At 54.4% G+C, this 64,942-nt stretch overlaps 1 protein-coding gene across 1 annotated transcript; it reads left to right on the forward strand.

Annotated features, from left to right (window-relative positions):
* The first annotated feature begins 17,325 nt into the window (after window positions 1-17,325).
* On the forward strand, window positions 17,326-35,342 carry MAP2K3 (mitogen-activated protein kinase kinase 3). Its single transcript, XM_020914188.2, has 12 exons — window positions 17,326-17,538; window positions 26,260-26,323; window positions 26,587-26,635; window positions 27,376-27,489; window positions 27,586-27,705; window positions 28,128-28,244; window positions 29,133-29,184; window positions 30,277-30,404; window positions 30,833-30,910; window positions 32,614-32,753; window positions 33,791-33,836; window positions 34,336-35,342. Exons 1-12 carry the CDS (start codon window positions 17,490-17,492, stop codon window positions 34,417-34,419), a joined length of 1,041 nt encoding a protein of 346 aa, XP_020769847.1. The 5' UTR covers window positions 17,326-17,489; the 3' UTR covers window positions 34,420-35,342.
* Window positions 35,343-64,942: the final 29,600 nt, after the last annotated feature.

Genomic DNA, 64,942 nt, shown 5'->3' on the forward strand with positions numbered 1-64,942 from the left:
GTAAATAGAATTATAAAATGAAGCCCAGCACACCCATCATGGCTGAGGTGTTTGTTTCTGTGTTTTTTCTTTGTTTTATTAAAAAAAATTTTAAGGTAGTGTTTTGTTATGGTTGTTGTTGTTTAGTCAAGTTGTGTCTGACTCTTTGGGACCCCATGGACTATAGCCCTCCAGGCTCCTCTTCTGTGGGGTTTCCCAGGCAAGAGTACTGAAGTGGGTTGCCATTCGCTTCTCCAGGGGCTCTTCCCATGTTTTCTGCTTTGGCAGATGGATTCTTTACCACTGAGACACTAGGGAAGCCCAAGGTAGTGTTTACATATAGTAAAAATGATCCCTTTCAGCACGTAGTGTTTTTTCTTTTAATCGTTTTATTTATTTTTGGCTGCGCTTGGTTTTCATTGCTTTTCGTGGGCTTTCTCTAGTTACAGCGAGCAGGGGCTACTCTTCATTGAGGTATGCAGGCTTCTCAATGCAGTGACTTCTCTTGTTGCTAAGCCCAGGCTTCAGGCACTTGGGCTTCAGTAGTTGTAGCACATGGGCTCCGTAGTTGTGGCTTGAGCGACCTAGAGTGCGCAGTAGTTGTGGCACATGGGCTTAGTTGCTCCAAGACATTAGCATATAGATTTGACAAAAGTGTACTCCCTGCAGCTGCCATCACAACCCATTTATAAAGCAGTTTTAAGACCCCCTCAAGCCCCCAGCCCGCCCCTTCCAACTCTCCCCAACCCGACCTGCTTTCTATCCCCAGCTAGAACTACATGGTGATCCTTCCAAAGGGGGCTGCAGGAGGTCTGTTCCACTGTTTCGAGGCTCCTGCCCACCACGTGGGTGTGGACTCTGCAGGGGAAGCAGGAGGCTGAGGACCAGCCTGAGCTCCCAGTTCTCACAGAAACCCAGTGAGAATGGTTCCACAGATGAGTTGCAGCAGCTGGGCGTGGGTCTCACCATTGGTTCGTGGCAGAGTCCACTTCAAACCCAACTATTCTCTGCTCCATCCCAAATGTAAGTGGTTCTCCATGGGCCCCTGATGAGCTCTGTGGACACTGGCAGGTGCTCTGACCCCACTGTAGGGCCAGGGGCCACCAGCACCAGGGAGGCAGCCAAGCTTGACCTCAGAATCCTAGAGGCCAACCCCAATGGCTTCAGGTGCCTGGGGACCCCGCTGCATGTAGTGCAGGTGGCGGGAGGGTTTGGCACCCACACCGCCTTGCATCCTGGGCTCCAGTGATAAGAGGGGACTGAGGCTGCATGGCGAGTCAGAGAAGAAACATATTTAGAATTTGCACTGATGGATCCAGAGCCTCGCTCTTAAGGGGTCAGAATAATGTCATCAAGTGTCTGATGTCCTGCGGCAGCTCTGCTGTGGACCTCAGGGGCCCTCCACCCCCTCCCTCTGGCAGCCCCAGGCCTGTGTGGAAGGTGCAGATACTGGGGGGAGATGCCTGTGCTGACCCTCAGGCCCACATCCTCCCCAGGGAGTTCCACCATGCTTCTCTGACCTGCGCCCCCACCCTGGCATGGCTCCTCTCCCATTTTTCCTGCCTGAATGGACGCACGAAGGGGCTGATTTACAGTCTTCAGAATAAGGAGGAAAACACCCAGGAGACCAAGCCCCGTGCTATTCACAGGGTCCTGCCGGGTGGCCCTGATTCTACACCCAGAACTTGGCAAACAAGGCACTGAAGCTGTTGGCGAGAGTTCTTTACACACAGGAAGTGTTCTCTTCCAGCACAGATGGGCTCATGTTCACTGCTTTGTACTTGTTCTACCAATTTGACAAACTACTATGAGCAAGTTCCTTAGGAAACCACAAAATCATTCTTTTTTTAATGCTTTGAGGTTTTTTTTTCCCCCTGTCTTTAATTTTATTTATTTATTTTGGCTGCGCAGGGTCTTCGTTGCTTCGAGGGGGCTACTCTCTAGTTGCTGTGCCTGGGTTTCTCATTGCAGTGCCTTCTCTTGTTATGGAGCACGGCGGGCTCTGGAGCGGGTGGCCTTCAGTAGTTGCAGCTCCCGATCTCTAGAGCACAGACTTGATAGTTGTGGCGCCCATGCTTAGTTGCCCAGAGACATGTGGGATCCACTTGGACAGGGGATCAAACCCGTGTTCCCTGCATTGTGGATTCTTAACCACTGGACCACCAGGGAAGTCCCACAGAATCATTCTTTAAGGATATTCTTATGGTTAAGTTTTTTTTTTAATTTTTATTTTTTCCATTTATTTTTATTAGTTGGAGGCTAATTACTTTACAACACTGCAGTGGTTTTTGTCATACATTGAAATGAATTAGCCATGGATTTATATGTATTCCCTATCCCGGTCCCCCCTCCCACCGGTTAAGTTTTGATTATGTAATATTTTCACATGTTTGCGAAAGTAAAACAAGCCCCAGGGCCCACTCCACCTCCTTCTCCCACTTTCCCAGTCCTTTCCCATCTCCCAGAGGGAAACATTCTCACTTTGTGAATTTTCCTGGTTTTCCATACATGTGAAAGTGAAAGTGAAGTGAAAAGTCATGTCCAACTCTTTGCGACCCCATGGACTATAGCCCACCAGGCTCCTCCATCCATGGAATTTTCTAGGCAAGAGTCATGGAGTGGTTTGCCATTTCCTTCTCCAACATAAACCTGACTAAATACAAATGTATATTCTTTCTTCCCCTTGCTATTTAACCCCAAAGTGAAGCCTGTCACTGAGCCACGGGGACCCAGTGACAGTCAGTGCCCGGGGCACGGTAGGTGGACACCATGACGTCATTAGCAGATGCCGAGGCCCTGGTAGTGGCCCCACCCCCACCCCCACCCTGCAACCCCCGGCTCCTGAGTCATTTCTAAATACAGCCTCTGTCGCCGCTGAGACTTCCTTAAGGAGACAATGACCCTCCGACGCCCCTTGGCAGTGGGTGCCAAGGCTCTCACTGCACTAAGTGCTCCCGGTCAGGGTCTGAGTTCCTCTCCCTCCTGCCTGAGAAGTCGGGGTCCCTCAGGCGAGGGCACTAGGCTGCCTGAGGTTCTCCTGGGCGGGAGGTGGCAGGGCCAAGACTCAAGCCGGGTGAGGCTGGGTCCAAGGCTGAACTTGCAGGTGAAGGATGAGCCGAGACCACTCGAGGCCCTGAGATCATCTGGGGAAGATGGGGGTGGACAGTGCCAGGTTCAGGGAGGTGGGCCAGGTGCCAGGTAGGAGGGGGCAGTGGGGACTGAGGCGGAGTGGGGTGTCCTGTCCTACCCTCTCCATCTGACAGGTCATGTAGGAAACCTGTCCCGGACCTTCTGATTTTCCAATAGGAGCTGGAAACAAAAATCAAGTGAGGTCTCCTGTTGCTTAAATGATGGCAACTGATTAAATACACAGTTGCATGTAGCTGCTGCTACTCTTACTGGGGGAGAGAGACATAGGATCTGGCAGATAAAGTCCATCAGCATGTTCATTGCAGGATTCCAGACATTTTCCTGGAGATGTAAATTTTTCAAAAATAAAAAATTGCGGGGGGACTTCCCTGGTGGTCCGGCAGTTAAGACTATGTGCTTCCAAGGCATGGGTGTGGGTTTGACCTTCATCAGGGAGCGCAGACCCCACATGCTGTGCGGCCAAAAAAAATGCAAAAAAACCCCACAAACCACCATGGGGCAGAAGAGATAAAATCAAATAGAATATGGGAATATTGGTCAGATCCTGGCTTGAAAAAAATCAGCTGTAAAAGGCACATGGGGCTAATGGGGTACTTGAATTCTGCCTGAGTGTTAGCTGTCTGTGGAATGATGGCTTTTGTCCTAGATGCGATAATTGTCCTGTGCTTGCGAGGAGAAGGTCTCTCTTCTCTGGGGACACATGCTGATGGGTAGGAGAAGAAGGTTATGCCAGTGACCCTCAGGAAACAGTGGGATCCTTCGGGGTCACCTTTTAGGTCCAGGGCCTTGGACTCAACCACCTTGGGGTGCATCGTCTTGTTCCTGTTCCTTGGTTTCTGAGCAGCCGCCCATTGACAGACTGACCACCTTTGTCTGTCCATTTGCAAGTTCACGGGCATTTGGAACCTTTCCAGGATTTAGTTATAATAAATAAAGCTGCTCTTAGTACTTGCATACAGGTTTCTTATGTGTGGCAATGTAGGTTTTCACATTTCTTCAGAGTAGAACGGCTGGGTTGCAGGCAGGTATAGGTTTGATTTTATAAGAGACTGCCAACCTGTTTGTAGCAGATGTAAGCTTTTAAATATAGGATGAGTAAGCAACTAGGTCCTATTGTAGAGCACAGGGAACTATATTCAATATTCTATGATGTGGGACTGCTCTGAGGGTCCATTGGTTAAGAATTTGCCTTGCTATGCAGGGGACTTGGGTTTGATCCCTGGTCAGGGAACCAAGATCCCACATGCCAGAGAGCAACCAAGCTCGTGAGCGGCGACTAGAGAATCTGTGTGCCGCAAAGAAAGATCTTAGCTGCAACTGAGACTCAAGGCAGCCAAGTAAATAAATAAATATTTTAAAAAATTATTTTAAAAATCTGTGCTACACCATAGTCCATGGGGTCTCACAGAATTGGATACAACTGAGCATGTATGCACAATATGAGAAGAATATGAGAAAAATAATATATATACGTGTACAACTGAATCACTTTGCTATATAGCAGTAATTAACACAACACTGTAAATCAACTGCACTTCAATTCTTAAAAATCTGTGTGTAAGAAAAACTTTAGCCATCCTAACAGGTGCACAGTGGACACTCTCCATGGTCTCCGTTTGCAAGCCCTGGTGACTGGTGATGAGAGCGTCATTTCATGGGCTTGTTTGCTGTCTGGATAGCTTCCTCATGAGGTGTCTGCTCAGGTCTTTTACACACTTTTTATTGGGTTGTTTGTTTTCATATGATTGAGTCGGAAGAATTCTTTGTATATTCTGGGTACAAGCCCTTTATCAGAGATGTGTTTTGAAAATATTTTCTCTCAGGGCTGTTTTGAGGATTAAATGACATCATAAACACTAAGTCAGTGGGTGGTTGTTTAGTTGCTGAGTTGTGTCCCACTCCTTGGCGACCCAATTGTAGCCCACCAGATTTCTCTGTCAGTGGGATTTCCTAGGAAAGAATACTGGAGTGGGTTGCCATTTCCTCCTCCAAGGGATCTTCCTGACCCAGGATCAACCCGCATCTCCTTCCGGGCAGGGAGATTCTTTACCACGGAGCCACCTGGGAAGCCCAAGTCAGTGGGTACTCATCATTATGAGTCTTTTTACTACTGCTGTGTATCACTCTGTTTTGTCCCTCGATAGAACAAGACGTCATGTGTCTGCACCCGGAGCTCCCCATGGCACCTGCACTGAGGTTGCCCACACCCACCCCCAGGTCCCCATTGCTGGAACTCCCTTGGGCGGGGGCAGCCTCCGCTGGAGCCCAGGACATCTGTGTTGTTTGTTGTTTACATGTTCACTTATCAAAACCACCCAGCTGGCCCCGGCTGCCCGGCTGGGCCCAGAGGAAGCCCCAGAGGTGGCCTCACCCTCCTGCTATGCCCGCAGGACACAGCCACATCCCTGCCAACCCCAGTCCATGCTCCTAGTGCTGGGTGGGCCTGCACAGATATGTCCCCTCGTTTGTGCTTCATTGTGGCACCCAGAATCCAAGCCCGGTCTGCCAGACAGCTGAGGCTAGAGGCAGCGATGTGGCTACCCAGAGCCCACCACCCACCACCCAGAAGACCCTGGCTCTTGTGCCCTGACTGGATGGTCTGCAGCGCTGGCACTCAGCAGAGGCCCCTCAGGCTGAGAACGAGTGGAGGCAGACAGGGGCTCCTGAGCACAGGGCTCTGCGTGGACAATCTCCCTCCAGGGAGTAGCTGTTATGGTCCCATTTTACAGATGAGGAAACTGAGGCTGAGGGAGCCCAGGTGACTCACTGAAGAAATCAGTATCCACTTAACCTGAGCGCTTGCCTGCTGGGCCAGGCTGAACCTGTGGCCTCTGTCCCCTCCGTGGGGCCTGCCCCAACTGGGTGGTGGTAGCATGCACCTCACTGATGATGCCCACTGGAAGTTGGTCATGGCACCCCCACTTCCCTTTTGCCTTCAAGTTCATTGTGACATCTCTGTTTTTGCACCCTTACCTGTGCGGGGTGCTTCCCTGCTCCCTCCCCACTCAACACCCCCCCCCACCCCCACCATTCAGCAGAGCCTCCAGTGGATGTGGCTGACGCAGAGCCTCCAGTGGATGTGGCTGACGCACAACCTTTGCTGGCCCCGAGGAGTGGAGGGTGATGTGGTCAGATCTGGCTACATGGAGGAGTGTGTTCCCTTTTCTGGCCCCCTTGGGACTGTCTTCCTTGAAACACTCATGTGGGTGGAACACGGTGTTTACACAGCAAACAGTGCAGAAGACTGGAAGGCACCCAAATGCCTCAGCAGGGACCACCGAGCGCCTTGTGGGAGAGTCACCCAGTGAACACTGTTGGCAGCTGTGATGAGGATGGCCGCTCTCCCCAGGCTGAGCTGGAAGGACACCCGTGGCCTCTGAGTCACAAAGGGACAGTGTGCTGTGAAGGTGCACACTGGCCACACCCCGCGGGCTCTCGGAGGGTGAGGAAGAGTGGGGGACACTTTTCACTTCACGTCTTACCACTGCTTGAATTTCAAACTGAAATTTCTCCCTCCTCTGGAGGCTGCCTCCAGTTCCATCCCCTGAAATGCCTATTTTGAACAACCTGGGGCTTGGGGGAGGGCGCCCTTTTGTACACTTGCTCCCCATAAGTTCTAGGGCGGCACCTCCCACCAGCCCTTCCCTTGTGGCCTTTGGGCAACCCCGAGGGAGGGGCCTGGTGTCCAGCTCAAAACCCTAGACGTGATGCCTGGCCTGCCCCTGCCCAGCCTCAGGAGGCGGCTGGTTTCACAGGCTAGCCTCACTGAGCTCTGACTGTGTGCCAGGCACCTCTGATCCTCACCCTGACTTTTAAAATGAAGACCATTAAAACCACCACTTTACAGAGGAGGAGACTGAAGCTCAGAGCCGTTCTGAAGTCCTTTAATTAGCCGGAGGCAGAGAAGCAGGAGTCCTGTCTGTGAGGCTCCTGGCAGCTGCTAGAGTGTGTGGCTCCTCCCCGTGGGGCAGCGGAAGGCCCCTCAGCTTGGAGGTGCCTTTCTCCTGTCCTGGGTGACTTGGGCCCTAAAGATGCACGGGCCTGGGACTGAGGGCTCCGACCTCGTGGGATGAGGGCAGCACAGCCCTTTTGGGAGGCCAGGGGAAGGAGCAGTAATTCCGCCTGGAGCAGCAGAGAGGGCTTCCTGGGGGAGGTGATGCTGGCACTCAGCCTGGGAGGATGAGGTAGCCATCAGATCTTCAGTCCAGCATGTTCCCTACCAAGCTCACTATCTTCTCTACCCACACCTACTGCCCTGCCCCGTTTTATCTCTTGATTGGCACCCTCCTCCAGGGCCTGGAGTTGGCCTCCTGTCTCATCCTCTCCCTTCTTCCCACTAGCCACTCAGGCCTCTGAATCTTTCTCAGACCCCGTCCCCACCTTCCTGCCCCTCCTGGACTTGCTCCTGCCTCCTCCCTGGAGGAGGAAGTCCCTTCTGGGGTCTCGCGCTGTGAGTCACCCTGACACCCTGGAAAGTGTGGTAGATAGCTCTGTGAATGGCTGCTGCCCTTGGCAAGCTGCAGAAGGGGTTTTGAAAGGTTTTGAAAAATGGCTGCAATTCTCATTCCACTCACTGTGGGGCAGCCTCAGTGTCTCGGCCCCTTAAAACCAGGCCGGTTGCTTTGGCCAGTAGAGTCAGGCAGACACAACAGCAGCAGAAAGGGCCAGGCAGCTTCCAACCTCTGTCCACTCCCTGCGCAGAAGCCCTGAACAGGGGCAGAGGCTGTGTGGAGGGGCTCCAGCCCACTGCATCCCCGCAGGGCCCAGCCCTGGAGTCTTCCTGGCCCAGGTGCCAGACTTGGAAATGAATGGAAATGAAGACTGTCTGAAGGAATCCAGCGGAGGCCCCAGACATGGTAGGACAGAGACAGTGTCAGAAAATAGTTATTCCACAACAGTGGTTTAGGGTTGTAAGGCAGCAGGAAACAAGCAGAGAGGGATTTTGTGACTCTCCCCATCTCTGAGGTCATTCCTTTCTCAATCTGTTTCTGCTAGGACCTGTGTGGGGACTGCCAAAGTGGCACTGGCTTGGAACTCAGCCTGCTGGGGCCAGTGTGAGGAAAGCAGGAGAGACTCCATCTTGAAGCCTGTCATCCATCTTAAAGACAGGTTGTGAACCAGGCCTGAACCCTGCCCAAAAGTGAGGAAACTGATGCTAATAAAAACCAGGTCTCCTTGGAGACTTCCCTCCCTACAGATGGCAAACGGAGATAGTTGAGATTAGGCTGCCCCTGTTAGATTAACTATGCCCCCCCCCAACTTGATGTATCATCATTGTTCCCCGCCTTTAACCTTAATTGTTTGTTCTCCTAGCACCTACTTGCTGTAAAACTCAATCATATACAACACAGAGGTTGCTAACATGTAACCAGTCACGTAGTAGGGGAGGGGGGTATAAAACTGGGCCTCTCAGAAACATCAGGGTCTTTGTTGGGAACTGATTCCCCTTGGACCTGCTGGCAAAATAAACTGTACTCCACTGTCTTGAGTGTCCTCCGAGGTATGTTTTGCGACTCTGGATTCCACAACAAGCCCAGAGTCAAATCTTAGAGCCACTGTTTACCCTTGCCCTGTAAAACTATGGGACTGGATTAGAATCAGGGGACACTGGCCACGACCATCTTCCCCCCTCCCCCCACCCAAACCACTACATATACTCAACCCCTGACATCACTGGAGTCTTGAGTCACTAACTGTGGTCAAGTCTTTTGAGGATCAGTTTGGGTAATCCAGGAAGGCTGCATGTAAGAGGCAGGGTTTGGTTGCAAAAAATAGCCAGAGTTAAAAATAATCATGCCATTTTGCTTGTTTACATTAAAATATCAAAGTTATATATGAATTGACTTCATTAGCATGTTAAAATACTATATATTTAATTTAGATTAAAAGTAACATGGTGGAGGGTAATTGCTGTGGCTCAGATGGTAAAGAATCTGCCTGCAATGCAGAAAACCTGGATTCAATCCCTGGGTAGGGAAGATCCCCTGGAGGAGGGCATGGCAACCCACTCCAGTATTCTTGCCTGGAGAATTCCATGGACAGAGGAGCCTGGTAGGCTACAGACCATGGGATGGCAATGAGTCGGACACAACTGACCGACTAACACTTTCACACTTTCAAAAGTACATAATTCTTGCAGCAATGTTTAATAAGAAAAGCATCAAGAAAATAATCACGTTCCTTGTGAAATTAGGCCCAGAAATCACTAGGGCTGGTCTGGAGTACTTCCTACCTTCCCACCTTGCAACTCGGACCAGGTTGCAACTTTGGGCAAATGCTCCCCATGGTTCAAACAAGGCACAAACCAGCTGGCAGAAACAGGCCTTTTCACCAGCCGGAGGAGGCCAGGCATGGGTCATGTGGTCCCTGAGGAGGAGCTGGTGTGCTGCCCTCCGCCCCTGATGCTGCAGAGCTGCCAACAGCAAGGTCATCATGCAGCTGGTGCCCTGGTCGTTCACAGAGCAGCCCAAGGGTGCCAGCTCCAGCACCCCTCCCACCACCTCTGGGCTTGCCCCAAGCATAGTAGCCCCCAGACCTAGGTTGGTGGGAATCTTTGCTTAGGAGGGATTGTCTGAGGAGCTGGGCATCTCGAGGGCATTAGAAACAGTCCTAGTGCAGGGCCTGGGCAGCTGGAGGGGAGTGCGCTGGTGGGAAAAAAGTCGACATTTATAGCATTTTCTGCTGCAAAGCACTTGTCACAGTGCCCCATGGAGCACCATGCTGGACAGATCTGGGGCTTGACTGGGAGTCTAATGGCCGCTTGGCCTGGATTCCTCCCCCCGCCGCTCCCGCAGACTGCTCGCTGGCCTTGTGCCCACCTGACCCGCGCCCCACTCAGGCTCCACTGGAAACCAGGCTGTGGGCAGAAGGGCGGCGCCAGGCGTGGCCGCAGGGCAGCACCACAGAGGCTGTGGGAGGGCGTCTGGTCCACAGGGCTCTGGGGAGACTTGCATCTTTGTTCCTGAGGTGAGGCTGGCAGGCTGGACAGTCCAGATATTCTAAAAATATTCCATTTTTGGCTTTCCACGACCTAGGCCTGCTGACCTCCGAGCCTCAGGCTCTCACTCCCCGATCCTCATCTCCTGCTTGAGCTCTGCTCCAGACACGCTGGCCTTTAAGTGCTGCTTTGAGTTGACTTCCAATTCTCCTAGAAGCCATACAGTCACCTAGAAGTCAGACAGCATTGCAAGAACCATCTGGAGAACGGGAATATCTATGGACAAACAGGAACTGTTTGAGCACCTACTGTATGCTGGGCTCTAGGTGCTGGGGGTGCAGCAGAGACCTCAACACATGCTCCCTCAGCTGACATTCTCGTGGGACTGCTTCCAATCCTCGTAGCCCCCTTACTTCTCAGTCACACGCTTGTTTTTTTTTTTTTTTACACACGCTTGTTTTAAGTGTGAGACAGTGTCTGACGCTTCCTACTGCAGACAAAGACTTAGTCACTTACACATGGATCCCTGCATTTCCCCTCCCCCAGTGCCCACTCTCTTTTCGGATACATCAGCATTTGGTGCTTTGGTTTGCATATTGTGATTATGTAAATATTGTTCACAGCTGAGCTGTGCAGTAGTTTATGACTACACTTTCTATTTTGTGTTGTTTTTCCAGGAATTAATCTTTGACTTGTTTTCTTCTTACATCCCTGTGGGCACTCAAGGGGTCCTTTCAACCTGGGACTCATAGCCTTCAGTTCTAGGAAGTTGGAAGGCATAACTGCTCCTTTTACAAACTCTTAGCTTATTTTGTTTTCATCCTTACTTGTATTCCCACCCTCATCGGGACCTGGTGTTTCCCAGGCTGCCATGTCCAAGGGCACGTCTGTATTGGTATATTGGTATTGTATTGGTGTTTGGCCTCAGATTGGCTTCCTCCCCTGCAGACATTAATTTCACCTTCCTCCCCTCTACTAAGTTGGTTACCATTTTTCTATTCATTTGAAAACTTCAAAAATTTTGTAGATTCTTTCTCTGTCATTGACTTTCCTGTTCTCTTTGCTCTTGTGAGTTTGTGTTTTATTGTTAAGTCGCTAAGTCTTGTCTGACTTTTTGCAACTCCATGGACTGTAGCATGCCAGGCTCCTCTGCCCTCCACTATCTCCTGGAGTTTGCTTAAACTCATGTCCATTGAGTTGGTGATGCTATCCAACTATCTCATCCTCTGCTGTCCCCTTCTCCTGCGTTCAATCTTTCCCAGCATCAGGGTCTTTCCTAATGAGTCAGCTCTTCGCATCAGGTGGTCCAAGTATCAGAGCTTCAGCTTCAGCATTGGTCCTTCCAATGAATATTCAGGACTGATTTCCTTTATGATAGACTGGTTTATCTCTTTGCAGTCCAAGGGACTCTCAAGAGTCTTCTCCAACACCACAGTTCAAAAGCATCACTTCTTCGGTGCTCAGCCTTCTTTATAATGGTCCAACTCTCACATCTGCACATGACTACTAGAAAAAGCCATAGCTTTGACTATACAGACCTTAGTCAGCAAAGTGATGTATCTGCCTTTTAATATACTGTCTAGGTTTGTCATAGCTTTCCTTCTAAGGAGCAAGCATCTTTTAATTTCATGGCTATAGTCAACATCCACAGTGATTTTGGAGCCAAAGAAAATAATATGTCATTACTTCCACTTTTTCCCTTTCTATCTGTCATGAAGTAATGGGATTGGATGCCGTGATCCTTGTTTGCTTTTTTTTTTCCCCCAAATGTTGAGTTTCAAGCTAGCTTTTGCACTCTTCCTTCACCCTCATTAAGAGGCTTTTTAGTTTGTACCTTAAAGTTTTCTTAGTTTACTATTATTTTAGTGGGGATTTGGGAGGGAAGAGAGAAAAATATCCTGGCTCAGTTCATGGTTAGCTAGGTAGGAGTCCCCCTCATCTTTTCTCTGAGCATCTGCTGTGTGCCATTAACTAATTTAAGTTGGCCCCTACATCCAGTTTCACATAGCTTTTTTTGGTCACCCAAGTTTGAGCTCAGAAGACACCTCTTCCAGGAAGGCCTCCTTGGTCACCCATCTAGTGAAGCCACCCTGTCATGTTGCCCTGCTTACTTTGTTTTTAGCTCTTATCACTATTTGAAATTATTTTATAGATTTACTTCCACTGATGTATTTGGTTTCTTTTTCAATCTCCTCTAGAAGACTTGCTCCATGAAGGCAGAGGCCCTGTCTGTCTTGTTCTTCACTGCTCCTTCAGCACCTAACATGGTATCATGCACAAATAGGTGCTCAGGAAATATGTGTTGGACAGATGGACGGAGTTGAGTCTAATATCTCCAAGAAGCAACTTCAGCATAACTTAAGGAAGAAGCTGGTAACGGTCAGAGTCTGCTGGGATTGGAAGATACTGCCAGTGAGACGGTGAGACCCTTGTGGGGTGGGGGGTGAGTCCAGGCCTGGGGATGGCTGACAGGGGACACAAATACTTGAGAGAAGGATGTGATCACTTCCAAGGCCTGACTGAGACAGGTGATTGGCTTAAGGTCACTCAGCTACTTCCTGGTGGAGCCAGGACTCCCCTCAGATCAGAAAACAGCCCTTTGCAAGCAGATACTGGGATATGTTTGGTAGTGGCATCAGCCCAGTCTGGACACAGCTCTTTCTCTCTTCCCCCTGGTCCTGTGATCTTGGGCATGTGGCTTGACTCTGCGTTTGCTGTACTTCTCCCCCAAACCATGGGATGAGAACAGCTCTCAGGTTATGGGTTCTGTGTTGAGCCTGCTAGTAAAATGCCTGGTATATAGCAGGTTGTTCCTGGTCGATGCTAAATGCCTGACTTCATCCTTCCTGGTGGTGGGACCTGGGCCAGATGCTTGAAGCCTTGAGCCTCAGTTTCCTCCTCTGTGAGATGACGGTCTGTCCACACTGGTCTTGCCAGGTCACGTGAAGTCTTGGACTTGTAGTGCAATGCCTCTCAGTGAAACTTTGTCCCTGCCTCCTGGGCATGCAGTGCTACACACGAGGACTTGGGGACAGACAGGCTCCAGGCCAGGGCTCCTGGGATGCTCAGAGGCCCCTGGCACCTGGAAGGTTCCTGGGGGGATGCCTTGGGTATCTGAGAAGCCCTGCAGGGTCCTGGGCAGGACAGACCACAGGGCTCAGTCAGAAGCAAAGTGCTTGGCATCTTCCCAGAAAGCTGTGGCAGGAGCTTGGTGCGATGTGATTTGCCCAGAAGCATGTCACAAACTGCTTTAATGGAGGCTTGGGCAGGGAAAACTCTATCTCCCTCTGGCCATTCCAACAGCAGCCATGCTACTACCAGCAGCCTCCTGCCCCTCTCTGAGCCTCCATTTCTCGTCTGTTACACAGAGATGAGGATGGCAGTGTGCACCTTGCTGCAGAAAGTGGGCCTTCTTCCTTTCCACATGACTTTACGGTGCACCTGTGGTGTGACGGAGACACTGCAGTGACCAGAGCAGGCATGCCTCCATGGAGCTTGATTATAGTGAGCCCACAAAACGGTGCGCTTCGAGGGATTAGCACATAGTAAGACTTGCTGTTTTTCTCATAGAGCCACCTAACTGGTGTGAATTCACCATTGATACTCAAGAGTGATGTTAGCTTAGATAGAGCAGGTGAGCTCCTGCACCCCCGCCCATGACCTTTCCTTCTGTGTAGACTGCAGCATCCAGGCCTGACCATGAGTAAGAGGCTCCCATCTCTTTCCAGGCTCAAGGATAACTACTTCCAGCCCTAAAGCACCACCTCCAGCCAGAAAGAACTCAGCCCCCACCTTGGAGAAACTCGATTCCGCTGGAGACACAGGTGGGGTTGCAGCCACTGGCAGAGCTGGGGTCCTTCGGGGGGAGGGCCAGGGAGAGCCTCCCCTCCCTGTTTCAGAACTGGCCTTGAGGGGTAGGAATGAGTCAGGTGGAAAAGGCAGGGAAGGGCATTCCCCGCCGAGGGAACAGCCTTTGCAAAGGAAGGTTCAGGGAGGAGAGCTGGGGCTGGGAGTGGCTGGGCCTGGGAGACCCCTGGGGAGGCTCTCTGCTGAGGTCTGGGCTTGGCCAGCCCTGTTTTGAAAGGCTCTCTGGCTGCTGCGGAGGAACTGGGGGAGGAAGCACGGGGAGGGGAAGCAGAGGAGGTCCTGTCAGTGTCCAGGTCTCCATAGAGTCACCAGCTGACGTCCAGCCGCCATGCCAGGACTGGCCACCAGAGGGCACTGTGGGCGCAAGCTGAGGGTGCCCTGCGGCATCAGGGCCGTGTGCGTGCGTGAGTGTGTAATTGCGAGTGTGCCCAGATGTGCGTGTGGATGGTGTCTGTGAACGTGTCTGAGCCTGAGTGGCCGCTCCGCGGACAGGTAGACGCTTGTGCACCCCGCTGTGCTCACGACCGTCTGCATGTGTATCTGGGACGTATGCACTTGCGAGTGGGAGGGGGCCGAGGGCGTGAGGGAACACGTGCAGGGCGCCTGCCTCTAGGCCTTTGCACACGCTGTTCCCTTCCCTGGGGTGCTCTTCCCTCCCCTCCCTCACCTCCAGAGGCTGCAGTGAGGCTCTTCTTCCTCCATCTCTAAAATCACAGCCCCGCCCCCAAACGCCGGCCTGTCCCTTCCCTCCTTTACCGGGAACACATCCCCTGGCGACTATAATTTAATTTGGGCATTTCGCTTTTGAGGTTTGCTCAAGAGTCATCTCCCAGAGGGCCGCCATCCTGGGCTCAGCCATCCTCTCTCCAGCCCCACCCCCCACCCTGAACCCACCTCCGGGCCCACATCCTGATCTGGCTACACCCCTTTCCCTGAGTCCACATGGAAGGGTGTTGGGGACTTATTTTCTGCTACAGGCACCCTGTCCAAAGACCCTTCTGGCTTTTGAGTGGTCGGGGAAACCCAGCTTCACTGCGCTGCTTAGAGGCAGAGGGAGGCCAACAGACACGGCTGCAACCGAGGAGCTTTGCGTCCAAGCCCGGCTCTCACAGGCGATCCCCTGCTCAGCTCCAACCCCGTTTCTGGCTTCTCTGCCTGATGAGCTCCTCCTGGTCTTTAAAGGCCCAGTCTCAAAGTCAGCTCCTCTGAGGAGCCTTCCTGACCTCACCCAGGTGGAGTCTGGCACCTTGTTCGCATGTCTATTTATAGCAGCCCACATGGAGTTTTGTGATTCCCCGGCTGCCTGTCAGGCTCCCTGACTAAGCGTCACCCCCTGCAATGGCAGGCCTTGTCTGAGTCAGGAGCCACGGGAGCAGGCTGGGCTGGGACAGGAGTTGCTTCTAGTGTCTGCGGCATGCTGTCCACGCTTCCTTTGTTCATTCCTCACATACTTTTTAGGCACCTACTATGTGGAACAGGGTTGTGCAACATAGCATAACATGTCCACAACCCTGGGCTGTGCAACGGGAGTGCTGCAGAGAGAGAGTTGGAAAGATTCCTGCCCAGGATGGTCTGACGGTCCAGAGTGAGAGTCATATTAAAAGCAGAGGAAATAGGAAAGGCGTTGGCGGCATGAGTGCTGTGCAGAGGAATACAACTGATTTGGGTGCATAGCCAGAAGGCCTCTTAAGGTAGTTCATTTAAGAGGATACCTGCAGGGGACTTCCCTGGTGGCCCAGTGGTTAAGACTTCACCTTCCACTGCAGGGGGTCAAGTGTTCGACCCCTGGTTGGGGAGCTAAGATCCCATATGCCCCCCAGCCAAAAAACCAACAGGTAAAACAGAAGCAATATTGTAACAAATTCAATAAAGACTTTAAAAATGGTCCACATAAAAAAATCTTAAAAAAAAAAAAAAAAGAGGAGGCCTATGGGATGAAAGGGACCAGCTCCAGGAATCATGGAGGAAGGCTGGGGGAAAAAGATGTATCAGGCTGAGGGAACAGCAGAGGCGCAGGCCTCACAGTAGGACGGGTATTTGTGTGTACAAGGGGGCAGCACTGAGAACCCGCTAACAGTGCGGAGGGGGTATGGGGGGAACGTGGGAGGAGCACAAGTCCCAGCGGTTGGCAGGGGCCTGAACCCAGAAAACCCACCGGACCAGGCTTCCAGTCTGTGCTGTTGCCCATTTTGCAGGTGGGTAAGCAGCAGGTCCCAAGGTCACATGACCCATTTGGGAACAAGTGCTCTGGGCACCCAGACACCCAGGAGTGGTGAGCCAGGGTCAGTTTCCCATAGGAAGTTCACAAACACTTGCTGAGCATCTAGTGAGTGCCAGGCCCTAAGCCAGGCACTTGTGAGCTCACATTCATGAACCCATTTCAGAGAGGTTGCCCTGTTCCTGTGACACAGGCATGGAGATGGTCAGTACCCACCTCTGAGCGGCACGGTTGGCATTTGAACTCGTAACCTGCTGAGTCCATAGCTCCTGTCTTTCTGCCCACGCCCCGGGTGCAGGAGGAAATAATGATAATAAGGAGGCCTCACCTTATCTCATCGGGCCTCCTCATCACTGTGAGGGTGAGGGTGGGTGGGCCCTGTGGCCACCTCATCTTACAAACGGGAAGGCTTCAAGCCTTTCTAGGAGGTGGTGGAATCTGCTTCCCTCACGTGAGGCGCCTGGCAGGTGACACACTCACGCCCACGTGAAGCGAGGGACTGACCCCATGACCTCTGCTAAACTGTTCATTCTAGTGACCTGGTCCCAGTGCCAGATTGGTGAGTGGCTCTTGAAATCCCCTAGGCTCCACGTGGGAGCAGAAGAGAGGGCTGGTCCCTCCGGAATGAATAGTCAACAAACACCTTCTGAGTGTCTGCGGAAGCCCAGGTCCCTTCCTTCCAGCAGTGCCCGGAGGCGGGGACGCGGAAACAGGCTCCGGGGTGACATGACTTGCCCAGGTCAGCCTGGCCAGGAAGTAGTCGAAGCGGGATGTGATCTCGACCCCACCAGGGGGCGGGCGCACTTTAACGCCCGCAGAACCCACCTTTCCGTTCCCCGGGCCGCAGCTGGGCCGGCCTGGGGTACCCAGGGTTTCTGGGCACTCCAGCCTGCGCGCGCTGGGAGGACCCAGAGTGGGCTGGGCCGGCTTCCTGACCGGCAGCGGGAAGGACCCGCCCGGACCCCGAGGGGCGGGGCCTGACGGGTTTCCCGGTGAGGGGCGGGCTTGACAGGCTGTGGGAGGAGCCGCACCCCGGGCCAATGGAAGGTGAAGCTTGAGTTTGACGGTCAGGCCCCGGCCGGCGTTTGATAGGCAGGGGCCGGGCCCGGATACTGGAGGGCCAATGGGTTCGCGGGGCGGGGCCTACGTCGGCGCCGTCCGGCCGGGGCCCGGCCTCACTGCCCAGTCTGGCCCAGCTGCCCGCCGGGGACACGTCCGTGTTGCCGCCCTGCCCGCCGCCCGGGCCGCCCGCCCGCCCGTAGCCATGAGCGCGCTCCGCCCGGGCCGAGCCCGCCGCCCCCTGGACTAGTTCTGCCGCCGCCCCGATCCGCCCGCACCATGGAGTCTCCTGCCCCGAGCCCGCCCGCCGGCGTGCCCACATCCAAAGGTAGGAAGGAACGCCCGGGCTGCGGACCCGACCTCTGCGCGGTCTCCCGGCCGGGCCCGCACCCGGGCAGCTTCCCGGCCCGGAACCCCTCCCTGATCGGTCTCGGGCCCAGCCCGAACTCTGGCGAAGGTTTCGTTCTGATCACCCCACACCAGGTCAGAAACCTTGCTTGGACCTCCCCATTTGGGCCTTAACTGCAGCAAGGACAGGAGCGAACGCTCCCAGTCTGAGTCCCTCAGTTGGGACCCAGGTGGGATTCACTCCCATCTTGCACCCAGCCCCTTTCCACTCCTGCGTCCCAGGGCTGTATCCTGACTGGGGTTTAACTTCCCTTCTGGGGATCTCTCTGTAAATGCCCCCCTCCCAAGTGGGTATCCTGGCTACGGTCCAGTTCAGATCTCCCCTACCTCCCCCCCAAGGCTCTCCATCCTAGTAGGCCTCACATGGCCCCATTCCTGGCCGTCCTTGAGCCCTGTCTCGGTGAGGGGGAACCTCTCTTGGCCTCCCACCACGCCTTACTGCATGGCCTCTCTCTCCACTGGCTCCGCTCATTTGGACTTGCAGGCTTCTCTCTGCACTGGGGGAGCTCACCTCCTCTTGTGCTGGCGTCTGCAGGGTTGTTGCTACCAGGTCTGTCCCCGCTGTCTGTCTGGCAGGGCCAATTGCCAGGCGGTTGCTGCCTATGCAATGGTCTTGCTTTTGTCTTCTCCAAGCAACCGGCCTTCTTGGAAATTTTTGTGAGGTGGCGGCTGCGGCAGCAGGATTTGTCATGCAGAGGGGGAGGACGAGACTTGGAGGGTGAAAGGGGGATTTTTTTTGGCAGGAAAAGGAAAGGATGTTTTTGGCATGTCAGAGTCTCAGAGGGCTGGACTGTGTGAGACATTTCCAAACCGGACTCATCCGTAATGAATGGGCTGCCCCCGCCTCCCTAACCTGCTGCTTCACGCCAGCAGCAGGAGTGTCCTTATCACACCTACCTTCCGTGGACTTCAGGCGTAGGATGTGAGATAGTGAATACTAAAGAGTTCTAGGCGATTGTGGGTGATGACGATGAGAAGCGCTTAGCAGACAGTCTGACTGTGTTACTGTTACCATTTTTCCTGCTGGAAAGGCCCCAGCCATGTGGGATCCAGGCCTTGCCTCTCCTGCAGAGTGAGGAGGAGAAAGGTAACAGCTGCCCCTTAGGGGCCCTAATCAGGGGTTACCCCTGTCTCTCTCTCTCTAGGTGGGGCCAGGTGGCAGCTGGCGGGCTTGTGGGGTCCCAGGGAGGGTGTGGGTCCTCCTTCCCTGCTGCTGCTCCTGGTGGCTGCACTGGCTGTGGACCCAAGTCCAGCCGGCCAGGTGGAGGGTAATTAAGTCTTAACCTAAGTGGGAGGCTGGGTCCCTGACTGCTGCCTAGCTACTGTGAGTACCCAGCAGGGACTTGCACCGCCCTGACCTCGTGGAGCTTGGGAACCGGGAAATCAGACATTTCTCTTCCCCAGCTCCAGGTGTAGGCCTAGCCTGGCCAGGCTGTGAGACTTCAGGCAGGTCCATCAACCTCTCTGGGCCACAGGGTTTTCATAGGCAGAAAGAAAAGAGCGGAAGCAGTGTTTGTTTTTGAAGTCCCTTTCTGCTGTTCTAGGCAGGGGATGCCTCATTAAAATAAAAATTAAAGTTGCAGGGTTGGGAAGGGAGAGGAGTCAGGCGTATGAAGAAATAAAGCACTTTGGGGAAACACTCATATGTTGTGTGACTTGAGCCCTGGTATTGTCTTCTCTGAGCCTCTCAGCAAAGAGAGGGCCAGGATGAGTTTCCAGTTTGTGGGTCTGGATAACAGATGATGTTGAGTAGGTTGGATGGAGGGTCAGGGGTCTACTCAAGGCCCAGGGACACCCTTTAACCTCTTTGGGGTTTGTGGCAACACGTGGCAGGGAAACCACAATGCCCCCCCCCCGCCACTGGAAAATCCCAAACTTTTCCCATGTGCCATGCATTCACCCATTTATGGTTCACAGCCTCATTCACAGACAAGAAAGCTAAGGCTCAGAGGTGTTCAGCGCTTTGCCTGAGGTCACACAGCTGTGACAGATGGAGGTCGGGTTCTAGTATTCAGTGCCCAGTGCTCCCCTGTGTCCCATTTCTGTGCTGGGTGCTTGGGCTGAGCTGGTGGGACACTTCCTCTGCCCCCATCACACCTCTGTTCGGAAGCATCTCCTTGAGCCCGTGCCTGACCTGGAGGATGGCCTGAGCCAGAGATGGTGCCTTATGTGTGCACAACCCTTTACAGCTGGCACACTTTATGCTCACTGAAGTGAGGCCCATTTGACAGGTGGCAAAACTGAGGTCAGACAGGAGGAGTGGCTCGACCTAGCCCTTCCATAGTGATGTCCTCCTTCACGCCTTCTTGAGGAATTTGGACCAAGCAGGGTGTGGTTGGCACCTGACCCTAGGGAGCTTTACCTCTGAGCTTCCTGCCTTGCAGGGGTGCCCTGCCCTGCCTTCCCTGCCACTGGCCTGGGGAGTTTCCAAGAGTGCATGAGGCCCCAGGCCCCATAGCCCACAAGCCATCTCTGCCTGGGGTCAGGGGTTGAGAGCAGCCAGGGTCAGAGGGCAGGGGCACGTTTGGATAGCACAGTCTGGGTCTGCTGCCTCCAGCCACATTTGTCCTTGGGGTGCCCCCAGCTGCACTGTGAGTGCCGCCCCCATGGGCACTTCCTGGTTGATCCTCCTGTGCCTCCTGCTGGCCCCTGGGCACACTGAGGCTGCAGGCGCACGGTGTCCTGGCCCTTCCTGCCATGTGGCTGGCCTCCCCTGCCCATCCTGTGCCTGGATCTTGGAAAGATTGGAAGGTGGCATCTTGGGGACTTCCCCCACCTCTGGCATGACGCACAGGAAACTGTCTATCAGCCAGCCTGTGGCTCAGGGCCTGAAGGGAGCAAAGTTCTCAGTTGCTTGTGTGGGGAGAGGGCCGGGGCAGCGGGAAGCTTCCGGCGGGTGAGTCAGCGGGCACTGGGTACTGACTCACTCTTGGGGCATGCCAGCCTGCCGGCTGCAGCTTAAAGGGCCAACGCCTGGCAGCTGGTGGGTGGGAGGGGGGCTGAGTCCCCACCTCATGGGCTGGCCTCTGGTCCTGGGTTGGGCGTGGAGGCGGCCCCCTCCCTGGACCTGGTACAGGATGGATCCAGACCCCTGCTCCTGGCCCCTCACCCATCCCCCCAGGAACTTCCTCTTGCTCGTGGAGCTGGAGCAGGTGGTGGTGACTGCTTACCGCCCTCGGCCCAGGGGCTCCTCCTGCTCAGATGTGCAGCTGGGGGCTCCAGGCTGCAGAGGAGCAGAGGTGGTGCGGGATGCCCTGAACTCCCACAGAGGTGAAGACTCTGTGGTCAGAGCCCAGCCCAGCCCCTCTGCTGTAATGTTGGGTGTCCACTGCCCGCTGTAATGCTTTCAGTCCCCTGGCATTGCCTGGCTCTCGGATGCAAGGCCTCAGGTTCTTCACCTGCAGAATGGTTATGGGAACCCTGCATGCTGGCAGCTGCGAGGATGTGTGTAGACAGCCTCATCCCCCTCGCTGAGTACCAAGACAGCAGAGACTGCCCTCTGCCTATGAGGAACCTCAGTGAGACAGGAAGTGGGGCAGAGCCTGGGCTCAGGGGTGGGTGGGCCTGTGTTCGAATTCTGACTCGCTCCACTGCTTCCCAGCTTCCTCAAGTGCCCTCTCTGACCCTTAGTCTCCTCTTCTGTAAAGTGAGAGTAACCAACCCCCCATCTCAGAGTGGTGGCAAAGGTGGGAGATAGTGTTTGTCAAACGTCATCTGTTATTTTTTTGTTGTTATGGTGGTGGCAGTTGTTCATTGGTGGATGAACAAACAGGATGGGGACCTTGATGGTGGACTTTAAGCCCTATGACACGACCCTGGCTGCAGCTGGCACCTGCAGGCTCTGGTCCCCACGATGGAGCCGGGAGCTTCATGGCCTCTTGGGCCTTCCTGGGGAGGGCTCGTGGGGAGCAGAGAGAATGGGATTGTTGCCTCCCCCACAGTGTGGGGCATGGGGCACCAGGAGTCAGGAGAGTGGGAGACTCCTAGGCCAGCCGCTCAGTGGTAGAGCCCCTTCAGGGCCAGGCAGGGCACTTGCTGTGGGTATGCAGGGTTGGGTGAGGATTGTCCTGACCAGGGAGCACCCTGGCTGGAGAGAAGGAGGCGGTGGGGGAGTGATTCTGAGAGTCCGGCTTCAAGGTGTGCCACTGAGCTGATGGGGAGCAGTGGGGAGGCAGGGCCTTGGTGACCATGGGGAACATTGTCAGTGTCTTGGGAGGGGTCACTGTTGGGCTGCAGAGGAAGAACACAGAGAGCCCCATGCCGGCGGGATGGGGGAGATGGGGTGGGCCTGCCCGGAGCTCAGCTCTGCACGCTGGAGCTCATCGCCTCTAGGGACTGTACCTGCCTCCGCTCGATGGTGCCTCTCAGAGGTGCCCACAGCATTGCCCACGTGAGTCAGGCTTCTTGCTCAGATACTTCTGTGGTTGCTCCCCCTGCAGTGTCCCTGGGGACCCCTGCTCCCCGAGAAAGGGTCACCAGACTCACCCTGCTGGGGACAGGTGCCTGTCACCCTCCCCCTGTCCTGAGGACCCCTCTCTGGGGTGTCACTGCAGGCTGAACTGGCAACCCAGGGGGTGTCCTGGCTTCTCTGGGAGGCTATGTCCTGTCACCCTTCTCCCCCTGGTGCCCCTCCAGGCAACCCTGAACTGTCCTGCCGCCATGTGGGGGCTGGGCCTACAGCCTCTGCTGACGCCTCCCAGCAGGTGGGCATCCATTCCTTTCACGTGTTTTAATTGCACGTATATCGCAGACACCAGAAGGCTATATAGAATGTGCCTCTGCATTTTAAGGAATAAAGAAAAGGGAATCCTGTACTCCTGACACCCAGCTAAAAAATATCTCACATTTCTGTGCCCCTGAAGCCCTTCAGTGTTACCTCTTCCTGACAACTGTCCTGACTTTTGTTCTCATTTCTGTACTGTTGTTTTAAATCGAGCCCTAGATACATGTGGTGTATTTAAGTTCACTGACCTGCAGGAGTCCTGGGCCAGCATCAACGCCGTGGTCTGTGGGGCCAGCGCTGGTGTGTGGTGGGGGTGGGGAGAGGCTGGAACTGGCCAGCAGTGAGGAACTGCACCACGGGGGTGATACTGGGGCCTCCGTTGAGGAGTCAGCATGTTAACATTGTGGAAGCACTGAGCGTGTCTCAGCGTCTGCAGCTGTTATTGCTTCAAGTGAATCTCAAGTTCCCAGTGGTGCAGTGTTCCACCTGGGCAGCTGTACCACCAGCCCTGACTCCCATTGACTGCATCATTGTGTAGCTTGCAGGGTTTAAGATTTTCCCAAGCGAACGGTGTAAGGGGACAAGTGAAGGGCCTCAGGTGTCAGCAGGAGTTTGGGTGCCATCAGGGAGTGAAAAGGGACACACTTCGAGCCTGGTGTCTGGGGGCCAGCAGCAGACGCTCAGTCCTGGCCAAAGGCCCTGAGCCAGGCGGCCCTGGGCCCACAGCTGAGCATGTGCCCTGCCGGCACGGCCCGCAGCCCCAGAGCCGGGTCTCCACTCGCTCCATACCCGCCTTGGCTCTTGTGCAACCCTGTCGCCAAAAGCAAGGCTGTCTCTGCGACAGGGTCAGATCCCACCTTCGTGCCGTATAGGCTGGGTGGCCCTGGGTGAGTCCCTCCCCTCTCTCTGAGCCTCAGTGTCCTCATTCATACAGGGGGTGAAAGGAGCACCTGCCTGTCGAGTTGTCAGGCAGAGCGCTTAGAGCAATGCCCAGCCTGCATGGAGCTATGTCCCCACCTCTCTACCTCCAGCCCAGGCCTGCTCAGGACCTGATTGGGCACCCGGAGCCTGCCCCTAGCACGGGGGTGTGCCAACTGCCCAGCCATGATCTCAGTGTGGAGTGATTTCATCCTGTTTTACAGACAAGGCAACATGGCTGATTGTCAGGGGTCGGGGCCTCACTCCAACACCCTCTTGCCCATGACAGCAGCAGCCTGCCACTCACACGCAGGCCTTTCCTGTCTCCTCTAGGTGCCATGATGCCCCTGGAGGAGGAGCTCTTCGCTTCACCTCACTTAGGGAAACCAGGGCTCTCCACTCCAAGGAGCCTCCATGGCCAGGCCTGCACCTGCCATGGCGCCCCCAGTGCTGAGCCCACAGGGAGCACCAGGCTGGGCCGGGCCGCTCAGCCCAGCAACCCTGCCCCTGCCCCTCCTCCCCGCACACAGTGGCGAGGTGGCCACTTGGCCACACGCTGGCTCCCTAAGCCCTGGGACCCCGCCTCCCTTGGGCCCCCACCTCCTGAGGCCCTTCTCACCTGCAGAGTCCATGGGAGGGCACCAAGCCATCCAACTCACAGCCTCCATCCCCTCAGCGCTGAGTAGGCAGGCCCTGCGGCCAGGTCTGAAGACATTCGGCAACTTGGGGTGCTGCTGGCATCGGTGGGGTAGAGGTGCCACCCCAGAAGCCAGGACGCTCCAGCCCAGGACGCCCAGCCTGGGGAGAGAGGCCCACAGATGAAGGGGGCCTGGGGGCCTTCTGAGGAGAGGCTGCAGGTGTCTGCCCACCCATCCCAGCAGATGCTGGACCCCTTCCCAGAGGTGGGTGGTTCACCCTGCTCTAAGTGCAGCTGGGCCTGGGCCTTGTCTCCCCAGGGGCACTGATGCTCCTGTCGTCACTGGACAGCAGTGCCGGCCCCCCACTGCTGGACCCAAGCTCCTGGGTCCATCTGGGTTCACAGATGAGATGCTGAGGCTATAGAACAGGGTGTGCTGGAGGCTCGATCCAAACCCGGTCCAGAGGTGGCTTCAGGAGGGTGTGCAGTCTGCGGCAAGGGGTGCAGGCCTTGGGCGGGAGGCTGGAGGATGCACTGGGCCGCAGGAGAGGCGTGTGGTCACTGTTTCTGCTCTGGGTGGTCTAGTTCCAGGGCTGCCCAGTGCTTGCGATGCCCATTCTTCTTCAGCATCAACTGCAGGCTGGCCACCGGGCCACATACCCAGTTGGCCGAAAGGCGGGGACACTACTGCTTGGAGAGGTGACCCCTCGTTGGTCCCCAGGAGGTGTGGGGTGAGGAGGCGTTGTCATGGGTCTCAGGCCCATCCAGCACCCTGGGGAGGGGAGCGGGCTTCCTGGGGTGCTTGGTGTTGGCAAACTTCAAACAGCAAAGGCACAAACTATGCAGGTGTGGAAAGAGTGGGCCTGGCCAGAGCTGGCCCTGCCTGTGCCTCAGGCATCCTGTCCAGGGGCCTAGGCCTGCTCCCGGGAAGCCTGGACCCGCTGGTCCCCTCTCACCTCATGCCCTCTTAGCTGGAGCTGGGGACGGGGCTCCTCCCGGATGGGGAATCTGAGGCCCAGAGGAGTGAAGGCTGCCTGGGGCCGTGGGCAGGGGTGAGATGAGGCCTTGGGTCCAGCTTCAGGCCTGAGTCCACCCTGCCTTGACCCCTGTAGGCCTACTGAGCTTTCATCCCCCGCTAGCCCCCCACGCCCCACCCCCTGCCAGCCGGGAGTGAGCTGGGGTGAAGTGCTAATGGCGTCAGGTGTGACTGTGGGTCCACCTGAAAGTGTCCTCACGCATCTCTACCCGGGCCTGCACACAGGGTGTCTGTACATGGGGCTCCTGCACACGCGGGGCCTGCACATAGGGGGCCTGTTCACAGGTGCCTGCACACACGGGACCTGCACACGGGGCCTGCACACAGGGGGCCTGCACACAGGGGGCCTGGTTACGGGATGCCTGCATACAGGGAGCCTACACATGGGGCGCCTTGCACACAGGGGGCCTGCACACAGGGGGCCTGCTCACAGGGCGCCTGCACACACGGGGCCTGCTCACAGGGGGCCTGCACACACGGGGCCTGCTCACAGGGGGCCTGCACACAGGGGGCCTGGTTACGGGATGCCTGCATACAGGGGGCCTGCACGTGGGGGCTCCTGCACACAAGGGGCCTGGTTACGGGACGCCTGCATACAGGAGGCCTGCACATGGGGCACCTTGCACACAGGGGGCCTGCACACAGGGGGCCTGCTCACAGGGGGCCTGCTCACAGGGCGCCTGCACACACAGGGCCTGCTCACAGGTCCTGGCCTACGGGCTTGGCTGTGGGTGATGCCTGTCAGACAAAGCCCCACTTGCTGGGTGGCTTCAATACTGGACTTCCTGTCTGGTGGCTGGAGCCAGTCCAGGTGTCACAGGGCTTGGTCCTGCTGCGGCTGCAGATGATCGTCTTCCTCCCTGATGCATGTCTTGTCTCTGTGTCCAAGCTTCTCCTTTTTAAGGAGCTTGTTGTGTTGGATCAGGGCTCCACTTTGTGACCTCACTGTGACTTGGTCATTTCTGTAAATCTCAAGTAGGATCATGCTCAGAGGTACTGGGTGTTGGGACCTCAGCTTTCACTCTAGGCCTGGAAGTACAGGGGCCTCATGGGGGCCGGGGAGCAGGTGCATCTTCCTTGGGGGTGCTGCCTTTTCTCAGACGACCGTTGAGTGACTGTTTGAGGATGACTGGCAGGGCTTAGACCCTCTAGCCTGGGCTGGACATGTCCTCCAGGTGCCTGGAGGCCTTGGGGTCCCATCCCAGCACTGACCACACTGGCCTATGGCATCTGTGTCTGTGCTGGGTCCTTGGGGCCTGTCCCTCTCTGTCCCTGAGGAGGTTGGTTGACCAGTGATTGACTGCATGCTCCCTTCTCTCCCTCTTAGGAAAGTCCAGGAGGAAAAAGGATTTACGAATCTGCACGTCCAAGCCGCCGGCGCCCAGCCCCACGTGAGTTGGCCTCAGTTCCTCTGGTGCTGCCTGCAGGGGCCAGCGTGGGGGCCAGGCTGCCTGTGTGGGCGGCATCTCCTCTAAGCAGCTGCGGGTGCCGTGTGCCTTGCACGTCCTCCTGGAGCCCTCCTCGCCCATCTGAGGGCGTGTCCATGTGACAGGCCATGTGCTGCCCCGCAGATGCTTGGTGACTGTGCGGGGGGCGGGGACCCCCTTGAGAGGGCAGAGCTCTCTGGGGCTCACGCCTTCGTTCTCCCCTGCAGGCTCCCCCGGAACCTGGACTCCCGGGCTTTCATCACCATTGGAGACAGGGTAGGTGTCAACAGACCCTGGGAGGTGTCTGTGGGTGGGGACAGAGCTGCGCTGTGGAGGGGGGCGGCTCCCTGCTGCTGACTAGGTGGCCTGTCTGGTGGCTGCCTCCTGGGCCCTGGGGAGCTAGAGTCACGGTGCCGAGTGTGCAGATCCCTGGCTCTGCCCAAAGGGCCTGCATTTCACTGGCACCTCCCGACGCCAGTGGTTCCCTTGGGAAGCAGGCTGGGAGGCCGTGTGCTGCCCACATGACATGCTGAGGGGTCTTGTTCATCTGCCTGCTTGCTTCCTTGGGCAGCAGGTCAAGAGAGAGGGTGGGCAGCCAGGGCCCCACTGCTCCCTGGGAGGCAAGGCCTTTCTTTTGTCTTATCTATGTCCCCAGAGCCTGAAACAGGGACTTACACACTGTAGGTGATGAATGAGTGAGTCTGGCCACCTGAGAGGGTGGGGCAAGAGGAAAAGGGCATCTCTCTAGGGCCCAGCATCGCTGGGAGCGTTTCCCAGGCTGATGTGCTGACACCCTGTAGCAGCCTTTGTATGTAGGTGCTGCGCCTGTTTTAGAGAAGGTGAGGGGATGCTCAGAGAGGTTACGTGACTTACCCTAGGACACACAGCAGAAGTGGCTGGTGCAAGACTTGAGCACAGGTCTGACTGGCTGGTGATTCTCTTTTTCTGCTGCCCCAGCATCTCCACTGGTGCCTGACTTGGCTTCCCCGAACCCTCTCTCCTTTCTGTCCCCTAAGAACTTTGAGGTGGAGGCGGATGACCTGGTGACCATTTCAGAGCTGGGCCGAGGTGCCTATGGGGTGGTCGAGAAGGTGCGGCATGCTCAGAGTGGCACCATCATGGCTGTGAAGGTGAGCAGTGTCCCCGACCCAGGGCTGTCAGAACGGGGGGCACCTGGGGCTGCACCCCTGCCGCCCGGGCTCTGACCGCAGCCCCTCCCCCTGCAGCGCATCCGGGCCACCGTGAACTCTCAGGAGCAGAAGCGCCTGCTCATGGACCTGGATGTCAACATGCGCACGGTGGACTGCTTCTACACCGTCACCTTCTACGGGGCCCTCTTTAGAGAGGTGAGGAGACACAGCCAGCTTCCCCACTGGCTGAGTCAGCTGGCAGGAAGCCCAGGAGCTTGGGGTTACCCCAGGGAATGCTGCACCCAGCCTTCTCAGAAGGCTGTCCTGGATGGGGGTGGGGGTGGGGGACAGTATGTTGCCGGTGAAGGGACCCTCCGGCCAGGGTCAGAGCTGGGATGATCCATGGAAATAGGAGTCTGGTTGGGGAGAGCCGAGGTGACAGCGGGGGGAGGCTGCCATGTGGACCCAGCAGTGCTGGAGAGCCTTGTTGGGGAGGGGCTGGGAGGTCAGAGAACCCCTGAGGGCTGAGGGGTGGAGGTGTGTCAGGGGCTGGCCGGCTCCAGGGAGATGGGCATGGGAGGATGCCGGGCTAGGTAGCCCTGGGCGGATGTGGCTGAGCTGTGGTTGTCCACCTGCAGGGAGATGTGTGGATCTGCATGGAGCTCATGGACACGTCCCTGGACAAGTTCTATCGGAAGGTGCTAGACAAGGGCATGACGATCCCAGAAGACATTCTCGGGGAGATCGCTGTGTCTGTAAGTGGGGTTATGGGGGTCCCAATGGTAGTGTCTTGGGCAGAGCTGGGCCCCCCGTGTGGCCTCCAGCTGTGGCCCTGCAGCTGGGCAGCTGCCTTTGGAAGCCCCAAGTGCCCCCACCCTGGACCGGAGCCTTCCTGCTCAGGAGACCCTGGGGTCCTGGAGCCACACAGATTTAGCAGAGCCAGGATCTCTGGGCCTTCCTGTGCATCTCCTGAGTTTCGAGGCCACAGAAGAGGACTTAGTGTTCACAGCTTCCTTATCCTGAAGATGCTCGGAGGCAGCTCACAGAGGCACGCAGTCAGGGGAGAAAACCATGGGTCTGTCTCTTGAGCTTGCATGTCCTAGGGCAGGTGGCTCCCTGGGTGTGAGCACCCAGCAGCCAAAGCAGAAGGAGAGTGGGGACTTGTGTACCAGGTCCTTTATCCCTGACCGTAGCTGCGAACACGTAAACATACCCCCCAGGGTGTTGAGTCAGAATCTTCGGGGTGATTCCTGTGGGGAGTGGCTCTGGGCATGTAGCCCAGTGACTGCTGGTAGGGGAGGTGGGAGGGTGGATGCAAGGAGGCCGCAGAAGGGCCAGATTCTACCCAGGAGTCTGGTGGAGGCAGGGACAGCTCTCTGGGGCTTCATAAGTCAGACTCTGCAGGGTCTTGGTCACATCAGCTGAGACCCTGGCCCTTTCAGAGCAGTGTAGGAACCGGGTATGTCAGCATCAGGGTGGCCAGGACACCACAGCAAAGGCTGGGATGTGGGCGGGAGCCTCAGATGGTGAGGGGCTTGGTGTGACCTGGGAGAGGGCGACAGACAGCCCTGGGTGGGGAGTCTTAATGATTCTGTCACTGTTGATGTGACCTGTCTCTCCCTACTTCCTATCCCAAACACCAGATCGTGAGGGCCCTGGAACACCTGCACAGCAAGCTGTCCGTGATCCACAGAGGTCAGTGCCCGGGTGGGCTGGTGGGGAGGGGCCTGGCCTCACACACACGTTCCCGCAGTCTGGCTGGGCCTGCAATGTCAAGGCTCTGGGAGGTGACAGGCTGTGATGTGCCTGTTGGGTCCAGGCCACTGTCCACTCCTCTCAGCCATTCCCGACAGCCCCCAGGCCCAGTCCTAGTTTTGTTCCCTGGTGCCTAGAGCACGGACAGGGTGGACCTCCATCCTGGGAAAGCTGGCCCATCTTGTCTTGATGTGTTGTGTATGTGTTGAGGAGCATGCAGGTGGGGTGTGTACCACTGCACAGATCGTTTACACTGGGTCACCCCCACCCTCCCCTCCCCTTCTTGCCCTGTCACGCCCCAGCCCCCGACTCCACTGATTTTCCCACAGGGGTTGGTTTTGCTTGTTCTTAGCCTCCCAATTGGGCCGATGATTCTGAGACTCAGTGAGGCTGTGTGTGTCCTGCCCGTCCCCTCCCTCTGTGTCCTGAGGGGTCTGCTTTGCCACACGGAGTTCATTAGGCTAAGCCCCTTTGACCACTGAGTGGTCCCCAGGCCACTGCTCTCGGCTGGTTGTCCTGGAACCTTTGGTCGTCTCTCTGTGTATCTGCAGAAGTCCTCATAAAAGGCAGGAGGGATGCGCATGTATCCTGTGCATGTGCTTGCTGGATGGTCCCACTGTGCCCTCTAGCTCGCTTCCTGTCCACTCTGTGCCTGCTCCATGTCCACCATGAGTCCTGGGGCTCAGCGTCTTCCTACAGACCTGCCTCCTGTGTCTGAGCTGCTGCCTCGTGCTTCCTGGCCAAGACCACCTACCCCTCAGGGTGGATATTGGGTGGTTTACAGTGCTCACACTGTTAGTGATGGGTTCCCTGCATCTGGGTGGACCCCAGAGCCAGAGGTTGCACTAGTAAGTGGGGGCTGAGTCCCTACTGTGAAGCTGCAAAGACATGGTCCTGGGTGAAGCCCTGGAGCCAGCTTCTCTCCCCACCTGTAGCTGGAGGCCGGGGCTCCTGACTGTGTGGCTACCAGCTCTGACCTGGGCAGTCGGGGCCAACAACTAGGAGCTGAAAAGCGTGTCCTACCTCTGGCAGATGTGAAGCCGTCCAACGTCCTTATCAACAAGGAGGGCCACGTGAAGATGTGTGACTTTGGGATCAGTGGTTACTTGGTGGATTCCGTGGCCAAGACAATGGACGCTGGCTGTAAACCCTACATGGCCGTAAGTGGTTCCCAGGCCATGCCCAGAGGAAGCAGACAGGCTCGGGCACTCAGCCGTGTCCTCCTGCTCCATCACGAATGACGCCTCCCCAGACCCTGAATTTTCTGCTAGAGGGAGTCTCCTGCTCAACCCTCTCCACCCCTTTCTGAATGACCCCACGGTGTCCATTTGGATGATAAGTTTCACCTCGGGGGTGGCTGGTGGGGCCTGCGGGAGTTGCCGGTGCCCCAAGGTGGGAGCCCCACGTGTGGCAGCTGGGTGGCAAGACTTAGGCTTCCACCTGAAGATCCTGGCCCTCACTGGCCTCAGCTTCCACATTTGCTCTGGGGGAGGTAGGATGGGTGGGCACTGGCCCCTAAGTTTTGTGGGGGGCAACCAGACCCAGCTGAGGGGGCGCTTCAGTGACCCTGCTCTGACTTCTCTTCCAGCCCGAGAGAATCAACCCAGAACTGAACCAGAAAGGCTACAATGTCAAGTCAGATGTCTGGAGCCTCGGCATCACCATGGTACCGCCTGGGGCGCCCTTGCTGGTCGGGTGGAGCATGGGTGGGGGCTGTGCCAGGTCTGTGAGCTCCTGGGGGCCTGCCAGATAGTCTAGCCTGGACAGAAGGGTTGGTTGGCTTCACGATGTGAGAAGAGACAGTGCCATCAAAGATCATGGTGTCCTCAGTGGAGCGTCTGCAGGTGCCTCACGCCCTGCCTGGGTTAGGGCTGCGTTATGCCGCTCCCGTCTGTGATGACTTGCCCGTCGGACCTCCTCAGGGCTCGTGGTGCTCACTGAGAATGCACAGCCAGCCCCAGACCAGCTGGCTCCTTGTGCACGAGGGCTTCACGACAGTGGCGAGGCTTAGCCCTGCCTTGCTCATTCTTGCCGCTTCTCCACGTTTACTCCCACAGATAATGCCATACCATGCGTCTCTGTGCCCAGAGGCTGCTTATGTTTTCGTTTTTCATTTTTTGAGCTCTTTTAGAAAAAAATTACCAGAAGAGGAATGACTCGATCCAAGGTTTGGACACTTCTCTGTTTTCGTCCTTACAAACTGGTGGCCGCTGCATCCTTCTCTGCAGCCCAGGCAGGGGCTTCACTCCTGTGTGCTGGAGTCAGTGGAAACTCTAGGAAAGAAAGGAGGCTGTCTTTGTCCTATGAAAATCCAGGGTCATAGCCTTACCCGCGACACTGCGCCACCTCCAACGGTGGCCGTGTTTGTGTCTTGGCTGGAAGGGAGCCTGGAGCCTGATGAGAAGGTGCTTTCTGAGCACAACTAGTGACCTATTTGGGTGCGTCTGCTTGAGTTGAGGTCTCTCCTGTTTATTACGATGATCGCTTGTCAGGGAGGTGGACATGAGTTTTCGTGTCAGCGGTCAAAATTGGAAGCAGAGTTTGTTGTGAGCCAGCCAGTCTTTCCTACAAATGACTCCTGCAGGCGAGGCATGGGGCACAGGGAGATCTGGGTCTAGTAGAAGCAATGAGGCTATGGCAGCCTTGTGTCCAGGGAGTCAGGAGAAACAGTGACAAGATCAGACTGGGAAGGCTTCCTGGAGGGGAAGCACTGGAGACAGTCTTCCCAGGTGTTGGTGGCTGGGTGGTGGGGGCTTTGTGGAGGAGGAGGAGCTGTAGACGTCATTTCTTAGTGGAGCCTGATGGATTGCTGCACACTCCAGAAGATGAACCTCTCAGTCTCATTCCTCCTGCAAGCTCATGAGAATCATTTCACTTCCCGCTTGCCTTTTCAGTAATAACAACAGCCCACATAAATGGTAGCGGATGCTAAGGCGTTGCTGTGACATTAGGGAGGGAGTGGCCTGTGGGGAACTTCAAAGCTGATCGCTTTTCTAAGGCACTTTGCTGACAGAGGCCTTAGGGGGAGCACTCCAGGCTGCCAGCCCTCTGATTTTTCCAGGTTAACTGGAACCTGGGTTTTAACACAAAACCTTCTGAATTCAGATTGTTTGAAAACCTGATAGCCAAGCCAGTCAAAACTCAGGGTTGAATTTGTCCCATGAGCTGTAGTCTTCGCTGGCTGGGACAGAAGAACTAACTCCTCTGTCCTCTTGGCTCTCATCTTTGGACTGATGTCACCTGTCAGCCCCTTGACCAGCCTCACAGTCCAGCTCAGATGCTGGACCAGGACAGGCAGGATCTTTGAAGGCTTTGCTTCCGTGTGCAGAGTGTGGGTGCCTCTGACCCTTGCTGCTATCTCCACTGCAGATTGAGATGGCCATTCTGCGATTTCCTTACGAGTCCTGGGGCACCCCCTTCCAGCAGCTGAAGCAGGTGGTAGAGGAGCCATCCCCCCAGCTCCCAGCTGACCGTTTCTCCCCTGAGTTTGTGGACTTCACCGCACAGTGGTGAGTCTCAGCCCTGCTCAGACCTGAGGGCCTCCCTGGGCCCAGTCAGTACCCCTCCCTGCCCTGGCTAGATCCCATCCTCCCTGGGTCCGGTCTCCTTTTTTAGCAGATAAATCCCCAAAACAGCATCAAAATACTAGGCAGAAGAGTTAGAGTATAAGGATAATTTGACAAACTATGGTCCTGGGAGGAGTTTTTAATACAGTTCCTCTAGAAATGGACAGATCACATAGATCAAAAAAGAAAATGAAGAGCATATGGAAGATTTAAATGCATAGTAAATTTGCTTTTGTTGATGTTTAGAACTTTGTATCACATTAAAGAATGCCCACAAGATCCTTATAAGGATTAATTATGTTTGAGATTACAGAGGAAATAAAGGAAAAGGCAGGAGGTAAAGTCATATAGGCCACATTCTCTGACTGTAATTAGATGGAACAGGAAATACATAACTATGGAGAAAAAAGCTACAAGGAAATTAAAAGTAAATTCTTCTAATATACTCTTGGGTTATAAGAGAGATCTAAGAAATAAAATTATAAAGTAATGAGAAGTAGACAGAGTATAACATACCAACAGCTATGTGCTGTGGCCAGAGAGACGCTCACAGCCTTTCTTTCTTTCACCGGAAAATAAGAAAGTCTGAAAACAAGTGCGCCTGGCAGACAGAGTCATTCTCTCCCAGGACCCATGGTAAGGAATTTCCACTCTCAATTAAGGACACCAAGCATATGATGGTAAATGGTAGCATTTTAGTATTGGGATCATTGGAAATCTCCTAGGTCACTATAGAGATAAGAAAGCTCACACCCCAGGAGGCAAAGAAACTTGGTCCAGTCTCTGTGGTGGGCACCATGGATCCCACTCTGCCCTTGGAAGCCCCCAGGACAGTTCAGCCCTTTCTTTCCTGAGCGTCGGGAGCATGTGTGTCTCCTTGCTGCTTGGGCAGGGCCAAGCCCAGCCTGACTTGACTCGCCTGGATGGGCTGGACTCGCTTCCCTGCCATCCTGGCCTCAGCCTACCCTGTTCTCTCCTAGCCTGAGAAAGAACCCCGCGGAACGCATGAGCTACCTGGAGCTGATGGTGAGTATGGGTGGGGCTCTCTGGGAGAGGGCTGCCTCTATGCACAGCAGTGGGTAGCTCCTCTGGCTTGCCTCTGCATTCAAAATTCTTTGAGGAACTTTGTCGCTCATTGGCTCATTCACTCGTGTACTCTGGCTCCCTCTTTCACCCTTCATGCCAGGCCTTTGGAGTGAGGCAGAGGGCCAGCAGGGCAGGTGGGCCATTTTATTTGGAGGCGTCAGGAGGTTTTGCAGGGAACGTGGGCCTCGAAGGATGAATGGGGATCTCCTTGCCAATGGAGAGGGCACTCCATGTGGAAGGCCCATTGTGGGCAGAGTCCTGGCATGTACGGGCAAGAGCGAGTGGAGGGCAGCAGTGAGAGAGCAGTGAGAGGAGGAAGCCTGAACACACTCTACCTGGAGGGCCTCCGGGGGCAGAGGTGCTGGAAGGGTCAGGGTGCGGGTTAGGACTAGGAGTTGGCTGGTTGCCCCTCCAAGGTGACTACCTTCTGTACCCTCAGGAGCACCCTTTCTTCACCTCGCACAAAACCAAGAAGACTGACATCGCTGCCTTTGTGAAGGAGATCCTGGGAGAGGACTCGTAGGGGCAGGGCTTGGACCTGCTCCAACCCTCTGTTGGGGCAGTACTTGCCCACACCCATAAGCTACTGCTGCCCTGGCCTTGGGCACCCAAGAGGAATCCAGGGGGCTGCTCCTGCCTGACAGGCAAGGTCCCAAGTGCCAAAGAACCAGACCATCGGGGACCCCCAGTGCCTCTGCCCCTGCTGCTCCAAGGACCCCAAGACTCTGGACTTGGAGGGGCCTGATGCCCCTCACAGAGAAGGCAACGCTGCCTTGTGCAGGCCACTGCCTTGGCCCAGCCCTGGACGCCACCCAAGTTGTATATTTTTTTCTCTCTCGACTGAATGGACTTTGCACACTTGGCCTAGGCTGGCCACACCTCTGTCCTGGCATTGGTGGGGGACCCAGCATGGGGATGAGCCACGTGAATTCCCTGGAGCCCCCACAAGGCAGGTGCCAGAGCCGCCGAGGCCTTCACCCCAGCACTGGCAGACGGGGCTCTAAGGGCACTGGGGTCACCTCACCCTTGCCTGCCGCCTCTAGGGGTGTTGTTTCACCTTTATTTTTTTAATTTATCTTCCTGATTTTTTCTTTTGCTTTGTGGGTTTGGCTGGTTTTTCTTGCATGGTTTGGAGCCGATCATTTTTTTTGTCACCTGCTAGGGGACCAGCAGGCTAAGACCTGCCCTCTCTGCTCAGGCTGGGGTCTTGGGAGATGGGCCTAAGGTCTCTGCTCAGAGAGGTGCTAGGTGAGCCACCCAGCTCATTCTCCTTGGGGACCGGCTCGACAGGGGCTGTGGATTTGCTTTTGGTATTGTTTAAAAAAATATATATATATATTTTTTTTTTGGAAGAAAGGACTGCCTGTCTAGGGTCCTGTCCCTGATGGGTTGGGGCAGTTGGCTGATTGCTGTTTTAATTAAAAAAAAAAAAAAAGTGGGGCAAAAGGTTGTGTGACTGTGTCAGAGCTATGACCCCCCTGCTGCTCAGTGGTGGCTGGTGGCTCTGAGGGGCAGGGACAGGCGGCATGGTCAGGGGAGCCTCTGGCCTTCCAGGGCTGTGCACTTCCACATGCCAGGACACAAGGCTGCCTCAGGCCTGTGATGAGGCTCCAGGCCCTTGCTGGACACTGGGCAGAGTGGAGACTTAGGCCTCGTCCCCTGGGGGCACTGACAAGTGCATTGTCAGGTGCTGCACCTGGGCTGGGCAGTCACCTCACTGAGGGTAATTTCATGGTCCCCAGCTCACAGATGAGTCCAGAGAGGTGAAGTAACTTGTCCAGAGCCACACAGCTTATGATTGGATAACTAGGCTCTGGGACAGAGGCAGTGGGGCAGCTGGAGGACGGTACCCTTGGCAGGGCTCTGACTCTGATCCTTGAGGCCTGGGCTGAAACGCTGTTCCTTCAGACTGAAGTAGAAGGGAATTTATTTGCTCACATAAGCAGAAGTGTGCCTGGCCTCAGGCACCATGGGATCCGGGAGCCAGGTTAACCTCCTGTGGAACTTAAATCACCTTACTTGTTTCCTCTGTGTCCGTTTTGTACTGCCACACGGGGCCATGTCAGGACTCAGTAGCTGCTACCAGCTTAGCAAAGTGGTCCAGAACTGCTGAAGCCCCAGGACTGGCTCTTCTCAGCTGGGAAGGGTCACAGGCTCATCCGCATGCCCATCTTGGGCATGGAGAGTTCTCTGGCCTGCACTCCAAGATCTGAAAGCAGGGCCTCGCTGGCCCTCTAGGGGAAATGGCATGTTCCCACAGGAGACACGGATCCTCCCGGGGTCCCTCTTTCCTCTGCCTCTGTCCACCAGTCCTCCCATTCTCAGTTCAGCCAGAGGCGGAGTGTGACTTTCATGCCCAAGGGGACAGCCTCTGCTGGTAGTTCTCCTGGATGCAGCATTTAACAGCCTCAAGGTCCATCTGGGCAGGGAGCCCGTTCTCACCTGAGGGGGTCTTTGTGACTGTACCCTGTGCCTGGAACGCCCCTTCCCACCTTCTGCGGGTCCCTGCTTACCAGCTCCTGACTCCTCTGTCACTTCCCAGGGAGGCCAGCCTGCGCATGGCCCCATCGATGTATTAATCTGGGCTAATTAGACCCGTCACTATCGTGTGCTCAGTGCCGGAAGCTGCGGCGCGGGGAGCGCTCCACCTGTGATCAGTGGAGACACTGATGAATGAACACGTGAGAAAAGACTGAGGGCGTGGTCCTGCAGGTGCGCCCGTGGATACCTGCATAGACGGATCGGCCAGCGTGCGAATGTGGCTCTGTGCGCGCGCCCCCCCACAAACGCGCGCGCACGCACGCACGCGTGTCCTCCGCGCGCGCGCGCGCGCAGGTCCAGCCGACCCGAGCCCCGGGCACAGCCCGGGGTGCTCCTCCCTCCGCAGCCACCAGGCGGCGCGGTACAGCCCCGGCTTCTACCCCTCGGCCCCGGCGCGCCGAAGCGCCCGTCCTCTACGCGGAGGCCGGGAGGGGTGCCCCCTCTTCTGGGTTCACAGTGCTCTTGTTCAGTCGCTCAGTCATGTCCGACCTTTGGCGACCCCATGGACTGCAGAGCGCCAGGCTCCCCTGTCCTCCACTGCGCTCTATAGCTGGTAAATCATCTGCAATGTCCAAAGGACTTTGCCGTTTACAGAGCCCAGAGCTGTTCACAAAACAGCTTACAAAGTAATAATTGACCGATAACAAGGTCCTCTGCAGGGTTGCAAAGTGCTTTTTACCCAGCAAGTGGTTCAGTTTCCCAAGCAAAGTTCCTAGATTCCTCTTCACATTGGTGTAACATGGTTCGGGTACTATGGAGGGGATCCTGCAGTCTTCACAAAGGGCGTCCAGGTATCCACCTGGGAGAAGCCTGCGGGCAGGTCACTGACATTCACAAAGCACACGGCGGTTTATTCAGCCATGAGCACCCCAGGTGGAGGCTCCCGCCACAGTCCATGAGGGTGGGGGTCATGGGCATAGGGACCAGACAGGATGAGCAAGCCTTCCCAGACCTGGGATGAATGAGGCTCTCTGGATTGACAGACAGACGGTGGAGCCACACGAACTGTCTGCTTCAGGTGCAGCAGTGAGAGCCTCCTCACGGGGCAGCATGGAAAGTCAGCATCCGGGCCTGGCTGGGAGCAAGAGGTGGCCCCCGCGGGAGGATTTGGTGACATCCTTTCTGGAGGCGAGGGAAGGCGGCTTCGCTCCTTAGACAGCTTGGCCTCTTCTCGGAGCCCTGCTGTGGCTCCCACCTCCTCCAGTCCGCGCCTCCCGGTGGCCCACGCCAGCCAGCCCCCACGCCCCGTACTTCTCCTTGCTCCCTGTGCTTCAGCCACGCAGTGCTCAGACCTGCCTCAGGGCCTTTGTACTCGCTGTTCTCTGTGCCCGAACGTGTCACTCTGCCCCGTCAGTCCTCCTGGCTGGCCTAGGATGTCTCTGCTCACCCCAGAGATGCCATCCGCTCAGAGCTGGCTCCCTAACCACCTTGTCGCTGCGTCCCCTTGGCCTGCTGTGTTTTCTTCACACGCTTGCCTGCTGAGCAGCTCTCCAACTACTCTGGAAGTTGTCTTGCCAGCTGGGTCTGTCTTGCTCAGACCCTGGCACAGAAGAAGGCCAGGCAATGACAGAGGGAAGAGGCAGGTGCAGGGAAGCTGCCCTCTGGTGCCAGAACGATGCTAGAACCAATGCAGTGGGGCCCAGAGAGCCAGGCTCTGTTAGGTCTGTGCCATGACTCGGGGGTGGGCTGGAGACTACCCTTCTATTTCTTTGGGGCTGTGGGTCCCGGGAGGGCTCTTAGAACCAAGGCCGCCCCTGGTTGTACTGACTGGGGACTCAGAGAAGGGAAGCGATGGGCTCACAGTCACACAGGGAGCAACACCAGAGCTGGGATCTTGGTCAGGTCTGGGGACAGGGCTGCCTGCATCACTGCAGTTGTCAGCACAGCGGTCCCGGGGCAGTGAGTAAGGTTTATCCTTCTCCCACCCCCTCCAGTTTTTAAGCCTGTCAGGATGGCTCTGGCTCAGTAAAAAGGGAAGGGGCCAGCATGTGGCTCCTGCCATCAGCCCTGCATTCGCTGTGTCCTTGAGTGCTTTGTGGGTAAGGGCAATGGATGAGAAAGCTGGGCCGGGGTCATCTCCTCTCCCAGCAGGGACTTAAGAGCATCTGGCCAAACCTCTGTCCAGTGCGGGGATCCCTCCCTAGTCACACCCTCGCCAGGGGCTGAGACCTCTGCTTGCACACCTCCCCTGAGGGGGAGCTTGTTCTCATTCAGACGTGCTTCTTGGAGGGATTTCAGATTCTTCTTGTCCTGGTGCCACTCCCTGAGGCTTGTGATGCCAGACCCTCATGTGTAGACTCTGGCACACTCTAAATGTTCATTTCTTTGCCTCTTGTGAAAGCCGTTTTGAATACTTTTGGAAACCAGGTGGGAGGGTCTATATATACATCAGCTGTGCTATGTTTATCACAGCTCGTTTATCCTCAGGTCCAGGGCAGTCAGGTTCTCCTGGAGATCACAAAGCCTCAGCAAGGGTCCAGGCTTGCCTGAGGCCCTTCAGTGAGCTCAGTAACCCAGGAGTCCTGTCCACCCCCTAGTCTGAGCGAGCCACCTGCCAAGCTGGGTTTAGCTGCATTCACCCCCTCCAGCCTTGCAGAAGTTGTGGGCTGCTCTGTTTCTGTCTTGGACTGGCTTAGTGGCAGGACTTGGATGGGGAGATTCTTGGGAGGCAGGAGCAGCTGCCATATCTGGTTGGGGATGTTCCAGCCCAAGTTCTTCTTTTCCTGGCTCCCAAACCCTCTATGGCTCCCTGTTGCCCATAGGATTCAGGGAAAGGAGGCCCAGCACCATGTTTCTACAGCAGAGCCTTGTCTGGATTATTCTCTGCAGGGTTTGGCACACGGTAGGTATCACCTGAGCACCTACTGTATGCCAGCAACGTTCTAGGACTGGAGCTATAGGTGGAACTAGACAGACCTGGCTCACCCTCCTTGAGGTCAGAGGGCATCAGACGGAGCATAAGCAAGCTTATAAAAGAAGCTTAAAGCAGCATTTCCCACTCTCTTCCCATTGTCATTCTCTAAGGAGAAGCATCAAATTATTGAATCATTTAAATTAATTAAACTTAATGGCAATTAAGTAACTCACTTTAATTAAGTAAATTATTTAATTTCTCTCTGATGAGAGATGCAATACTAATGAAAAAGGTTTTGTCACATGGGGCCACAAATAATTGTAACATCTATTTTTTCTGTCCTCCAAGAACCAATTTTTGCCTCCCTTGAAAATGTATGGTTTAGTTTAGAGGATTATAATCTGTACTCAGTGGAGTGAAAAGGGGACACGTGAGGGGGGACCCTTATTGAGTGCTTGTTATGGGGGGCAGCCTACAGCCTCAGAATACTCCACCTGACAGGGTAGGCAGCAGCAGGAGGCCTGTCAGTCTCATAGGTGAGGAATGGAAAGAGCATGCCAGGGACAGCCGGTGCAAAGACCCTGGAGCCAGAGGGGGAAGAACAACAGCAATGAGAGGAGCACCTTTCTGAAGTGTTCTCATGCCTTTTTGCCCTCAAAGCTCTGCTCCAGGCTTCCCACCCTCAGCTCTTGGTTCAGATACACTGAGTTTGACTCTGTCACCCTGCACAGTGACCTTGAAGATGTCATAACATCTCTCAGACTCAGTTTCCTCTTTGCAAATTGACTAGTAATGCTGATCTTACAGGATTGCAGGTGGCTCCCAGGAAATGCTGGAGAGTGCAAGGTCCATCACGATCCTGGCACACAGTAGGTATGCAGTTAATGCTCTTGGGCCGGGCCCAGAGCATGAATTATGGGTCTCAGTCATGGTATTCAGTGACTCCAAATTCATTTTCCGTCTCACAGGTGCCTTTAAAACAAAGCCTTATTATTTGTGGTACCACAGGATGCATGTCTGTGGCTGAGATGGGCTTGCCTTTTTTTTTTTTTTTTTAAATTTTTAAGTATTTATTTATTGGTCGTGCTGGGTCTTCGTTGCTGCACGTGGGCTTTCTCTAGTTGCGGTGAGCGGGGACTGCTCTTCTGGGCTTCTCATGGCGGTGACTTCTCTCATTGCGGAGCACCGATTCTAGGCCCACGGGCCTCAGGAGTTGTACCACACAGGCTTTGGTTGCTCTGTGGCATGTGGAATCTTTCCAGACAAGGGACTGAACCTGTATGCCCTGTGTTGGGAGGCAGATTCTTATCCACTGTACCACCAGGGAAGTCCTGGCCTTGACTTTTAAACCTTGGTCTCAAGGTCTGCCCTTGGAACTGTAAGATTTCACAGGCTGCTAAGACAGGTGGGGATGGGCTTATGCATCTCGGGGTGCTGGAGGCTCTGACTGGAGCCAGGGCAGAGCCTAGCTGGTGTCTGACCCTCTGTCGGAGCCGACTGGCCCCCTCTGTCTACGGGCAAGTCATGACTTTTGTCAAGGCTCAGACTTGTATGTTGTGAAATGGATTGGTCAGGCTGCTCCCTGTGTGATCGCAGTGGTCTCAGTGAGGAAAGCTTTGGGGAGGAGGGCAGGACTCAGGTGCAGGGCCTGGGGGCCAGGATGACTCATGCTGTTGCTCCTTTCCTTTCTTGCTCATTTTAGTCTTTCCTCCAGGAATTCCCTTCAGAGTTCTTGGTTGCAAGTGACACAAAGTGACTGTCCACCATAAGTAAAGGGGGGCATTTCTTGTATCAATCCCAGGGCTTACAGAGTAGACAAGAGAACTTTTAGGTGCCAATGGGGCTACAAGGGCCTGGGCATCAAGGCCAATATTGTCAGGACTGTGTTGTCATCATTGGCCCAGATAATAAGCTTCAAGGTCCCAGGCAAGAGTGGTCTACTGACCAGACCAAAGTCTGGTCCTTTCAGCTTCTGAAGTGGGAAATAGAACCCTGCTCACGACACAGAGGGACTCGACACAGAGGGACTCCTCCCCACTAAGAAGGGGTTTGGGTACTGAACAGTCAACCCCATCCTAAAACACATATTCCCTACACCCCCTTTTTGCTGGTGAATTCCTACTCCTACTCATCCCTCAAAAGTCACCTCCACAGGTATTGGTCATCTCCTTTGCAGGGTTCCCCCAGCTCGTTGCTTCCCTCCATCCATCCAGCCCCATGTCCATGTCCGAGTCAGCGCTTCGCCCCGCCCCGCCCGAGCGCCCGCCCCACACCACCCCACCCCACTAATCCCGCCCCGCCCACCAGCCCCGCCCCCACTATGACGCAAACGGGCCACGCCCCACAGGTCCCGCCCCCCCGCCCCAGCCTGCAGACCCCGCACTGGTGTCGCGCGGTCCCTGCACGGGAGGTTTCCTTCCTCTGCGGTGCCGCTGGCTGCTTCAGCTGGGTGCGGCTCCAGGCACTGGGGGAACTGTGTGGGAACACGCGCTGTCTCGCTTCCCAGTAGGCACTGTCCAGGATTCCCTTGCACCTAAACCCTTCTGGGTGTCTGCTACACGGAGCACCTCTGTGAAAAGGGGTGGGGATGCAGGCGCTAACCGAGGTCAGGTTTTCAGCCCGTAGACGTGCTCGGTAAGTGACGCCTGCAGTCGTCACAGGGACCCTCCCGCCCCGCTGCTCCCTCTCCGTCGACGTCCCGGTCTCTCCGCAGAATATGGACTCTACTTCTCCCGGGTTCCCTCAGGGCTTTTTCGTAACACTGCTCCTCTCTTGGCGCACCCCCTCAGTCGCTCCGCTTTAGCTGTGTGGCCTTGGGCAAGTGACTGCACTTCTTACTCGCTATGTGCTGGGACTTGTTGCCTCCTCAGGGCCAATGCCACCGTGGCTCACTGGGCAAACGAATCCCAGGTGTCGTGGCTGGCTGAGGGTCCTGGAGAAGTGTCTGGGGCTTTGGTGTGAGGGGGGTGTAGAGGCTGAGAGGATGGGAACTGCGAAAGACCTGGGGGGCTTCCTCCTGCCTGTGAAGCTCTGGCACCTCACCAGAGCCTGCAGACCTCCTTACAGGGACCTCATGCTGGTCCCCGCGCTGTTCTGGGCTTGGCTGCTGGCTGAGACCTGCTTCTGACACCTGCTTCAGAGAGTGGCCCTCGGGCCTTGGGGCCGCACTGCCCTGAGAGCGCAGTCCGAGTGACTGGGAGCCAACGTCTGCATCCTGGGGCAACCCTGCCCATCTGCTGCTGCAGGGGTGGCGCTCCTCGCCTGGAGCAGCACAGATGCAGAGGCGTGATCTACAGGCCAGAGCTCCCTGGGATCGGGCCGAGGCCAGGACAGAAACACACCCTTGGTGGGCTGCTCGGGCTCTCTCCTGCTCCCCTTGCTCCTGCTCCGCAATGGTTTCAGCAGGGAGAGCATCCTTCCCCAGGCTGTGCAATCTGAATCCTTGCCTCAGACTCTGCTTCTGAGAGAATCTGACTCGACCACCTGCTGGCATTAGGTATCTTGGGTGTATTTTAATCAGATGAGTCTATTGGTCAGGATCGAGGTATGGCGGCTTATTAAAAACACCAACAAAATCACACTAAGGATGGTTTAAAGCAGATAGACAACCATCTCGCTCTCTTGTACAGTTTGAGGGTCAGTGGTCTGTAGCAAAAGGGCAGTTTCATGGTGCAGGGCCTAGGTTCCTTCCATCCTGGATGTCTGAGGCCTTTGTTCACACCACTCCAGGTGGTCCCCGGCACCAGCCTCTGTTCTGAGCAGCAGGTAGAGATGGAGAAGCAGCACCTCCCTCCCCTTGAAGGGCATACGCATTATTGACTCATCTCAGGTTGAACAGTTTAGTCAAATAGTCACCATACTGCAAGGGGGGGCTGGGAAGTGTAGTCCAAACATGCAGGTCAGTGCCCACCTAAACCCCAGGGGCCCTGTGGTCTGGGAGGAGGGGGACAGAAACAGGGGAAATCTGTTCATGCTAGGACACACAGGAAGGACAGAATATTACTGTGAAGCTACAATTGTATTCTTCCTTCAGAGATAATGGTCTCTATTTAAGAAAATATGCTTAGGGTCCATGGCGGTAAAGGCGCTCCTGTCAGGGGAAGCCCGTGGGGCTCAGGGGAGGTTAGGGCTTGTGTAGCGCAGTGAGGGCTGGCAAGGCAGGGACAGGAATGGGCCAGGAGGAGTGGTCTGTGGAAGGAGCCCCTCCTGTGAAATCTACCCACATCCACTTTTGAGTGGACATGTGACCCACTTCAGTCTGGGCCGGGGCTGTCTAAGAGCAGCAGGGATAGCTGCAAAAGACAGAGCTGACCAGGGAATGTGAGAGACACAGGCCAGAGCAGGCTGGGTTTGAGGGGCACTGAAGGATCTCAGAGAAAGCCAATTCCCCCATGAAGGGCCAGGCTCACGGCATCTTAACTTAAAATACCCATAGGATGTCCCATGGGCCAATGAGGGCTCCACTCATTTTCCACGTATGTTTGCAAAACTGGAATCCTGCCAGGAATACAGATGTACTTGGTTCGTACAGCACCAAGTCCACAAGTTTCCATTTTGGTGGCTGCCCAGTGGTCCATCGCTGTGAGGTCCCTTCTTCACCACGTACCCCCTAGCTGGTTGTGGCCTCCAATAGATGCCAAGCTTTCACCCCAGTAACGTCGACATCCTCGAGCAGCAGGTCAGCTGGCATTTCAGATTTAGGTGATTTCCCTGGGCACGATTCCCAGAAGAGGACTGGGGCGGAGGGAAGCACACTTGCCCGTGAGGCCACGGCTTTTGGAGCCAAATAGCTTCCTGGCTGGGTTGTGCTGAGTGGCCCACCTGCCTGCAGAGCCCGGGGCAGGGAGGGGGAGGGGGGCCAGTTTCATTATCTTTCTTTCAAAGATTTTTGAAGTGCTATGTGTTCGCTGTAGAAAGTTTAGAAGATACTGAGCAATTCAAAGATCAAATTTATCTATTATCCTATCTGCCAGAAATATTTATAGATAGCACTTTTTTAGAATTCATTTTCATTGAGATAAAACTGACATATAACATTGTATGAGCTTAAAGTGTGCAGCTAGCATTTTGATTTATATCCTTCCAGTCTTTTTTCCCCATATATAAGTTCTATCATGCAAAAATTCACATGCATAAACCTTTTATTACAAAAGGTTCAAACATATACAATGCTAGGTTGGGTCATGAGGCTTCAGGCACTCAGCTCCCAGTTTCAGCAGCGGTCAGTACATACCAGAATGGTCTTGTCTCTGCCCTTGCCACTTCTTCCCCTCCCAAGCGGTCGTCCTGTTCATCCCAGACATTGTGTAATTTCATCCACAAGTGTTTCATAATATATTTCTGAAGGTTATGACTTAAAAGACAATGACAGTATCATTGTTTAGATCTTCATGTGTAACAGCCATTCCTTAATATCAGCAAAATATACAGTCTAAGTTTATAGTTGTCTCCTCAATGTCAAACTGAACAAAATATGGCTTGAATCAGCATCTGAATAAGGTCCCCATATCACCCTGCCTGATGTATCTCCTAAATACCTTTCATCTAAAGGCTCACCCCGTGTCTTTTCTTCCTTGTAACTAGTTGGGAAAACCAGGTTGTTAGACCCATAGAGTTTCCCGCAGTCTCTGTATTTCCTGCAAGTTGGGAGCCAGGTCTGGAGACTTGATCAGATTCAGCTGGGACTTTATTTATTTACTGGACAAGAACATTAGGTCGGGGGCTCTGTATTCCCCCAGGGTAAGGGACAGCATCCTGCCATCTCTGCTGTGTTAGCAGCTGCTGATTCGCAGCGCCTGGATTTGCTAATTTATTAGAGGTTGCAAACTGGTGACATCCTAATTCTATCATTCCTGCTTCATTTGTTAGCTGAAAGCTTTTGTGGAGAGAAAGCTGCCCTCCTCCAGTGTTTGCACTGGTGGTGTGGGTTCTAAAGGAAAGGCTGGATGTATGATTGGGCTTTCCTGGGGGCTCAGTGGTAAAGAATCTGCCTGCCAATGCAGGAAACCTGGATTTGATCCCTGGGTTGGGAAGATCCCCTGGAAGAGGAAATGACAACCCACTCCAGTGTTCTTGCCTGGGAAATCCCATGGACAGAGGAGCCTGGCAGGCTATAGTCCATGGGGTCACAAAAGAGTGACTTGACTTAGTGACTGAACAACAACAAGGCTGTATGCTTGCCTGTCCCTGTATCAGTTTTCTGAGTTGTTTGTCTTCCAATGATGATCAAGTAGGCATTAGAACAACATTTAGGAACACATGGATTCAAAGATATTTTGGGGGATTTCCCTGGTGCTCCAGTAGCTAAGATTCCATGCTCCCAATACAGGGGGCCTGGGTTCAATCCCTGGTCGGGGAACTAGATCCCACATGATACAACTAAGACCAGGCTTAGTCAAATAAATAAATAAACAAAAATAAATATTTAAAAAACCTGAAACCCCAAAGATCTTTTATGTATTTCAACTGATTATGATAATTACCCTTCCTGAGAGTCTCTCCCCTGTATGTAATCATTAAGAAAATGGCTTACTCTTGGTGGCCTTTGTAGTTGTGAACACAGCTATGAATTCTTGGACTCACGTCTCCCATCTTGACTCTGGGGAACTGGGCCTTCTTCAGCTACCAGCAGAGTGTGGCAGATGGGTATGAGGGGCCCGAGGGGCTGGGGGGACCATGCCACAGAGCCTGGCTCCTCAGAGGCCCTGTGCTGGGGAGCCTCCTGGCCAGCCCGTCCTCCCTCCAGATGCAAGCAAGGGGCTGCCATCAGCACCATGAGGAAAAGAAGACTCCATAAGGTGGTTCCCGCATGGACTCGTCTTCACAGAGTCGTTTACACAGTCAGTCGTGGGGCGGTCATGGGACAGTACGTCTTCAGAACTCTCTCTTCCACTCATGCTTTGAACAGGAGCCATGGTGACCCAAGTGCACACCCCTGGCCCCCTCCCCTGGTTTCCCTGGACTGCAGGCTCTGGCTGTCACTCCAGCACTGGAGTTTCCTTTCTAAGCCAACCTGAAAATATGTTTTCTATTAATAGGTGAGTTAAGATGGAACGATCAATATGTTTAGCTTCAGTTCTGCGTGGTGTTTTATGTTACATTCACACCTACCTGTGCAAGTCTTTTAAACAATGTGTCTTTCAGTGTGGTTTTTATTTTCTCTCTCACTCCACTTTATTTTTTGGTACTTAGGAAGGGTTCCTATTTTTCTTCCAACTGTTACTTTTATAGTAGTATCTGTAAGTGACACTTGGTCCTCTCCTTTTTTGTTATTGGTTTCCTACTATGAGGGATACTGAAACTTGCTACAGTTGTCTTACATAGTATCTGATTTGAATTAATATCCTTTTACTCTTGGGTTTCCCAGGTGGCACTAGTAGTAAAGAACCTGCTTGCCAATACAGGAGATGTAAGAGAAGTGGGTTTGATCCTTGGGTTGGGAAGATCCTCTGGAGGAGGGCATGGCAACACGCTCCAGTATTCTTGCCTGGATAATCCCCGTGAACAGAGGAACCTGGAGGGCTGCAGTCCACAGGGTCACACAGAGTTGGACATGACTGAAGCAACTTAGCACGCACACACACCTTTTACACTCAGACATTAACTACAAGCAGTTAGTAAGCTTATTCTATTTTTTACATGCTCTTCCCACTTTCCCTCAAATTTACTATATCTGGTGTAACTGTTGGACTTCCCAGGTGGCACAGTGGTAAATGGTAAAGAATCCACTTGTCAATGCAGGAGATGTAAGAGATACCCATTCGATCCCTGGGTCAGGAAGATTCCCTGGAGAAGGAAATGACAACCCACTCCAGTATTCTTGTGAGTGAACTCCCATGAACAGAGGAGCCTGGCAGGCTAGTCCATGGGGTTGCAAAGAGTCGGACACGACCGAGCAGCATGCGCAGTGTAACCATCTTTGGTGTTAATTGTGTAGATTCTCATGTGTTTGCACGTTCAGTACTCATAGTCAGACCTCAGGGCTGTTTCTCTGGTGGTCTTGGTTGTTTGAAGCTTGTTTGCTGGCAGGTCCTTAGGAGGCAGGTGGAAGTAACAGTCTTGAAGTTCTTGCTTGTTGATAACTGTCTATGACGACTGTACTTGCAGGTCAGTTTGGCTGGATCTGCCCCTCTCTGAGGCTGCTGGCAGGAAGGAGACTCTGACAACAGCCTGATTTCCTGGGAACCAACTTCATCTTTTTTTGCTTGAATTCCCAAAGGCAGCCATAGAATATGTTGGACAACATGTCTCTCTGTTGGCTGTACTGGATCAGTTTTTCCAGATACTCAATGATGTTCAGTTGTTACATATTTCAGGAACATTGTTTTTTTATTACAGTATTTAGTCTTCAACTGAACACTTGGTTTCCTTCTTCAGCAACTTGTGTTATACACATTCCATTTCTGTCTTTCTCCACGTAGTCACTTTCTCTCGAATCCTGTTTATCTCTTCCACTTTTTTATTGTTTAAAAATTTCTACCCATTCTAACTTCTGATTCTCTTAGGCATCATCTCTTGTGTTTAGCTGTGTTGTGTTCCTTCTGGTTTATTAATAGTTGTCATTCTGAAATGAGTTTTTTCTTTTCTTCCTAATTGTTTCCTTAGTTCTAGCACATCTTTTCTTAGGTCTTCTCATTTTGATGTTATTCTTTTTTTTTTTTTTTTGATTTGTTATTCTTTTGTATTTTTTATTACTGTCTTACTTTTTGTTGACTCATGTAAGAGTTTTAGGGTACATTAAAAAAAATTCTGGCTGTGGTCCTGTGGCCTGTGTTTCTGGAATGCCTTCATTATTTGTAAGGACACTGTTTAGTTTTCTCATTTCTCCTGTAACTTCACATGGGACTTGACTATAATCTTCTCTGTTGTTCATTTTTATCTGAAATGACTTTCAGAACTTTGGAGAGGAGGACTGGGTCAGCTTCATACATAATCTTTAGTACTCTTTCCTGCTATTTTCATGATATGTTAAAAACAAATGGTCTTGTAGTTCCTCCTTCCCTCCCTTTCTTCCCTCTCTTCTCCCACCCCTTTCATTTCTAGTTTTTGCCTCTTATGCTCATTTTGGATTCTGTTCTCAGCACCTCCTTCTCAATATGGGGCCCTGCCCTGGAGAGGACTTTAGTTATTCATGTTAAGAGTTGCAGGCCTTCTGCAGTCCCTTCACACATTGCCCCGTTACAGTCACACACACCTGGTGTGTGTAGCCACCCCTCTGCCTGTCACTGTTTGAAAGGGGATGAGATGGCTTTGGGGCCTTTACCCTCATGGGGGACAGACAGGGAGTGGGCCGAGCCCTGAGGACAGTCACTCCAGATGCAGCCAGGAAGATGAGACAGGAAAGATGGAGGGACACCCTCAAAAGGCAGGGTGAGGGCCCTAAAGACACGACTCACAGAGAGAGCCTTCTCATCCTCGAGATGGGGGTGCAGAGTGTTGCTAGTGGGCTCCAGACGGACCCTTGCTCTTGTTGTCTGACATGTGCATCTCAAGTGTGTGGAGAGGGTAGATAACCCACTGTTTTAGTTCACGAGGCTCTGGAGTGAGAGGAGCCACCAGATGTAGCCACTTTTCATCCCCAGAGACCCCTGCCCTGAGCTGGAGGCCGTGCTGGACCGGACGAGGCCTATGCTCTCCATGCAGGGAGGACGGAGGAGCGCGGTTTGGAGGATCTGGACAGAGGCAGTTGGAGGTCCGTGTCTCTAACCCCCCTTGCCATTGGGCTGGGACCATGTGCCTGTCCCGGCCATGGGCTGATGTGGAAGTGACGTGTGTTGACTTCAGAATGACACGGTGGGAGCTGGAGCCCCTTGATCCTTTCCCTTCTGGACGGAAACTCTGTGGGTTCTGAGTGGAGGGTGGAGGCTGCTGGTGCTGCTGGAGTCAGCATGTGGGGGACAGCGGCGCGGCCATTGTTCTGCTTGGTCTAGGCCGGGACGTGAGTTTGCATAAACCCCCAAGATTGTGGGGTTTTGTCATCCTGGCATATCCTGGTCCTTCTTAACCAACGCAGGTGTGTACTGCATTTTTGCACAACATTGAGACCTTGCCAGCCGTATTATTTTATAACATTCTTTTTTAAAGCTAACAGTCAGCTTCACTGAAGCACAGTTTATAGAAAATAAAATCCCTCAATTTTAAGTTACAGCTTGATGAGTTTGAGAAAGATCACCAACTGTGTAACCATCACCTCCACCAAAGCAACGAACAGCACTTCCTTCTCAAATCCTCTCTGGCTGCTTGGTAGTCAACCTCCAGTCCTGCCACCGGCTCCTGGCAAAGGCTGGTTGCTTCTTGACATGATGGCTTTGCCTTTTCCAGAAAGCTATATAAACAGAAGTCCACTGCACGTAGCCTGTTGTGTCTGGCTTCGTTCACTTAGCATGATGCTTTTGAGGTTTTCCTGAGAGTCTGTTGTTTCTTGTTGTGGAACAGCCCTCCACAGTGTGTGTGGCTCTGCCTCCCGTGGAGGGCCATTTGGATTCTTTCCAGGTTTGGGCTGCTGTGAGTGAAGCTGTTATGAACATTTGTGCCCAAATTTTTGTGGTCATGTTTTCCTTTCTCTTGGGTAAATCCCTTAGAGTAGGATTTCTGGGTTATGTGCAAATGTATATATGACCCCAGAAGAAGCTGCAAAGCTGTGTTCCCAAGTGACTGTACCATTTTTGTCTCCTGATAAGCCACCCATCAGAGTATAACCTGCGTTGACAGTTAACTCGTATATCATTACTATTTCCCTGCTTCAGGAAACATTTTTCTGAAACAGGATTTCAGTGGTTTTGATAATTCAAAGCATCCCCAGTTGGTTAGCATTTAGAGCCCTTGAATTTTTTCCTAATTACAGATAAGATTGTGAAGGACATCATCTATGTGATGGTGGTACACATCTCTGGTTGTGTCCTAAACATGGGATTACTAGGTTAAAGGGTATAAACATTTTTTTCTGATTTTTTATATGCATCAATACATATTATGTTCTGAAACTGCGCACCAGCTTGTATCAGGACCAGCATGTGGGAACATATTCATTTCTTCTTGGCAGATTTGGAAGAGCCCTTCATCAAGTGGTGATGTTAATCTCTCCTGCCTTATGCTGTGAACACTTTTCACAGTTTTCATTTTGCCTTTTAGCTCTGCTTCAGGCATTTTTTTTTTAATCCACAGACGTTTTTGAGCTGTTTTGTCATCCAACACGTCCGCCTATTCCTTTGTGGCTCTGTCTCTGTGTGATGCTTAGAGAGTCCCTCCTCAGTTGAAGATGATAAAAACAGTCACCTAGATCCCTGCCCCCTCCACTTTCTAAAAAAGAACTTCATTCTTTACATTTAGCACTGTATCTATTTATTTTTAACTGTGAAGCCTATAGGACATACCAGAGTCTGTTACACAAATGCAAGTTTAACAAATAATAGGAATAAAAATGCCCACGCCAAAAAGAACCAAGAGAAGAAGAAGTCTCAGAAGAGATATACATTTGCTTTATTTATTTTTATTTATGTAGATGTTATAACTGAACAAAACTGAACTACCTGTTGTTTAGGAACACTTCTGACGAAAGTGTAAACGTGAGCAAGGTAGTGACCACGGCGTCTGCAGGGCCGTTTCCTCTAAGGGGTGGGATGAAGGCAGACAGGGGCACTCAGGGATTCAGAGGGACTGTGAAGCTCTGTTTCTTCAGATGGCTGTGGGCCCCCTGGGGCCCATCCGAGTGTTCTGGCTTCAATTGGACAGTCAACTTGTATCTCTTGTATCTCCATTCTGCCTGTATATATCCCACATGTCATTTAAAAGTTTTAAAATTGTGGCAAAAGGCATGTAAGATAATACTACTGTCCTAACTGTTTTTATGTGCACAGTTCATTCCTGTTAAGTACAGCTGCGTTGTTGTGCAGCAAGTCCCCAGAACTCTTTTCATGTTGAACTCTGTCCTGAACAAAAACAACTACCCACTCTGCCCCCAGGCCCTGGCATCTGCCATTCTGCTTTCTCTCCCTATGAACTAGATGACTCCAGGTGCCTCCTGAGTAATATTTGTATTTTTATGACTGTCTTAATTCCATTTAGCCTAATATCCTCAAGATTCACTCATGTTGCAGCAAGTGTCAGGATTTGCTTCCTTTTTAAGGCTGAATAACATTATTTTGCATGCATAGACCATCCACATAGAATTTTAAAGAAAGAAATAAAAATGTGAATGCTTTGCTTCTGTATTTGATCCTTTAATTGACTAGGACTGTATCTGGGTGGATGGTGTGAGGTAGGGGGTAGACATTTGAATTTCTACACTTTTCCACAAGTTTTAGTGTAAACATGCACCACGTGCAGGGCAAGTTGGGGAGATAAATGAAGCAGCTATTCTTTTTTTCACCAAATATTGAGTGTCTGCAACTTGCCAGGTACTTTCGTAGGGTCTGGGGTACAGCTCCATGAGGACAGTGACCTTATCCTCTCTCTGTTAGTGACTGGTGTCAAATGTTGGAAGACATGGGCCTGCCTGGGGTTACAGGAAGAAATGGTCACTTCCAGCTTTTTGGAGGATGTTACCAGAAGGTGGCCTTTTATCTGGGCCCTAAAACATGGTTGAGATTTGGAGAGAAATGAGGAACGAGACCTTTCACTTAGAGGGAATGACTTAGAGGCCTGGAAGTTGAATGCAGGTATGGTTTCATAGTTTATTAAGTTAGAAAGCTGTAGGTGACAGAAATCCCCCAAGTCCAGCAGCTTGAATAAAAAAATACATTGAATTATCTCATGTAAAGAAAAGTTCAGAGGCAGCTATTCCACTGTTCAGTGGAAGCCATCTCTGGCTATCCTACTGTTTTGCTTCCTGCTGTGTGTCGGCTTTTTGTTCTTAGGTTTATTGTCTTATAGCTACAAAAAGGCTGCCTCAGCTCCAGGCTTCACATCCTTTCACCATGGCCTTCAAAAGCTGCAGAGAAGGGAGGGTAACCAGTGTGTAAAGTGTCCACTCCTCCCAGGTCTGTCCCTTTGTGCCAGGAGGATCGTCTTTCTCAGCCTTCCTTTATGTCTCCCTGTTTAGCCACTGGCACTGGGACTCTGTGACCGGGTTAGCCCCATCTAGATTCATCCTCTAGAGCTGACAACCTTCTGCAAAGGTGGAAATGCTCTGGATCTGTGCTGCCCAGCATGGAGGCCACTGGCCTCATATCCCTACCGAGCTCTTGAACTGTATGTAGCTAGCGAGACTGCGGAACTGAGTTTTTATTTAACTTTTAATTAATTTAAATAGCTAGGTGTGGTGAGAGGCTCCTGTATCAGAGAGCATGGCTAGAATAAGGTCTGGGTTCAGATACTGGGGAGGAGGGAGCTGGCTCAGAGAGGGTCATCATGGGTCTTCCGGGGACCTCCCTGTGAGTAGATAGATGCAGATCAGGTGAGTGTGTGTGTGTGGAGGGTAGGGTCCCCATGGCCACAAGCACTTCTGTTTTCCCCCAGGCAGGACCCTGGGGAGAACTCACCTGGGGGTGGGTCGGCAGGTGCACTGGACGCATCCCTGCCAGAAAGTTTGGTCCCTCCTCTAGCACTGTAGAAAGCGCAGCTCCCGACCCGGGCACCTCTGAAGATCTCTGACTCAGATATCCAGCTTCTGGTGAGCGTACTGACCACTAGCCTGGTGTCTCCATGGAGGCCTTGCCCAGAGCACAAACTCGGATGCAGCAGCGCACGGCCCTGCACCCTTGCCCCCACTGACTGACGCTCTGAGCCTGTGGTGCCCGTAGGCCACGGCGTCAGGGCCGGAGGGGCCCGGTGCACATGTGCCCAGGGAAACATGAGGTGGACCCTGGGTCGGGGGAAGGTGAGGTGGTCCCACTGGGCTGCAGGGGGCGGTGTCTCCTGGCCTGGCTCCACCAGAGCCTGCAACTTCTCTGAGGCCTCTGGAGTCAGAGTCTGAAGCAGCCTGGGTAGGCCCTAGCCCATAAGTCAGAGAAACTCAATGGAAATGTCATGTGGGTGTATTTTCAGCCTTGCTGGCTGGAGCTGGAAGTCAGCATTGCTCTGGCCGTCAGGGAGGGTGAATGGCTGCCTGGCCTCCTGAGAGAGTGGTGGGGGGGTGGCGGTGACATGGCCAAGGTCGCACTGTGTGTGGGGCAGAGCTGGGGGCCGAAGGGCCTGGGAACGGAGCCCCGGGCTCTGGAGTGAGGACTCAGCTGCAGTACAGGCTCCTCCTTGGGAGTCACTTTACCTCCCTGTGCCTCAGTCTCCTCGTCTGCGAAATGGCACCACAGTGCTGCCTCGGGGGTGGACGCCAGCCTGGCCACGGCCAGGTCACAGCAGGTACTCAGAAGCACTAACACTGGTGCAGCCAGCTCTGTTCTGAGCACTTTTTGTGCCACTTGCAGTGAGCCCCCATATCAGGGAGGCTCCCTTCTGGAGGGCGCAGTGCAGAGTTCTGAGCTTAGGTGGGCAGTGCTGGGCCATGCTCCTTGCCAGGACCCTGAGGGTGAGGCTGGTTCTGGGGCCCCAAGCCCACGGCTCCCATTCTGAGGCCTGGCCCCCACACCCTCGTCCTGCCATCACTGCCTCTGCTCCAGGACCCCTCCCCATTCCCTGCCTGCTTGCCTTCCCGCCCTCAGTTTCAGGCATAGAGGGTGGTTGCGCATCCACTGATTCACTCACTCATCCAGCACATGTCCACCAGACTCACAGTGAGCAGGCTGTCTATGGACATGGCCCCAAACCTGGCCTGCCCCAGGGGGTCGGCTGAGTGGGTGGGGATGGTGAAGGGACGCCAGAGACACAACCATCCTAACCAGTCATGAGAGGAATGAGGCGGGGGGGCTTTCCTAGGGCCTGGCCCTCCCCACCCAGGAGGTGATGTGAAGTCTATGAGGCAGGGGACAGCGGTCCTGGCTGGGCAGGTGCAAGGGGCCCGTGGTGAGGAATGGAAAGAGCAGCTCGCTGGGTGTCCAGGCCAGCAGGGCCAGGGGTAGCTGTGGCTGGAGGGAAGCAGCAGGGCCTGGGGTCCCTTCAGAGGATGGTGGTGTCCCTTTCCAGTGGCTGACTCAGCCTGACCTGGATCTGCAAGCTCTGTGGGGTGAGCAGGAGGTCCGAGGCCGGGTTGAACTAGAGCAAGCCTGGATCTGAAAGCCTCTGGGGCAGGTGTTCCCCCAGTGGCAGAGTTAAGTAGGCTCATTTTGTCAACCTTTCTTCATGATTCCCCTTAAATAAAATTCATGGGTGTGTTTATGCATCTGCCGTGTGGCCACTGCCCAGGTCAGGCCCGGCACCCCACAGGCAGCCCTGCTCCGACAGCATTGCCCAGAACCATCTGGTTCATTGGGAGGCATGTGTGTGGCTCTGTGTTTGGATCTCTTCTCTCTGAGTAAAGGTCCCCATGGCTGCTCCCCGTGGCTGCTCCTCATGGCTGATCCCGTGGTAGGTCTCCGTGGCTGCTCCCCGTGGCTGCTCCTCATGGCTGATCCCGTGGTAGGTCTCTGTGGCTGCTCCTCATGGCTGCTTCTTGTGGCTGCTGTGCATGGCTGGTCCCCGTGGCAGGCCTCCATGGCTGCTGTCTGCGTGCCTCCGTGTGAATATGCATGATGTGTTTGCCCTTCCTCCTCTTGATGGGGTGCTTCAGTTTAGGGCGATTCTGAACAAAGCGGCAAGAACGCTCTAGTGTGTCTTCCAGTGGATTCGTTTCCTGGGAGTTCACACCCAAGAGTGGACCGCTGGGTCACAGGCTATGGGCAACTTTCACAGAAGTTGTTAGACGGCTTCCAAGGCGCTTGTCCTAATTACACTCCCACCCACACAGTATGGGAGGAGTTAACAAACCCATTGAGGAAAAAAATGGAACTATGTCAAACAGGATAGAAACTGGAGTAAGGTTCATGGTGGGGGAGCCTGTACCTCTTGTGCCAGGTCACCCGTGAATTCTAGGGTGCTCTGGGACCCAGTATAAACCCCTCTTTCCTTCCCATAGGCAGGAATCCTGTGCCGGAGAGGGCAAAGTTTGTTAAAATGCAAATTCCAAAGCCCCATCCAGAGCATTTGATTTGCAGTCTGAGGTGGAACCCCTCTCCTCCCTCCCCCGCCACCCTTCCCTTGCCCCACCCTTCCCATCCCCTCCACCCCACCGCACTCCCACCCCACCACTTGTCCTCATCCAGTGACTCAGAACTGTGACTGACTGGGTTTGAGATGGCTGCAATGGACATGTTACCTGGGAAATGCATTTTCCCGGAGAAGTGTTGTCAGAGCTGGTGTCTGAGTTTTCTCTCCTCTAACTTTTATCTTAATTGGGGCCAAGTCTCTTCTGGGACCTGGCCCGTGTAGAGCTGGAGGACAGGGAGTGGGCAGCATGGCTGGAAGGATGCTGGTAGGAAAGATGTGCCTCACTGACCGTTTTAGCTCAGGGCCCGGGGCTAGGCTGGACACAGAGAGATGGATCCTTCTTGGAATCAGGGACAGTGAGCAGGGCCAGGAGGAGATTAATGTGGCTGGGCTTTGCAGGTTTCCCAGGAGCTGGCCATGGGATGGCAAGGAAGCAGGAAAAGCTACATCAGGCAGAAGATGTGGCAAGTGCAGAGAGTGCTGGTCAGCCTGGTGTGGGTGAGGCTGCAGGTGCATGCCAGCAGGAAGCAAGGCATCTCTGAGTCCCCTCCTCACCTTCCCTTCACCTCCACGCAGGCCACAGCCAACTCTCAGATGGAGGAGAAGACCCATCCTTGTGGGCCAGAGTCAGGGAAGAGGAGGCTGATGCTGGTCCTTGTACTCTTTACTGGTGGGGCCAAGCTTCCCCTCAGCCCTTGAGCTGTCGGTGCAAAATGCCAGGAGGAATGAGAAGGCGACCTTGGTGTGAACTTTATGTGCAATGACACATTCCGTAAGCTGTCAGAGTGCTGGCAGGACTGTCACAGTCGTCCATCCTGAGGGTGTGCACTTTTTGTTCCCTCTGTCTGTATCCCCTGACTTCCTAGCGATGGATGGTGGGTAGGATGCCCCTTTGTAGATGGAGATGAGGCCTGGAGCTTTGGCCCACTGAAACCTCAAATCTCCTCATCTGTGAAGTGGGGATATGGTGTGTATCAATTAACAATTGCCCTGTAACAAACATCCCCTAAATGCAGGGTACAAAATGACCCTTTTATTTTGCTCACCATCTTTGGGTTGGTGATTTGGGTTGAACTCAGCTGTTCTCCACTGGGCTTGCTCACTGTTAGCCAACTCAGGTGGGATGACTGGGCCTTACTTCCAAGAGGCCCTGTACCTGTCAGCAAGCCAGCCCAGGCAGAAGTCTACAAACTTATTAGAGACCTGGTCTTGGTCTTGGTCTTGGTCTTGGTCTTGGCATCACCTTTGCCTGTCCTCCTGGTGCCGCCAAGCTCATGATGCAAAGTTCGTCTCCCGATAGAGGTCACCACGGGGAATCTGTGACCTTAGTTGCAACTTACATGTGGTCAAAAGTCACCATGCATTCAATCAGTAAACAAGTTCTGAGCTCCCAGGCCTCATGTTGGGTGTTGCTGGGGACACAGAGCAAAACCAAACTCAGTTTCTGCTCTTAGAAGCTCTGATTGCTGAAGAGGCAGACATGGTCAGACGAGGATGCTCAAGGTGTGAGGAGTCAAGGGAAGTTCTGATCTGACGCAGGTGAAGTCATGGAGGTGGGTCTGGGGCACATTTGGCTCAAAAGTGCTGATTTGGGGCTTGTTGTTCATCATAGGTATTTGTGATGGTCTTGTCAGCTCTGGGCTATTAGGTGACGTACGGGCAGCTGAGGTCACTTAGCTCAAGAATGGTCCTGGGCCAACTGGCTTTGACCCCAGTGACTCAGCAGGTGAGCCACTGACTTCAGGGCCGTGGAGCCATGCCACCCGACATCTGGGTGATGGGACATGTTGCCGGAAGTGGGAAGCCAGGTGGGTCCTGGGTGACCCAGACTCTGAAGAGTCTGGGGTCCAAGCTACCAGGAGGGGAGCCATCCAGGCCCAGGGCCTTTGGCTGGCAGGTGCTCAGGGAGGGGGACTCTGAGGGCCTGGTGAAGTCATATTTCTCCTCAGGGAAGGTCCACTCCCCAGTCTGCTTCCTTGGGGCCTCCTCTGCCTGGCTGGCAGGGCTCTAGCAGATGGGAGGCTGTGGGGACAGCCAGCCCCGGACTTTCCTGCTCAGCGGGGCCTTGGCCACCCCCAGGCCTCGTGGGCCCTGGCTCTCTGGCCCTGTCCTCCCGTCTGTCTCAGGCAAGGAGGAGTCTCAGGCAGCTCTTGCCCAGGACTTCTGCACTTCGCCTTGCTCAGTGCTGGAGCATGAGCATTGCTCTGTGGAGGAAAGAGGAGGCCTGGGACTTGCCTCCCCAGCCAGCGGGCAGAGGGGCGGACGGACTGAGTCTCACTCTGCTCACTTCGGACCCATCGCTGCTGAGGGCCTGGAGGCCTGGGGAGAGGATGGGTGTCCTAGGGCCTAAGTGAAGAGCCAGGACTGAGCATCGTGACAGAGCGATGAGGGTGAGCCCATGTTTGGGGCAGGCCGCTCGCTTCCCACGGCCTCTGTTTCCCGCTGGTCAGACAGGACGCTTTCAGCATTTGCCTCGGGTGAGGAGCCATTCAAAGTGGGGAGTGAGCGTTTAAACAGCACCTGACGTGTGTGTGTCTGGGTGAAGCCGGCTGTCACAGTCGTGTTCATAACTGGCCTGGATGAGGTTCTGGGGTGTCGGTTCCCACAGAAGCCCCATGAGGCGGGCTACACTCCTCAGTTTATAAGCCTGCTCCCCAGTGCAGGGTCAGACAATGGCCTGAGGTCCCTGAACTGGGGATGTGGGCAGTGAAGGAGGCCGTGCTGCCCACAGAGCCCCATGGGGTGTGGCCTGCCGGCGGCGAGGGTCCCCTCACTGAGTCCCCTGGTCTCAGCTGGCGATGGCCCGGTGGGGACCAGATGGAGGCCCCAGACACCTCGGGGTGACATGCTCGCGGCCCGTGGGGCTGCCCAGCAGTGACTTTATGGGTGAGGGGCCCCTCACATTTCACCAACCAGAAAGCTAACTGCGGTGGTAAACGGGTGTGGCCATGACACTGCTAGGTCGGCACTCCAAGCACACCGGGCCACTCTGCAGGGAGCCACTTCCATGGCCGGTGGGCGGTCGGGCTGGGCCTGAGCCCTGGGCAGGGGCCCAGAGGGTGCACCTTCCCTGCCAGCTGCGGTGTCATGACACATTTATTACGGGGAAACCGGCACAGAGAAGTCTTGCCTCTTTCCCCAGGTCCTCCAGCCCTGAGGTGGCTGTTGGAAACCACCCCCCGCCCACACTCCCAGGCCCTACGCCCTGGGGTCCACTCACCTCACCCTGTTAGCTTACTGGGCCCCTTCCCACACTCACCACAGGCCCAGCTCACTCCAGGCCCGGGCCTCAGCCTGCCCACCTGAGATGTGTCCTCCTGCACCCGACACACCTGGTCTTTTCTGTCCTCTGGCTCCCTTGTACCCCTCCTCCAGCCCTCCCCCACTCCTGCCAGCCACGGCTCCAGAGCTCGAGGCAGGGGTTTGGTGCATCTTGCCACCCCTCTAACCCGCCACAGGCCCTTCTCTTCCCTTTGAACTGTCTGTCTTGCTGTGGAGGAAGCTATTCATAGCCGAGATGATGCAAAATTTATAAAGCGTGGTTGGTAGGGCTGAATCCACCCGACACAGGCCACCTACCCGTCCCTCTGGGCAGCTCTTCCTGCCTGTGTGTGTGTGTGTGTGTGTGTGTGTGTGTGTGTGCGCACGCGCGCGTCCAAGTGCACATATGAGCGCTGGCTCCCCCACCCCCCCGCCGCCCCATTCAGCCCCCTTCCTTCCTGGCCTCCCCTCCTGGCACAGCCAGCCTGAGTGTCCACTCTTGGGGGCCCTGGGCTTAGCCCACCTGGTGTGGAGCAGCCCAGCCTGTAGCCCCCTCGCCACGCTCCAGCTTGACCCTCTGTCTCCTCACCTGAAGAATGAGGGCCCTAAGTCTGGGTGCCTGACTCATGCCTGTGGAGCCTGTGCCTCAAGGCAGGACTCAGTCAAGTCTCCCTGCACCCCACAGAGTGGTTGTAGTTACCCCACATTTACAGATGGGGAGATGGAGGCACGGAGCCTCAGACTGTGGTCCTGAGGGTGGAGGGCTGGGCAGTGCGGAGCTGGGATCTGAACCCCCCTGTTGCCTAATCCCCACTGCCCACCCTGTGGAGTTCCAGGAGCAGAAAGACCCTAGGGCTGGGGCTCTGTAGATGGCTGGTGTCCAGTCCCTTCAGAGATGGGTGGGTAAGGCCCAGGGACGAGACACCAGCTGACCAGGGACATGGAGGGACGGCTGCTGTGGCCCTTGCTGGTAGTGATCATGTGGCAGCAGATATGCCACTGGCCCTCCTCACGGCCCCGGAGCTGGTGCGTTCTCCTCTTCTGCCAGGTGGAGACGTGGGGGCTCAGAGAAGGGACGTGGCCAAGGTCACGCTGCCAGCAGGTGGCTGGAGGAACATGCGCCCAGACATCTGCTCACTCTGTCTCCTGTTGTGGCTGCTTGTGGTCCTGCCCTGGCCCTGGTGACTCCCCTCTTTTTATTGAGGTAAAAGCCATGTGACAGAATTAGCCAAAGCGCACAACTCAATGGTATTGTGTATAATCACGGTGCTCTGCGGTCGGCTCTATGCTCCAGTTGCAGAGCGTCTTCACCCCCAGAAGCAGCACCCTGTATGCATCAGCGGGCACCCGGCACCCCTGCAGCCTTCGTCTGTGAATTTGCCTGTTCTGGACACTTTGTGTAGGTGGAGTCATGGTCTTTGTCCTCTGTTTTGGCATAATAACCTCCAGGGTCGTCCTCTCGGGGTGTAGTACTATTTGACTGCATGGACAGACCACCTTTTGTGCATCTTTTTTTTTTTTTTGAGTGTTTGTTTATTTTTTTATTTTTTATTTTTTAAATTTATTTTTATTTTTTTTCCATTTATTTTTATTAGTTGGAGGCTAATTACTTTACAACATTGCAGTGGTTTTTGTCATACATTGAAATGAATTAGCCATGGATTTACATGTATTCCCCATCCCGGTCCCCCCTCCCACCTCCCTCTCCACCCGATCCCTCTGGGTCTTCCCAGTGCACCAGGCCCGAGCACTTGTCTCATGCACCCAACCTGGGCTGGTGGTCTGTTTCACTCTAGATAATATACATGTTTCGATGCTGTTCTCTTGAAACATCCCACCCTCGCCTTCTTCCACAGAGTCTACAAGTCTGTTCTATACATCTGAGTCTCTTTTTCTGTTTTGCATATAGGGTTATCATTACCATCTTCCTAAATTCCATATATATGTGTTATATATATATATAACATAATGGTCTTTATCTTTCTGGCTTACTTCGCTCTGTATAATGGGCTCCAGTTTCATCCATCTCATTAGAACTGATTCAAATGAATTCTTTTTAATGGCTGAGTAATATTCCATGGTGTATATGTACCACAGCTTCCTCATCCATTCGTCTGCTGATGGGCATCTAGGTTGCTTCCATGTCCTGGCTATTATAAACAGTGCTGCGATGAACATTGGGGTGCACGTGTCTCTTTCAGATCTGGTTTCCTCGGTGTGTATGCCCAGAAGTGGGATTGCTGGGTCATATGGCAGTTCTATTTCCAGCTTTTTAAGAAATCTCCACACTGTTTTCCATAGTGGCTGTACTAATTTGCATTCCCACCAACAGTGTAAGAGGGTTCCCTTTTCTCCACACCCTCTCCAGCATTTATTGCTTGTAGACTCTTGGATAGCAGCCATCCTGACTGGCGTGTAATGGTACCTCACTGTGGTTTTGATTTGCATTTCTCTGATAATGAGTGATGTTGAGCATCTTTTCATATGTTTTTTTGCCATCTGTATGTCTTCCTTGGAGAAATGTCTGTTTAGTTCTTTGGCCCATTTTTTGATTGGGTCATTTATTTTTCTGGAGTTGAGCTGGAGGAGTTGCTTGTATATTTTTGAGATTAATCCTTTGTCTGTTGCTTCTTTTGTGCATCTTTTCATCCGCTGATGGTCACTTGGTTTGTTCCCTGCTTTGGCCATTGTGGGCAGTGATGTTCTCAATCCTCATAGATGGTTTTGTGTGAATCCTGGATTCAGTTTCTTTGGGTGGAGACCTTGGAGAGGCATTTCTGAGTTACAGTCCCTGGTGTTTGGAGGGTTTGAACTCCTTCTGTCCTCCCAGGCTGCACATTGCTCCTTCCAGGGAGGAACCAGGTCACAGACAGGCAGGCCAAGGCCCATAGGGAAACAGGGTGTGGCCCAGTGTCAAGGAGCTGAGCTGGGACTTGACAAAGGTCCACCGGACCCCTGAGTCCTGGCTCTCACATTGTCACCGTGTCGCCAGGCAAGGGGTTGGGGAGCTCACTCCAGAGAAAGCCAAGCTGTGGGGCACTCACGGTCCCTCTTCCTGGGGCATCGGTTTTCCTCAAAAGTCCAGGGCAGGACGTGACACTTCCCATGAGAGCCAACCTAGGGCAGATTCTGCAGGAGAATGCCAGCCTCATGTAAATTTTTCATCCTCAACAGGAGGCATCTAAGAAGCATCATGGCTTGAATGGGTCAAGACACGTCGGGGATGGGACCAGTGGCCAGGGTGTGACTGGTACTCCGGACAGGCTCCCGGTGTGCATGAGGGAGGGTCTCTGCATCCCCAGTAGCCTGCTGAGAGTTCTCCCAGACTCCTGAAGCCCCAGGGCGGAGGGGGAGGACACTGCCAGCACAACCCAGGGCCCCCTGCCCCGCCCCCGGCGCCAGCGTGGACGGGGCTGCGGCCTTGGCTCTCCTCCTCCCACCGCCCCAGTCCCTCACGGCTGGCCACGCCACCCCCACCCCTTCTGAAGAGCCGTGGATTCTTGGTAGACATCAAGGTGACCAGCGCATCTATCTTCCTGCCCCGGCCGAGGAAGCCCCTGAGTCTCCCTGAGGGGCTGTATTTACCACTGCTCTCACTGTGCACGCGTCCCTGCTGGCTCGGTAGATAAAGAATCTACCTGCCATGGGGCGACCTGGGTTCCATTCCTGGGTTGGGAAGATCCCTTGGAGAAGGGAACAGCTACCCACTCCAGTGTTCTGACCTGGAGAATTCCATGGACTGTATAGTCCATGGGGTTGCAAAGAGTCGGACACGATTGAACGACTTTCACTTCACTGTGCACGTGGGTTGCCCACTAGGGCCGAGGGGCAGATTTGGGCCTGGTGAGCAGCTCAGGATTGCAGGCAAAGGTTGTTCCCTTTCTGCGCTCAGAAGCCCTTGAGCTAATGTTCTCACTGGGGAAACAGATATAGGGTGCTAGGTGGAGACCAACACTGTCGGGGAAAATAACACAGAAAAATGGACAGCGAAGGTCGGAGAAGGCCTCTCAGAGAAGGCACCACCTGAGTGGGCACCTGGACAGGGCGAGGGGCCGGGAGGAAGAGCTTTCCAAGGTGGGGTGGGGTGGCGCAAGTCAAAAGCCCTGATGGGGCACGGTGTAGGAAGCTGCCTCAGACCTGGCCCTGTTGCAGGGAAAGATGAGAACCGAGGGCTCCAGGTGCTCTGGGGCCCCACATCCCAGCCTGGGGTCCACCTGTTGGTATCCTTCATCTGGTGGACATCAGAGCTTTGCCCAGTGGGGCGGAGAGGGGCTTGGTGCACCCATGCCTCATGGCCCACTTCGACGGTGCTAGCATTTCAGGGGTGACCCTCCCCTTAGAGAGGACGGGACCCAGGTTCCTGGAGGACACACGCTCTCTCGAGGCCTCAGGTGAGGGGTCAAGGCTGCAGACACTAGCTGCCAGACCTCTGATGATGCCTGGGGATGTCAGACACCAGATGATGCCACTTCCAGTCCCTCTTGGAGTGGGTGGGGACAGGGCAAGTTCGGTGGGCGGGCTCAAGGCTGTCATGAGAAGCCCCCTGCCCTGAGCACGACTCCCTTGAGGCCCCTCAGTGACGCCTCCCATTTGTGTGGGAGGGGCCTCCCACAGCCCCAGCAGATACCAGTTGAGGTCCAGTGTCCAGGACTGGGTGCCGTCCACACAACAGCAAGGGCGGCTGGCAGGGGGACCCTGGCCCTCCAGTTTCGGCAAGAGGACTGGCCCAGCCACCCTCCCTGCCTTGACTTCTTTTTCCTGCCCGTCCGAAGCAGCTCTGTGGGGCTCCGGCCCCGGACGGACCCAGGGCCCTCCTCATTCTTGCTCCCGGGGACGCAGAGCCTTGCAGGGCTCAGGGCTGGTTTACTCCCTAGGCTCCGCCTGTTTCTAGGGCCAGGTTTGTGGGGCCCAGAAGGCCCATTTTGAGGCCTCAACTCTGCATCACGGGGCTTGTAGCTGAGGCCAGCCCTCACTGGAAGGTACTTAGCCCAGCAGCTCTGGGAATCTCTTAGGGCTGGCCCTGTGGGCACACAAGTTCCCGTTACACACCCTGAACGAGGCTTTCCAGAGAGGCTGAGCTACTGGCCTGGGGTCACACAGCACCTGCCCTTTCTGTGTTCTGCCTCCAGCCCCTCCCAGCCCCTTGTTCCTTTCCTCTTCTGCTCTTTTCCTAGAAGCTTGGAACTGGGGGCCAAATGAGTCCCAAGCACTCAGATAGAATGTGCCCATTGTGTCTGGGGTCACCTGGCAGACACAAAGTGGGGCCCCAGGAACCGAGGGGCCACTGCCTGTGAGTCCTCTAAGGGCACCAACAGGACCCCGTCTGTGGAAGGAGGGGTATGGTGTGTTGTGTGCGGGTGACTAGCCTTTTGGAGCTCCTCGCCACCAAGTCTATCCCCCTCACCAGTTTCTCCCTGTGGGTGTGAGACTGGGAGGTGCGGTGGAGTGTATTTCTGCAGGGCCACTTTGGTCACATGGCGATGGAGGGCCGCATCTCTGAGCCCAGAGAAGGGACAGCTAATGTGAGTTGACTGGCAGCCTGGAGGCGGGCCAGTAGTGGGGCCTGAGCCGGGTCCTTCCCTGGTGCCCAGCCCCGTGGTGGGGACAGTGACGGTCAGATGTCCTGGAGGAGCTAGCAGGAAGGACTGGTGGTGGGCACACACGGGGTGGAGTTTGGTGCTGAGCCACTGGGCCCTTCTGTGTGGGTAGTGGTCCACAGCCCTGCCACACACATGCTAGACCCTGTCCCCTCCTGCTGGACATTGGGCCGTTTCACCTCTTTTAGCCACTAAAACAGGCCCTGTGGTTACAACTTCACATATCTTAATTATTTCTGGAGGGTTTGCCGGCTATTGTAAAGTCCCTGGGTCAGTGGGTCAGGGGTTTCACTTCTACGCTGAACTTGTAACGGACATGTGGGGACAGAATCTGAGGGAGCAGTCTCCTCCGGCCCTTCACGTGCCCCTTCTAGAGGTGACCACTGGGTTCCTTGTGTATCCTTCCCATGTACACACAGCATTGACACAAAATTGTTTTTGTGGTTATTTTGAACAGAAAAAGGCAGCATGTGTGAATGCTGCCCCACACCTTGCCTTTTGTTCATGTGTCACCTCTGGAAGTGTCTCCTGGCCAGAGCAATCGAGCCGCCATGCTCACTGTCTCAGCTCTGTGATGCTCTGAGGGTGCTGACGTCCGTTGCATCAGCGCCCCGTGGTGGGCACCCTGAATTTCCAACCTTTTGTTCTGCACACAGGCTGCTCTTTGCCAGTGGCATGTTGGGTACCTGCTGACCTGGGGAGGTCATCTTTCAGTGTCA

Source organism: Odocoileus virginianus, chromosome 17, assembly GCF_023699985.2.
Source record: "Odocoileus virginianus isolate 20LAN1187 ecotype Illinois chromosome 17, Ovbor_1.2, whole genome shotgun sequence".
In the NCBI taxonomy this organism is placed as follows: domain Eukaryota; kingdom Metazoa; phylum Chordata; class Mammalia; order Artiodactyla; family Cervidae; genus Odocoileus; species Odocoileus virginianus.

Excerpts from the sequence above, each read along its gene's own strand:
- MAP2K3 (XM_020914188.2), top strand. The coding sequence starts at position 17,490 with ATGGAGTCTCCTGCCCCGAGCCCGCCCGCCGGCGTGCCCACATCCAAA. Across the intron at positions 27,706-28,127 it reads ACGGGGCCCTCTTTAGAGAG|GGAGATGTGTGGATCTGCAT; the intron begins GTGAGGAGACAC and ends GTCCACCTGCAG. Across the intron at positions 30,911-32,613 it reads GGAGCCTCGGCATCACCATG|ATTGAGATGGCCATTCTGCG; the intron begins GTACCGCCTGGG and ends TCTCCACTGCAG.